Here is a 72,089-nt window from a genome sequence, read left to right on the forward strand (position 1 = left end):
GCTTCATAGAATGTGTTGGGGAAGATTCCTTCTTCCTCAATTTTTTGGAATAATTTCTGCAGTACAGGAATAAGCTCTTCCTTGAAGGTTTGATAGAATTCTGGAGTGAAGCCATCTGGACCAGGGCATTTTTTGGTTGGAAGATTTTTTATTGTTTCTTTGATCTCAGTGCTTGAAATTGGTCTGTTCAGGACCTCTATTTCTTCCTGGGTAAGTCTAGGGAGAGGGTGTGATTACAAATATTTCTCTATTTCCTTCACATTGTCAAATTTCTGGGCACAGAGTTTCTGGTAGTACTCAGAGATGATCTCTTGTATCTCTGTGGGATCAGTTGTTATTTCCCCTTTATCATTTCTAATTGAGGTTACTAGAGATTTTACTTTCCTATTCCTCGTTAGTCTGGCCAATGGTTTATCTATTTTATTTATTTTTTCAAAAAACCAACTCCTTGTTTCATTAATTTTCTGAATGATTCTTTTGTTTTCAATTTCATTGATCTCTGATTTGATTTTGGATATTTCTTTTCTTCTACTGAGTTTAGGCTTAGATTGTTCTTCTTTTTCCAATTCCATAAGACCTCTTGTGAGATTGGTGTTGTGCTCTCTTTCTGTTTTTCGAATGTAGGCATCTAAAGCGATGAATTTTCCTCTCAAAACTGCTTTTGCAGTATCCCACAGGTTTTGGTAGCTTGTGTCTTCATTGTTGTTATGCTCAAGGAAGTTAATGATTTCCTGTTTTATTTCTTCCTTCACCCATCTGTTATTCAACAGAAGATTGTTTAATCCATGCCTTTGGGTGGGGTCAAGCATTTTTGTTAGAGTTGAGTTCCACCTTTAGTGCCTTATGGTCTGTGAAGATACAAGGTAAAATCAATTCATTTGATTCTGTTGATATTTGTTTTGTGTCCCAGGATATGATCAATTTTGGAGAATTTTCCATGGGGTGTTGAGAAGAATGTATAGTCTTTATCTTTGGGATGGAGTGTTCTATATGCGTCTATCAAGCACAGTTGTTCTAGGGTCTCATTGAAATCTCTTATATCTTTGTTTAATTTCTGTTTAGAGGATCTGTCCAGCTCTGTAAGAGGAGTGTTAAAGTCCCCTGTTATTATGGTATTATCAGATATCATATAGCTCAGACTGAGTAAGGTCTGTTTCTAGAAGCTGGGAGCATTTAAATTGGGTGCATAAATATTTAGAATTGAAAGGTCTTCTTGTTGTATTTTTCCCTTGACCAATATAAAGTTACCATCTTTGTCTTTTCTGACTTTAGTTGCTTTAAATCCACATGTATCTGAAAATAATATTGCAACTCTTCTTTTCTTCTGAATTCCATTTGCCTGAAAAATTGTCTTCCAACCCTTGACTCAGAACTTTAATTTGTCTTTTGAAGCCAGTTGTGTTTCTTGCAGAGAGCAAATGGATGGCTTGTGCTTTTTAATCCAGTCAGCCAATCTATGTCTCTTCAGTGGGCAATTCAAGCCATTAACATTTATTGAGATAATTGATAAGTGTGGTAGTATTCTATTCGTCTTATTTTGTGAGAGTCCATTGCTTAGTTTTATCTTTTGCATCAGTGTGGAGGTTAGGTTCTGTCCTTTAATTTCTGAGTTGTTACTTTGCTGCTGATCCATTGTGGTGGTCAGTGTGCAGAACAGGTTGAAGTATTTCCTGTAGAGCTGGTCTTGTTGTGGCGAATTTCCTCAATGTTTCTATATCCATAAATGATTTGCTTTTTCCATCAATTTTTAAGCTTAGCTTAGCAGTGTACAGAATTCTGGGCTGGAAATTGTTCTGTTTAAGTAGATTAAAGGTAGATGACCATTGTCTTCTTGCTTGGAAAGTTTCATTAGAGAAGTCTGCGGTCACTCTGATGGATTTGCCCCTGTAGGTCAACTGGTGCTTACTCCTGGCAGCTTGCAGAATCTTTTCTTTTGTATTGACTTTGGACAGGTTCATCACAATGTGTCTTGGAGAAGCTCGGTTAGAGTTGAGGTGACCTGGGGTCCGATATCCCTCTGAAAGCAGTGTGTCAGAATCTTTGGTGATATTTGGGAAATTTTCTTTGATAATATTCTCTAGTATGGCTTCCATTCCTCTGGGGCATTCTTCTTCCCCTTCTGGGATTCCTATAACTCATATGTTGGAACGCTTCATAAAGTCCCATAATTCTGACAGTGAACGTTCTGCTTTCTCTCTCTTCTTTTCTGCCTCCTTTACTATCTGAGTTATCTCAAGAACTTTGTCTTCTACCTCTGAAATTCTTTCTTCTGCATGGTCTAACCTGTTGCTGATACTTTCCATTGCATCTTTAAGTTCCCTGATTGACTGTTTCATTTCCTTCAGCTCTGCTATATCCTTTTTATATTCTTCATATCGTTCATCTCTGATTTGATTCTGTTTTTTGATTTCCTTTTGGTTATTTTCCACTTTATTAGCAGTTTCCTTCATTGTTTCCATCATTTCTTTCATTGTTTTCAACATGTGTATTCTACATTCCCTTTCTGTCATTCCTAACATTTCTTTATAGGTGGAATCATCTGCAGTAGCTACCTCATGGTCCCTTGGCGGGGTTGTTCTGGACTGGTTCTTCATGTTGCCTGAAGTTTTCTGCTGATTCTTCCTGATGAGTGATTTCTTTTATCTGTTTCCTTGCCCTAATTTTCCTTTCACTTCCTTTTGCTCTTTAAGTTCTCCTGCCAGTGGACTAAGGGTTACAGGACCAGGGGTGAGAAGGTTGAAGAGCAAAAAAGGGATGAAAGAAAGGAGGACGGAGTGATAAGAAAAACAAAGAAAAATAGAGAAAGAAGAGGGGCTGGGTAAAAAGAATATTGACAAAAAGAAGAGAGGCACAGAAAGAGGGAGACAGAGCAATATAGGTGTATGGGGTACTTTGACACAACCTTAAAAATACCCCACCTTCTGGGGGTGCCCAGTTGTGTGGTTTCCTTGAGGTCAGCAGCTCTTTGCTACCCTGATCAGACACAGTACCCCACCTCCACCAAGTAGAGAGGAAAGACAAAAATGCTATAAATCAAACCAAAACAGGCAAAGAGAAAATTTTACGGGATCAAATTGGGTGAAAAACCAAATAATAGCAGTAGAAACACTAGCAAAAATGAAGTTCTAGTTATTGAAAAAGGCAGCAATGGGAAATTATAATTAAACTAGAAAAATTGAGAAAGAAAAAGGATCTCTATGGAAAAGGTTGAAATTAAAAAACGAAACAACATCAACAACATCAAAATAAACAAAAAAAAGAACCAAACCAAAAAAACAAACAAACAAACAAACAAAAAAAACACAACCAAAAACAAAGCAGTATGTATATGTTATTGAATATTGTCTGTGTAACACGTGGTCTTCTGGGGTATGAGATGTTAACCACTGTTCTCATACAACTGGAGGCTGCTGATTTCTAAAACCCTAGCAGGTAGACACCCTAAATCTCTCTTCAGTCCACTTAAAAGGCACTTTGAACTTGTAAACTTGCTGAGCAGAAGCTTTCCTAGGAAAGTGCTTGTCGCTGGAATCACTGCTGAAGTGGCTATCCACTTACCCTGTGTGCCAAAACCCGTCTCACTCTGCCCCTGAGGGTTAGGGCTGCAAGGTGGCTTAGACCCCATCCTTAGGCTACTTGGTCTCTGGGTTACCAGCTCCCATCCGATTCTAGCTCTGTGACCCTGAGGGCGGAGCTTGCCGGGGCAGATCGCTCACAATGGCTCCCTGTGACCCACAGCCAAACACTATTAGCTCCGTCTAGCTCAGCGGCTCAGACTGGGGCCCTAGACAATGGCCAAAGTTCTCCGCACTCCTGCTCAGGCTCTCCCCAAGGCAGTTCAACTGAGTGCCAAGTCCAAAGACACCAAAACAGTTCACAGGTAAGGCCTTTCTGGTTTGCAGTCTCGCTGCTACTGAACTTACAGTTGCGGGCGGGTTTAGCCAGATTGAACACATGCGACCACTTGCCATTTTTCCACTGTTTTAGTCTTTCTCTTGGGGTCCAGAAGTCTCTCGCTGATGCCCTGCATCCTCATAGGGGTGATGATAGGCAGATCCCATCATCCAGAGATGCCTGGAGTCCTATCTCCCCAGACTCACGGTGCCCAGATGCAAGGAAGCTGTTACTCGGCCGCCATCTTGCTCTGCCTCTCTGTAATGTGCATTTTTAAAACTGAGCTTTTTCTTTTCTTTCTTTCTTTCTTTCTTTTTTTTTTTTAGACAGAGTCTCACTTTGTCACCCTTGGTACAGTGTGGTGTTGTCACAGCTCACAGCAACCTCAAACTCTTGGGCGTAAGCAATTCTCTTGCCACAGCCTCCCAAGTAGCTGGCTGGGACTACAGGTGCCAAACACAACACCCAGCTATTTTTGTTGTAGTTGTCGTGGTTGTTTGGCAGGCCTGGGCTGAATTCAAATCCACCATCTCTAGTGTATGTGGTTGGCTCCCTAGCCACTGAGCTACAGGTGCTGAGCCAAACTGAGCTTTTTCAAATGAAATAATAAACTATTTCCTGCTTTGAATAATTTAATATTTAAACTCTAAAGAAAACAAATAGTTTTTTTGTCTTCTAAATTAAAATGTCTAGTTGAATGCTATTTTGAGAATATGCTTTATCACTGTGTTGAAAACATACTTTCTATTTGAATGACTTTTGTAGACATTCTTACAAAATCTCACTTTTGCCCCTTAGTCAGAAAGTAGGAAACTCCCATTAGATCCTTTTCCATTGCACGGATCTTCCCCTTTCCTTTTTATAAGATTCCTTAAATCTTCCCTCAGACTCTTAGACTATCAGTATATGGCTGTTGGTCAAAATTATAAAAACACTCTCACCATTGTCATTCATTTCCACGGGAAGGTGGCCAGTTTTTAATTCTTACCCAGCATCAAACTACCTGATACAAGAAGAATTTGGCATTTCTTAAAGCTGAGATTTCCTAAATTTAATTTCATGCATCCTTGATACCAGCTCAAATAGCATCCAGATTCCAAATGAGGTTTGAAATATGTACAAAAATTTCTACATTTGCTATTTCATTCAGAAGTATACTGTATCTCTCGCATTCAGATACTTTCGAAGAAGTCAAGCTCAAAAATGTCCCCCAGGTTTTTTTGTTCTTAAGATATACAGTGATACCCCTTATGGATGTAGAAATCCAGATGCCATCAAAGCAAGTGTTACTTAGTAAAAGGATCTTCGCAAGTTCTTTTTGTGTGTGTGAATCACTGAAATTTTGAATAGAGTTGTCTATTTTCACAGACCCTAAAGAGAAACCATGAACAAAAACTTCTGATCTCTATATTTCTCCTAAATTAGATATAATATTTCTTTAAATACACATATTACTTCCTGCTTTGAGATGTTTTTAAACTAGTCTTCTAGCCTTATCGTGACACTGGTCACCTCACTCTCATCCAGTGAGGGCCACTTTCTCTATGCTTTATGAGTATCACTCCTATTATTGCTTAGACTCCTCTTTGCTACCTGGTCTGGGCAAATCCTGTCTGAGTAAACCGTTCCTATTACTCTGTAAGTATCCACAGGCAAGTCATGGAAATCACCAGAAGAATAACTCAAAATAGTTTAGCCTGGTTTAGAAAACATTGTAGCCAGAATCTCTACTCTCTTTGCTGGGTCCTCAGTCTTAGAGATTTGAAGAATAAATTCACCATCTATGCAAATAAGTGAAAAAGCAGATTTTATTGATAGATAAGATAGACAAGGAAGCCTCCCCGGTAGTGAAGGAGGGACCCGAGTGGGTAGCCCATTTGAGACTCTCTCTAGGGGGTTATATATTGCTTTTCCTATTCTGCAGGCAAGGGTGACTTCGGGAGATGAAATATATATGTGGAATATGTCTCAACCTTTTGGCACCAGAGGTCTGTGGGCAGAAGTTAATTTCAAAACTGCCTGTTAGGCATATGTCCCACCTGTGGCATGCTTCTCTACTCCAACAGGGGTAGCCTCTTGTTTAGTGTGTGTTCCCTGCTCCAAGAGAGGCAGCCCAGATTATATACTGGTCAGCCTGAGTTTTACAAGCCTACTTGTGCCTAGAGATTGAGTCTGTGATTAGACTGCTCTCTGAGCTTACCCAGGTTTTGAAAGTGGGGGGTTTCTGTCCAGGTAAGAGTAGTGAAAATGTTAATAGAACTAAAGAGAAAAAAAGTTTCCCTTTTTTTTTTTTCCGTTCGGTTTGTTTGTTGTTAGACAGAGTCTCGCTCTGTTACCCTGGGTGGAATGCTGTGACTCTCAGCTCACAGCAACCTCAAACTCTTGGGCTCCAGAAATCCTCTTGCCTCAGCCTCCTGAATAGCTCAGACTACAGGTGGACGCACCATGCTTGGCTAATTTTTCTGTTTTTAGTAGAGATGAGGTCTCACTCTTGCTCAGTCTGGTCTTGAACTCCTAAACTCAAGCAATCCATATTCCTAGGCCTCCCAGAATGCTGGGATGACAAGCTTGAGCCATTGTACCTTGCTAAAAAAGGTTTTTTTAAACAATTTTTTCTGCTTTATAATTTTGCTTGCTCTCCACATCAAAGTTCTTCTAAAACTTTTTACATAATTTTGTGATAATATCAAAGTTTTAAGAAAATTCAGTCTATTATTTTAGTAAAACTGCATCATGGGTAAATATGTTTTACTTTACGTAAAATGTATTTTTACTGTGTTAAGTGGGTAGAAAATGTACAAACACAACAAATTATTTCTTTGACATTTTATCAAGCATAGTAACTAACCATTTCTGTTTTCAGCTAGCTGCTTTGATGCCCTGTCAATGCAGGTAGACTAAAGTTTGATTAGGGCCATGCCCTTTGTGATTGTTGCCTCTCAAAAGTTACTTTGTTGCAAAGAGGCCATTACTGCAACAGGCATGGCTAAATCTGTAGGCCTATTTGGAACACCATGAGCTTTGACGCCAGACAAAGCAAAGCTTAAATTCTGACTCTAGCACTCACTAGCTGGGTGACATTTAGTAAAATAATTTAACTTCACTAGCTTCAGGTTCTACATATGCAAGGTGGGATGGGACCACCTACCTTACAAAAATGCTAGATGGAACACAGAAAATTTTTTTAAAATATTAGCTTCATATTTATTCATTTTACTGAAGGTATCAAAAGGGAAAGAGAAGTATGTGGTTTCTTCCTTCTCAACAATTCAGTGATTATCTTAGTAGGATTAATCCCCACTACTATTTGTGGAGTACATTAGTTAGGGTTCTCCAGAGAAACAGAATTGATGTAATACAGGAGTGTGGGAGGGTGAGAGAGAGAGAAATTTTAAGGATTTGGCTTATGTATCATGGAGGCTGAAAAGGCAAAATCTGTAAAATTTGTAGAGTAGGCTGGCAGGCTGGTCACTCAGAGAAGAGTTCAAGTTTGAAAGGAGTCTTCTGGCAGTTTCCTCTTATTTGGGTAGAGGGAAGATCAGTCTTTTTTTTTTTTTTTTTTTTTTTTTTTTTTTGCAGTTTTTGGCCAGGGCCAGGTTTGAACCCACCACTTCCGTTATATGGGGCTGGCGCCCTACTCCTTTGAGCCACAGGTACTGCCCGCAGTCTTTTTTTTATTAAGGCTTTCAACTGATTGGATGAGGCTTACTCACATGATAGAAGATAATCTGCTTTATGCAAAGTCTACGGATTTAAATATTAACCCAAGTTTTGAAATACTTTCACAGAAACATCTAGATTAATGTGTGTTCAAGTACTTGGGCACCATAGCCTACCCAAATTAGCACATAATATGAATGACAGGTAGAGAAAAGGTAGTTCATGTTTCATGAGACAAATCTTGGGCATTAATGGTTGTTTTTATTCTCTTGCATTAAGTTTTGGAGGTATTGGCATTCTTTGTCTGCATGTTAAAGGTCTGAGGTTAATAAAAACTGAGATAGGCAAGTACTGAAAATACTAGGGAAGCTCCAGAACCTAAAGTTGAATTCTAAGCAGCTCAAAAACTGAGGTTGGCTCTTTCAGGGGAATAATGTGTCCTTAAAACATGTTTTAGAATGGTAGTGTACTTTTGATTTTAAACAAGTTTTAGAAAGGTACTATAAGTGCTATGTTTGTTGATCAGAGTCCAGTCAAGAAATATGTTGGTTACCCCCTGCCACCAGATTCTTTGGTGCCTTTTTCTTCTTCTGTATTTCTTTCTAATTTCTAATAAAATTCCTATCTTGCCACTAGGGAAAAAAAAGAAATATGTTGCTTATTCAACTGGAATCAGGAACACAGATAATTAGGTATTATTTCAAGGAGAATATTAAAACAAATAATCAAATATATGGCTATTCAAACCAGAGTTGAGCATTCAGAGTGTAGTATAATGGAGCTGGTTTGACAAAAGGCATTGCCAGAGATAACAATAAGGACTGGGAAGATTCCCACAGTCGGCCTCAAGTTTATTGTCTCCTTTTTAACCAACTATAGACTTCATCCGTTCAGATAGCATCAAATCAAAGAAGTTAACAAGGTCAGATGATAGGAGAGGCAAGATAGCCATTATGTGGAAATAGCATGAAGATAATCAGAGGTAATAGGCTGAAAAGGGCCTTGGAAAAATAACAGGGTAGTTCAAATGGGATAAAAATGGTATCTTTAAATTATTATTTGCATTTTAGGTGACATTGTGCAATTTGAAAAAATGCTTCTGTTATGTGTATAACTGAGCTTTCATCTTTTACTAGAATCATCATCATTCATAGAAAGATAATGTGCACTAGATCAAATTATTCCAACTGAGCAAGATGTTAAATGTCATTTCAGGTAATGAGATAAACGGAGGAAATTTATAATGAGTAGAACAGTCTCCCAGGGACTTATTACACTCTGGAGAATTTTAATATGCTTTTATGGTAAAGATTAATAAACATTCAGATAGCTCCTACTTATATTTGTCACTTAAAAAGCATTTTTCCTGCAAAGAGTTCAAAGTGGTGATATATTTGCTCCATTTCAGAGCGTATAGGGTATCCTTTGTAAGAATGATAATTCCATCAATATTGCAAATCAGTGGGCTAAGTGCTTGAAACACCAAAAATCATAACATACAATTATTTTCTTACAAGAGGAAGTCTCTTTCCAACATAGAATATATTTTGTCAGAATGTTGGTTTCTAATAAAATGTCCTGTCTTTTTGAATAGTCATTAGCCTTCAGGCCAGAAAAGGCCTGATACTATTCAAAATATCCCTGATAATTTAAAAGATACTTAAATTATTGCCCCACTGTATTTCATCAAATGCAATTCTGGATCTGTATCATCTACTTGATGGAAACTATAGGGGTGGTGTAAAGAAAGGCTGGGAGTAAGATTGCTTACTAAAACAATGACCTTTAAAAAATATTGTAGTTAATTAAATTATCTATCTTTTATGTTAATCAAAATGATAGGCAAACTGTCTTAGAAACTTGGTAAAAATCTCATCGGATATTGATATAATTGTTCACTGTGTGTTAACTGACATTTTTAGGATTTCAAAATTGTCATCTGTTATCCTCTTGTGTAATTTAATATTCAAGTCTAGAATGGAAACATCATTAAAGCTTCTGCAAAAAAAGAGTGTGAAAAATCTCATAAAATTCAAAGAATTCCCAATTTTGTCACAGTAATGATAACTAATGTATGGCTTCTTGAAAAGGAGCTAATATATCCCGTGGGTATGACTTTTCAATGTGAATAACTGATACCTCATTAGTAAGAAATAAAAGTCACACAAATCTCAAATCCTCTTCACAATTACACTATTAAATTTGAAGGGAGAAGGAAGTGTAGATATTTACTTTTAATATCTTTTCCCAATGTGGATCCCCATAAGCTAGTTTTATATATTCTACCAAATGCTGAAACCTTTGTCTTCTTGTTATAACACATCATAAAAGACACAGGTCTTTGAGTTCCAGAAAAACATTGCATAGATTCACTCTTCCCTATTCTTACCCTCTAATTGCAAATAAATATCCTGCAAATAATTCAACAGATAATTATAAAAGGACCCTGAAAGATGGAAAAAAGGAAAGCAGACTGTCTAGAAAGTTCAGGATTTGAAAAACTATACCATACTGACTCGCCCAGGTTTTCCAATGTATTCCAAACTGGGCTCTGGAGTGGTCTGCAATCCAGAGCCTCTAATGAAAATAGAAGAAAAAAAAAAAAGAAATATGAAAAGTCTCATCTTGCTGGCTAAAGGACTCACAAAAAAGCATCCCAACAGCAGAAAGATGCACCCTGTCCAATCCTCAAGACAGCACACAGCTCAGTCTACCACAGGAGCAGCAACAACATCCAAGGTAGCATAGGCCAGACTCACAACAGCAGCAATGGAAGCAGCGGGGCCCAACACAGACACATTGACAAATTCATGCCTGGATCAAATGGCAAGCTGAGTCAACCACAGGAGCAGGCGCAGTAATTGAGTCTATACACCATAGAGGCAGGTAGCTGGTCTGCCACACTGACAATTTCAAAGGGTCCCTGGCCAACACCTGGGATAGCAGAAACATTAATAGGACCCAGTAGGGAACCCATCTCACACAGCACACCCAAATAAGCAGAAGCCAAAGCCACCACAGGAGCAGCAACAGCAGGGTCCATGTCCTACACTCAGAGCAAGAGCAGCTACATCTTCTGCATTAGAAGTGTCATCAGGGCCAGTCATGGATCTACCTACCACTCCACACCCAGATCAATTGCAGCCCAATCTGCCATAGCAACAAGACCATGACAGGATCCCTGTGATATAGCTGGGAAAGGAATGAGACTGATCCTATTCCAGCAGCAGCAATCAAAGCCCACAGTATCTTGAAACTCTCACCCAGTGACACTGGGTGGTTTAAATAGCACATAAGGGAACTGAGCAGGAAATGTAGCAGAGCCAATCAGAACACAATCTTATGGCTCTGAAAATCAAATCAAGATTAGAACTACAACTCACAAAAGTAAGCAAAGCTCTACAACCAAAATCTAAATAGGGTGACTGGTGAAATTAAAATAAAATTAAATAGAATCAAGAGTCTCTACCATAATATACAAAATGTCCATAATATATTTGTAAATCATTAGTCATACACTAGGATGAAAAATACTACTTACATGAGACATGGTAATCAATTGATAGCAATACTGAGATGAAACAGATGTTGAGATTGCCTGGTAAGAATTTTGAAGCAGATGTTATAAACATGTTTCCACGAGGAATTTATATATTCTTTTTAAACAAATGAAAAAAAAAAAAAAAGGAAAGCCCAAAGAAATAAAAGTCAAGAAAAGAGAAGCAATTGGAAAGTATAAAACATAAAAGTAAAATAGCTGAAATTAAAAAAGAGATCTCACTGCATGGGCAATGAGGTATACTGGATATTACATAATATAGAATCAGTGAACTGAATGGCTGATAGAGTTTACAAAATCTGAGCCACAGAGAATATAGGCTTTAAAAACTTAACAGCACCTCAGGGACATATTGGATAATAGGAATATATCTAACTTTCATGTCTCTGGAGTCATAGAAGGGAAGAAATTATGGAGTTGAAAAATATATGAAAAAAATGGCCAAAACTTCTGAAATTTGGTAAAAACAGAAAACTTACAAATTTAAGAAGTTGAAAAAAACACAAATGAGGTGAGCTGAGAGAAATTCACACCCAAACACATTAAAACTAAACTTCTGAAAACCAAAGAGTCTTAAAAAGAGCCAGAGAAAAATGGAATTATCCATAGAGAAAAACTTGCAAATGACAAAAGATTTTGCATCTGAAACCATACGGGTTATAAGGAAGTGGCATGATACCACCTGAAAAAGAAAGAAAAAAAGAACTGTTAGTTGTAACTTTTATGTTTGACTTTATTCACAATAACAAAATAATTGGACACTACTCAGGTATTTTCCCATAAATGAATTGGTAAAATATACTTTGATGGATTAATACCAAGGGAATACCATTCGTCAATAAAAAGGAACAAATTATTGACACGAACAACAACTTGAATAAAACTCAAGAGATTAAAAAAAGAAATCTCAGAAGAATACATGGTGTGTGATTCTCTTTTACAATATTTGTGAAATAATACAACTATAGAGATGGAAAACAGTTTAGTGATTTCAAGAGGTTAAGGATGAGAGTGTGGCTATGAAAGGGTAGAATGAGGACATCTTAAGTTTACAGTACTTATGTTTCTTAATTTTGGCAGTAGTTACATGAAACTAAATATATAATAAAATCACATAGAGCTACATGCACACACACACATACACACACACACACCAGTGTATGCACAATTGGTAAAATCTGAATAAGCTTTGAGGATTATAACTATGTCAATTTCCTGATGTGAACATTAGAAGTGATCAGGGAAGGGAGTACAGAAGTTTCCTGTATGTTTCTTTGCAAACTCCTGCAAAGCTAAAGTTATTTTAAAATGAAAAGTAGACCTATCATTTGATCCATTGCTGGGTATTTACTCAAAGGAAAAGGCGTTATTTTACCAAAAAGACACCTGAACTTGAATGTTTATTACAGCATAGTTCCTAACTGCAAAAATGTGGCATCAACCTAAGTACCCATCAATTCTGAATGGATTAACAAAATGTGGTATATGTATACCACAAAATACTACTCAGCCATAAAAAGGATGAATTAATGACTTTTAAAACAATTTGTATGGAACTGGAGACCATTATCCTAAGCAAAGTATCTAACAAATGGAAATACACATATCACATGTACTTGCCATTAAATCAGAACTGATTTGTATACATGTGCACAGAGCAAAATAAAATTCAGTGAAAAGAAATCAAGCAGCAGGGAGGGGAGAGGAGAAAGTGGGTGAAAACCTACCTAACACATATAATGAACATTATTTGGGAGATGGGCACACTTACAGCCCTGACTCAAGCATTACAAAAGCAATACATGTAACCCAAACCATTTGTGTCCTCAGAATATTTGGAAATCAAAATAAATAGCCAAGAAAGCATAGGTTGAAATTGTATGTATAAATATATTAAAATCAAAGAAACTCAAATTGTTCTCAATATGTCTCTCTCTGAAAATGTCAGACTCCTTCTGATGCCAATGCATCTAAAGAATTTGATTCATATTTAAAGCAAAATAACTTAATCTCTTTCTCAAGGCCTCACAAGAAAAGAAGTATCTGAAAGGATTGTTATAATTTATGAGCTTTAACCCAAAGCATTGTGTCCAATACCCTTTTGATATCATGTCTACTGGAATTTCTGCCCTTCCACATTTTGGAAATCACTGATCTTAAAAAGATTAAACTTTAAGATTTTTTTGCTAACTCATTAACAATGAGAAATTTCCAAGCATTGCGTGGAGGATAGAGCAGACTTTGAGCTTACAGACTGGGTCAGGAGCACAGAGCAACATTTACACTGGTAAGAAGTCACAACGCTGGATGCTAACAAGGTTGTGACTGCCTGTAGGCACTACACATGCAGAGATAAAGAATATCCAAAAAGGCTGAGGAAATGGTAAGAGAAGGAATGGGATGCAAACGTATTTACCTAGCATGTTGGCCTAGAAGTCACCCTACTGAACTCCACACACTTTCAGGTTTCAAGTTTTATTTAGCACAGAGGTTACTCATATCTTCAGAGAAGGCCAATAGTAAGCAACTTTCTTCCCAAAACACTCAGTGCTTGCAGTCATGTACTAGCTGTTCTTCAAACTCAGAAATGTCGAAGACATAATGTTGGCCTTGAAATTTACAGTGAAGTTGAACATGAAAGGAAGTTATAATAATGGCATCTAATGCTATTACACCTGAGATATATCTATATCTTTATATCTGTATATCTATATATCTGTTTTACAGGGCATTCTATAATAGTACAGAAAAGCATTATAGACTGGGCCAGGCAAAAGCATTTTAAAAAATATAAAAGACTTGATTCTACCTTTGGCACATGTGCAGGAGGGTTGGGCATAAAATATTCTGGGCAACAGAATGGTTGAGTGCAAATATGTGCAAGCACCTTTAAGAAGTATCAATTGGTAAAGTTATAAAGAGCTAGTTTAAAGTTCAATATAAGAAATAACTCTCTGGCTCAGTGCCCATAGCACAGTGGTAACAGCGCCAGCCACATACACCAAGGCTGGTGAGTTCAAACCCGGCCCGGGCCAGCTAAACAACGAGAACTGCAACAAAAAATAGCCGGGCATTGTGGTGGGCTCCTGTAGTCCCAGCTACTTGGAAGGCTGAGGCAAGAGAATTGCTTAAGTCCAAGAGTTGGAGGTTGCTGTGAGCTGTGACATCACGGCACTCTACCAAGGGTGACACAGTAAAACTCTGTCTCAAAAAAAAGAAAAGAAAGAAAGAACTTTCTTAAATAGGGCTTTCCAAATAGAACACTGTATGCATTTATATATTTTAATTTCAGATTAATATGAGGGTACAAAAGCTTAGGTTACCTTTTATGTTTTTGTTAAATGACCCCTTTGTGTGGATGTTCCAGAGGATATTCAGGGTTCAGATAGTTGTTTACACTTTTATATTTGTTCTAAAACTGAGGCTTCATGGAGATACTATAATCTTGTTTCCAGATTCCCTATCACACTGTTTACTTGACTGGTAAAATGAATCACAGTGATACTGGCCACCTATGTACTACCAACTACTGTCTATTTCAATATTCTCTAGATTTTGTATCCTATGTGCCTGTTTTTAAATCCTCTTATCACCTATAGGCATTCCCCAATCTCAGAATCTGTTGACCTAAAGATGACTAGTTTTCAAGGTCTGGACTTTCTCCTATAAACTTGAATCCATGTTCTTATTCTAATTAATGAGAATGAATTTTATACCCACACCTGACTTCCTTTCTTCAAATTATATCAACTTGATTATTTATAAAATACCTTCAGAATCCATCAGGGTCACCCTTTAAGTAATCATTTCTCATCTTAATATGGTACCCATATTTACGTATGTGGTCTTCTTACCCCAGCAGAATAGAATGAACTCTGCTAGCCACATAGTTTAAGATTTTATTTTGGTTCCAGCTGAAGCTGGTGAACTGTAATATATGCAGCAGCATCCCCCTAATATCCTAAATAACTAAAAATGATAGAAATAATCTGAAAGTAAATACTTAAATTGTTGCTGAATTGCAGGTAAGAAGAAGAGACCTTAGTAGTGCATCGCAAAATATGCAAATTCCCTTAAGACAGAGAGTAAACATGCTGAGATTGAAAAGAATTTGATGGGATATTATGTAGTCTTCAATAGCAATAAAGTAGATCCATTTGAGCTAACACAGAATAGGATAACAATATATTATTAAGTGAAAAAGAAAGGTGCACAACTATGTATAGTATGATTATATTTGTAGAATTTAGAAAAATATATGCATGTATTTGCTAGATTATACTTTTTCTTAAAGAAATGATAAATGCTTAATAAGAGTCAACACTTAGGGGAAAGATTAATGGGTAGAAAGTGAAGGATTAGAAAGCATTCATTTTTCATTTTGTAATTTTTTGAATTTTATAAATATAAACACAATGTCTTTTTAGGTCCAAAGGAGACAAATCTTCTTATTATTTGTACTTCCTTGTTAAAAAATTAAAACTCATATTATAAACGGAGTTTTACCACGGTTGCCTTTTATCAACCATGACACATGATTCAGGATGAGTCAGACTTTTTGTGCCCGGCGTTTACAAGCATTTGCTGGCTGACAGGTAATTAATTGAACAAAATGAATGAGAGAGTCAATATGTAAAGGCAAGCACTGTGAGAGAGTTTCAGATTCATTTTTCTCACCTTCAGTGCCCTATGTATTTGTGTCCCTACATAAAAATTTCTAATAAAGCAAAGGAAACATTTCGTGTCTAGTAAGGACTTGGACAGCCTGGAGTTTGGAGCACAGGTCAGTATAGGTTAGGAAGTTACTGCAGCAGTGCAGGCAAGCGATGTGAGTGGTTTGGATTAGGATGAAAACAGAAAAGGGGAATAGACGTGTAGAGATTTGGGATACATTCTGGAATTGGGACTGGCAGGTCATGGTGATAAAAGACTTATGGCCAATAATAAATATGGAATAAAAACTAAGACTGGAATTATTAATATCAATGGGAGAAATTTGTTAGACCTCTGTCTATAGTAATGAGTGGTGTCATGAAGTGGGCAAAAGAAATTGACTACAAACAATACCATGCCTTGGCATAAATAAAAAGATAACCACAACGATGATATTTTATGAAGACTACATGGCAGCTAGAAAGTGTCATATTTCCACCACAAAAACAATCTCTCTGAGGATAAAATGTTTGTTTTTTTTTTTTTGGCCGGGGCTAGGTTTGAACCCGCCACCTCCGGCATATGGGACCGGCGCCCTACTCCTTGAGCCACAGGCGCCACCAAAATGTTTTTTTTTTAATGTGATAAAAATACTACTTATCAATCTCTTGTGAAGATGAGACAGAAAACATATGTGAAAAATCCTTTATAAAACTCTAAAGCACCATTCGAATGTTAGTTTTTAATATTGTTAATAATATTACTATTATGTTAAAACAGTGAAAATGAACTCCCCTTCAATTAAAAATCCTTACCAGCAACATGCTTCATTGCATATAATCTCTAGCCAGTAACTATGCTCTCTATTTATCTTCTACACTATATTTTAGAGATATATTTATGCTGATATTTGTAACTACAATCAATCCACTTTAATGGCTATATAGCATTCTAATGAATACATATGTTGCATTGAATTTACCCTCTCTCCTGTTGTAGTGAGACAGGGAACCAGCAGGCCCTGCTCCATAAGGAGTCAGGACACTCAAACCAAGGTCTCTGATGTAACAGGAGGCAGTGGAGAACCCAGCCCAAACCAGAGAGAATGAGAACCAAGATGAAAACGACGTCAGGTTGCCCTCACCGCTCGTCACACACTAGTTATAATGCAGTAGCATGCTAAAAGAAACTCCCACCGCTGCCATGGCAGTTTACAAATGGCATTCCAACTTCCGGAAGTTACCCTAGAAGGTTTAAAAGGGGGAGGGACCTTCAGTTATGGGAACTCCCTCCCCGTTTTCTTGAAATCTTCCGAATGTTCTTTCCCCTACTTAACACACAATTAAATAGAAGGTATGAAATAAGAACCCAGAAACTCACAAAGGGACACTCTCTGTTGCTCTTGGAGTAGGCTTTCCTTATGTTTTCTTTGTGACTGCAATAAATATGCTTTTGCTTTACTCTATCAGCTCACTTTTGAATTACTTCCTGCACAAAACCAAGAACACATTTGGCCTCCAGTCCAGCTCCCCCTCCCCGTTTGGGTGTCCATTTTCCTGTATTAGAAATATATTTAGAATGTTCTTGCTTTTTTTCACTATTACAATGCTTCAAAAATAATTTCATATATTTTCTTGCATAAATATGTGAAGTTCTCTAAATTACATACCTAGGCAGTGGTAATAATGCTTGTAGGGGTAAGTGTCTTTTTCTCATTGGGGTGTTGTTCTTTGTGCAATTGTTTTGTACTAATTTTTATGTTTTGGATACAAAGTCTTTTTTAGTTATTAGGATGGATAATATTTCCTCCCAATCTGTGGCTTGAATTTTGAATTGGGTTATGGCTTTTTCTACTGTAGATTTTTGTCTTTTTAAATTGGGCCACTTTTATCAATATTTTTCCATTAAGATTTAGATATTTTGGGTCATGTTTAAGAAATAATTTCTTATACTAAAATCACAATAATATTTTTTTAATATTGTTCTTTTCCTCTAAAAAATCATACATTGAAGTCTCTAACCAGTTTTTGTTTTTGTTTTTGTTTTGCATTATGTGAGGTAAAGGTATAGATAATTGTTTTCCACATGGACAAGCAGTTTTCAAAGCATCATTTACTGACCAATCGATTTTTTCCATATGCCCATATACACATGGATCTATTTTTGTGGTATCTATCTGTCCCAAGCTACCACAGATATGTGTAATCATCTATAGCAAAAAAAACACTTGATGTTCTTTTTCAAAATTGTGGAAATTTTGAAATTTCTTGGCCTTATAGTCTTCCATATGAATTTTAGGATCAAGCTTTTTAAGGTCTATGAAAAAAAATCTCCTGGGATTGTAAATAAAGTTTTATTGGATTATAGTTTATATTGCTGACAATGCCTGTATCATACTGAGTCTTCCCATTTATTAATATGGCATATCTCATCATTGATTTTAGGTTTTCCATCTTTCAAATTTCATTAAAATAATAATACATCATTTAAAAAATTATTTCTAGGTTTCTTATAGTTTTTATTGCTATTTTTTTTATTAAATCATAGCTGTGTACCTTAATGCAATCATGGGGTACAATGTGCTGATTTTATATGCGATTTGAAATATTTTCATAAAACTGATTAACATAGCCTTCACGGCATTTGCTTAGTTATTGTGTTAAGACATTTATATTCTACATTTACTAAGTTTCGCATGTACCCTTATAAGATGCACCTAGGTATAATCCCACCAATTACTCTCCCAACACCCATCCTGCCCCCTCCTTCCCCTCCCTCTCCTCTTTCCCCATATTCTTGAGCTATAATTGGTTTCATAGTAGGGTTGAGTACGTTGGATACTTTTTCTTCCATTCTTGAGATACTTTTCTAAGAATAATAAGTAATTATATGTTTTTATTTCATTTTATAATTCTCATTGCCCATGTAGAGAAATAAAATTTATTTGGTATTAATATATTTATATTATGTCTAGTAAATTTACTGGACTATATTAATTAATGACAATATTTTTTATGTAGGTCTTAAGTTTTATTTATTTTTCTTATTTCTAGAAAAATGTTGAAAGCAAAATGTGATTGTAGATATCCTTGTGTTATGCATATTGCTAAATCATGCTTCTAGACTGAGGATAACGTTTGTTCCAGGTTTTGAGTAGAAAACATTCATTAGTTTAAGAAACTTTTTTATTTATAATATGTTCATAGCTTTTATTATGGAAAAGTGATTATTTTCTTCTAATGATTTGTCTGGATTTACTGAAATGATCATGCTTTTTCTTTTTAATATATCATCCATTTCTTTATGAAATATTTCAAAGGATCCCATTAAGTGCCAATGTATTTTTCACAGACTGCTAAGCTAGTTTTAGACTTTGTTTTATTTGGATTTTTTGCTTTTATGTTCATAGGATTTTTCCATACCTTTTTTTTTCTTTCTACACTTCTATCTTTGTTATCAAAGTTAGATTAGCCTTATGGGTATATCTACCTCTTTTTATTCTTTGTCACAATTTAAGAAAGAGCATGATAGAACTTGAAAATATTGTAAGACACACCCATAAAACAGTTGGGCCTGCTGTGTTGAGGAGCATGGCTGAGGAAGAATTTGATTTCATTAAATGACTTTAGCATTATTTTATGAATGTTTTCAATTGTGTTTCACAATAAAATTTCTATACACTTTTCTCATTTTATCTTATTTTTATTAAATGAAATTAATACTTTCTTATTTATAAAATTCCTACTCTATCTTAATTTATACAGCCTTTCCTAGTTTATTACTTTTTTTTTGCCTTTGTTTTTTTCCTATTCATCCCTGACAGGGTTTTATCTATTTTACTAGTCCTGTCAGATGTCTGGTTTTTTGGGGTTTATCACTTTATTAGTTTCTGTTCTTATTTCTGTTTCTTAACAACGCTGTATTTTTTAGATTTATCTTATTATTTTTATTGAGTTGAACATTTAACTTATTCACTTTCAATCTTTCTTGACTCTGAACAGAATGATTTGCTACTGTAATTTTATCTTAAATACTAATTTAACTGAATCACAAAAAAATAAAATTTTGTTCTTATAAAGACATTGGTTATAAATATTTTGTAACATCCATTTTTCTATTTTTATGAACATATTATTTCTTTTTTTGTTGTTTGTTTTTTGGTGGGGGTGGGGCTTGAACCCACCACCTCCGGCATATGGGCCTGGCACCCTACTCCTTTGAGCCACAGGCACTACCCATAACTATATTATTTCAATAGTGCATTTTCATTTCCACAGTTTCTCTCGCCCTCACACACACACATACACACTTTATTGTTAATTTTTAATATAATTTTTATGATAGGAGAAAACAACTTATAGGTTTTTATTATTTAAAATTATTTCAAATGAGACTAAATTTGAAATATTTACCACATCCTACTATGTTTACTTAACATGGACTTATCCATACACATCTGAAAACCTTATTAATTGTGTTCTTCAAACCTTGAGAATATTTTCTGCTTGATTTATCAGTCTCTGATAACACTGTGTTAAATTCCCTACTGAGTTATGATTGTATAAATTGCTTTTGTTATTTTTCTCAGCATATTTTCTTTTTCGTTGCTATATATTTGAGTAGACCAAACACTTTTTAATCAGAAGTACCAGAATATCTTTCTATGGCATTTATATTCAAGATCATTTAAATATTTACATTTCTTATATTGTAAAGAATGAATTATGAGGTTTAGCCTATCATCAACAACCCTTAACCTCAGCAGACAGTGTGCTGCTAAAGAAAATTTCAGACCAAAGGCAACTAAATATTGATACATTAATATCTGTAGGAAAATACATGAACCACAAAGAACTGCTTAGCATCTTGGTATGTCTCTTCTGTGAGGGATCATGAAGAACTGGAAAAAGTATGGAGAATATCAGGTACTGTACAAAAGACGATCAAAAGGGAGTAATTAAGGTCATAAAGGACTTTCACAATTAGGCTGCTAAGAGCCAAGGATCTAGCTACTTAAACGTTTGTGGAAACAAAAATTCTCAGGGGTTTTAAATGTCACTAGTAAGCCATAATCTAAAGCTTCTGCAATTTGATGATGAACTCTGGAAGTGATTCTTTGCATATTCCTATTTAATATTTCCTGCTGGTGTGTTACCTTGGCTAAGGTAACTATACTTTCTGTTATTCATTTTCTATTCATAGAATACCAGATTATTGCTCATTATGAGATTTATAGCATTAAATTAGGTGGTACCTATTTATGGTTATAAATGTGATCATACGTGAGTGCTGATTTAGATCACCAGTGGTGACACTGTAACTTAATACCAGAAATATAAAAGAAAATGCTTGTCACTTCAAAGTAAGTAGCCTACTACTTCATTTATATGTAACAAAATCAAATTTATTGAACTGAATATCATTTAAGAATCTTTATAGAGTGAATAGACAAAGAATCATTTAAAAGAATTTTGAATATACACCTAGTAGAGGATTTACAGGATCAAATGGCAGGTCTACATTTAGATCCCTGAGTGTTCTCCAACCTTCTTTCCAAAAGGAACATAATAGCCTGCATTCCCACCAGCAGTGCAGAAGTGTTCCCTTTATATCAATTGGCAACAAAGATACATGCATCAGATTGTTCATTGAAGCTCAATTCATAATTGCGAAATCTTGGAAGAAGCCCAAGTGCCCATCAACCCATGAATGGATCAATAAATTGTGGTATATGTATACCATGGAATACTATGAAGCCTTAAAAAAAGATGGAGACTTTACCTCTTTTATGTTTACATGGATGGAACTGGAAAATATTCTTCTTAGTAAAGTATCTCAGGAATGGAAAAAAAAATCCAATGTACTCAGTACTACTATAAAACCAATTTATAATCACTCACACTTTCATATGAGAGATGAATCAGAACTATAGCCCAGAATGAAGGAGGGAAGGGATGGGGGATGGAAAGGGAGAGGGTGGTTCAACAGAGGGAGGATTAATAGTAATAATAGTGGGACCTCACCTATGAAGCATATTGCAAGGTTACAAGTCAAAGCTATGAAGTATTGAACACAAATGTCTTAATACTGTGATTAAGTAAATGAGGTGAAAACTATGTTAGTTAGTAGGATGTAAGCACTCCAATTTGTACAAATAATCAACACATTGAATCCCACAAAGGCATAAATGTATTCATGATCTATGTATATATGACTTAATAAAAATAAACAAACAAAAAAAAGAATTTTGAGTCAAACTATCCAAATTATCTATCATCAAATATAGAGACAATATCTGAAAATACAGTGTTAATAACAATAAATTCTCATAAATCATCATTTTAATTTGAGTCATACAAAATTACTAGAAAGGGCGGAAAAACTTATAACACTTTGAAAACTATAGAAAATATTTAAAGCTGTCCATTCAGAAAAAATATATATATCAGTTACATATTATGTGGAAGAAGGAAAAGTATCTTCTCTTGGTATAAAATTATAACTAAGTTGTCATTTCAATTCCCTTCCCAGGCCTAAAAATTCCCAAAAAGTTACAACAATTTTAAGCTTATAATCAAGTAATAAATCACAAAAGGAAAAAAGTACCAAAATAAAGGAAACATCAGAAATAAATTGAGAAAAGACACTAAATATTGATATCAGAAACAAAGTATGTCTGAAATATTTAAAAATTAAAACAAAATAATTTAAATATGAATAAATCACAATGTGAATAATTCACCCTCATCAAGTATGTTTAATCCAGGGATGCAAGAATGTCTCAACATATAAAAATCAATAAATGTGGTTCACCACATAAACCGAAGCAAAAACAAAGATCTTATGATCATCTCAAAAAAAAAGCAGAAAAAAGCATTTGACAAAATCCAGAACCCTTTCATGCTAACAACACTCAACAGTATAGGCATAGAAGAAACATACCTCAAAATAACAAAAGCCATGTATGACAAACCCATAGACAACATCATGCTTAATGAGTAAAAGTTGAAAACCTTCCCCTAAGAACTAGAACAAGACAAGGGTGCCCACTGTTACCACTTCAACATCAGGGAAATCAGAGAAAGAGCAAGAAATAAAGGGCACCCTCAATGAATCCCCGACAACAACAACAACAAAAAAAGAAGTCACCAGAATCCCTGACTCAAGAATTTAACAAGATATCTTTATAACAAAAATTCTGGTACCCTCCTAATTAATATTTGGAAATAAAAATTAGAATAAAAACATTTTAAAAATAATTAAAATATGAATAAAGCACAAGTGACTATATAGTACACCTTCAAATCTGATAAATATGCAAATGTCTTAGAAATAAAAGTATTAAGAAAAAATTTGAAACAAGAATCCTAGTTTCCATTAATGGCATAGGACTTTAGTTATTTTTACTAACAATCCAGAAAAAGAAAATTGCAAACTCTAGAGAAAATATTAAAAAAAAGAAAGAAAAGAAATCTACAGAATGATTTGAAGGCAGTAGAAAGCATCTACAAGCAGATAGAAACTGAACAGAAATCAACTACTAAAAGACAAAAAGTATACCTAATGAGATGAAAGCTATAACCCACTTATAACCTAAGAATAGGGGGAAGGGGGAGAGGAAGGGAAGGGAGGGGGGAGGATGGGTGGCGGGAGTGTGATTGGTGGGATTACACCTGTGGTGCATCTTACAAGGGTACATGTGAAACTTAGTAAATGTAGAATATAACTGTCTTAACACAATAACTAAGAAAATGCCAGGAAGGCTATGTTAACCAGTGTGATGAAAATGTGTCAAACGGTCTATGAAACCAGTATATGGTGTCCCATGATTGCATTAATATACACAGCTATGATTTAATAATAAAAAATAAAAATAATTTAAAAAAAGAGAGATCCATTCAAGTCTTTGTGCCATTTTGCCACCGGGTGCTTTCTGATCCACATGGCATATTGTAGCATAAAACTTCACTCTTACTGACTTGAGATGTTAGAGGAAGAGTTCAGTGATGGCAGAATAACTGGAAAATTAAGGTGATAAATCCTGGAAGGAAGAGACATGGACAGAGGTGAGCCCCAAAATTAATGTGTAAACCCTGCTCAAATACTTGGATAACCACCCAGGGACAAATGTGTGAAGGAGGCTCCAAAAGTCCTGGAGAAATCAAATCTTAAAAACAAACCGAATAATAATTTCATCTGGCAACCACCACAGGAAAGACACAGTAAGAAGTTTAAGTCCTGCCAAGGCATTTGTTGGTAGAACACAAACGAGCCTTTTTACAAGGGACATAGATGAGTCCATGTTTTCTACAACATTATGACCTACTTTATCCACCATAAAATTTGTAAAAAAAAAGGTATAAGATATACAGCAAAAGAAAAAAATGTAAAATATAGTCAAAAGGTCAATAAAGCTAACCACAAGATGACAAAGATATTGAAATTAGTAAACAAAGTTATTAAAAGAGCTAATAGATGTTCTAGAACTTTAAGGAAATTACAGTCATGATATATGAACAGATTTTACTTTAGCAGAAAGTAAAATAAAAATGAACCAAATGAGAGTTTTAGAACTGAATAATGGAAAAGAAAAATGTACTGAATGAGCTTAATGGCAGATTAGAGAGAAAAAAAGAAAGAATCAATGACTTGAAGATAGATCATTAGAAATTACCTGCCTGAGGACTAAAGGAGGGGAATGAACAGAGCCTTAGTGACTTTGGGGGCAATATTAAATAGTCTAACATATGTTTTTGTAGTCTCAGAAGGAAAGGAGAAAGAGAAAGGATAGAAAAAGTATTTGAAGAAAGCATGGCTAAGGTTTGTTTGCTTCCAAAAGGAAAACTTACAGATGCTTAAAGAAAACTTTTGTATCAATTTACAGATTTTAAAACCTTAATACAGATACATGCAAAGAAAAGATCGTGCATAACACAAACGCAAAGGTAGAAAGATATTAAGGTCATCCAGAGAAAAATGATCAATTATATACAGAAGAAAATAATAAAAAGTACGGCTGAATTCTGAACAGATAAAATAGAGGACAGTGAAAATACACCTATGACATCCTCCAGGTGCCGGAGAAACAACCTGTGAAACCTAACCCTGTATCCAGTGATAATGTATTTCCAAAACCAAGGAGAAATGCTGATATTTTAGGTAAATGAAAACTTATTTTGTCACAGGAGGCATAAACTACAAAAAAAATTAACGGAAATTCTGTATCCTGCTGAAAAAAATGATACCAGATGGAAATGTGAAAATATAGGAAGAAATAAAAAGCACTAAAAAATAGAAAATATGAAGATAAATGTAGATGATTGCCTGAAAAGGCATGGAGAAATCATAAATTCATATCACTAAGTGAAAGAAGATGTTCTGAAGAGGTTACATACTTTACGATTACAACCATGTCACATTCTGGGAAGGTGAAACTATGGAGGCAGTAGAAATATCAGTAGGGTCTAATCTAAGGTTTAGACAGGTGGCAATGAGTAAATGAAGCACAAAGGACTTTTAGGGGAATGAAGCTATTCTATATAATTCTCTAATGATAGATACATGATATTACAAATATGTCCAAACCAATAAATTATACAACACCAAGAGCCATGTAAAGTACGGACCTTAAGTGATAACAATGTGTCAATGCAAATTCATCAATTATGACAAATGTCCCACTCTCCAGAAAGATGTGAGAGTAAGGCAGCTATGCATGTGTGGGACAGGGGGCTATGTGGGAAATCTCTATACTTTCAGCTCAATTTTGCTATGAACCTATGTCGATTAAAAGAAATTTGAGCCTAAGAAAAATGACAACATATGTTCACATAAAAACTCAGAAGTGCAATGCACATTTTCTGGGTGAAGGGCACACTTACAATAACTTTGTCCTAAAATATACAAAAGCGAATTATGCAAAAAAAGTGTGTACTCTCATAATATTCTGAAATAAAAAAAACTGTGCATGAATGTTTGTAATGGCATTATTCATAATAGCTGCAAAGTAGAAATGAGCCAAATGTTCATCAATGGACAAGTGGATAAACAAAATATGGAATCCATAGGATAGAATATTATTCAGCCATAGGAAAAAATAAGGCACAGACAGATGCTACAACATGGATGAGTCTCAAAAACATTATGGGGGAAAGAAATGTAATCAGCCTTGCAAAATGACCCCTTTCTTTTTTTTAAATTTTATTTATTTTTTATTATTAAATCATAGCTGTGTACATTAATACAATCATGGGGCACCATACACTGGTTTTATAGACCGTTTGACACATTTTCATCACACTGGTTAACATAGCCTTCCGGGCATTTTCCTAGTTATTGTGTTAAGACATTTGCATTCTACATTTACTAAATTTCACATGTACCCTTTTAAGATGCACCGCAGGTGTAATCCCACCTATCACCCTCCCTCCGCACATCCTCCACCCTCCCTCCCCTCCCTCTCCCCCTTCCCCATATTCTTAGGTTATAACTGGGTTATAGCTTTCATGTGAAAGCCATCAATTAGTTTCATAGTAGGGACGAGTACATTGGATACTTTTTCTTCCATTCTTGAGACACTTTACTAAGAAGAATATGTTCCAGCTCCATCCATGTAAACATGAAAGTCTCCATCTTTCTTTAAGGCTGCATAATATTCCATGGTGTACATATACCACAATTTATTAATCCATTCGTGGATCGATGGGCACTTGGGCTTTTCCCATGACTTAGCAATTATGAATTGGGCTGCAATAAACATTCTGGTACAAATATCTTTGTTATGATGTGATTTTTGGTCTTCTGGGTATATACCTACTAGAGGAATTATAGGTTTGAATGGCAGATCTTTTTTTAGATCTCTAAGTGTTCTCCAAACATCTTTCCAAAAGGAATGTATTAATTTGCATTCCCACCAGCAGTGTAGAAGTGTTCCCTTTTCTCCACATCCCCGCCAACATCTCTGGTCTTGGGATTTTGTGATATGGGCTAATCTTACTGGAGTTAGATGATATTGCCTACAGACATATGAAAAAATGCTCATCATCCTTAATCATCAGAGAAATGCAAATGACCCCTATCTTATGTTACTTTTTGTTCCCTCAGAGTTGGCCAGTCAAGCCTAACAATCAGACTTAACAAGCCTCTCCACCATCCATCATCTACATCCGATTCTTCAATCACACCACTTGAACAATCTATGAGTTCAAACCCTGTGCAACGTGATCGGCATTCCACAGCCCTGCAGAAAAGCCCTTGTCCTTAGTCTGTCAGGAAGATGGATTTCAAATTATTCCTTTCTTTTTTGTGACATACATCTCTCACATTAAAATTCCTTTCTTCCTCAGCAATCCTCATTGTCTCAATAACTGGCTGTTTGTGCAGGGAATGACAAGATTTAGGCTGGACCATTCTTGGGATTTGGTAACAGAAATCAGTCACAAAAGACTGTATAATACGTTATTTTATTAATACAAAAATCTAGAATAGAGAAACATATTGAGACAGAATGTAAATTGTGATTGCATAGGGCTGAGGTGAGGCGGTGCAATGATAGGGGATTATTAACTAAAGGGCATGCGGTCTCTTTTTGAAGTAATGAAAAGGTTCTAACATTGGCCATGTGGTGGTGGTTGTGCATATTTGTTAATATACAAAAATATATTGAAGTGTACACTTAAATGGAGGGATTGAATGGCATGTAAATTAAATCTCAAAATAAATATTACAAATAAAATGAAGTACGTCCACAAGCATATTAGAATGAATATATTTATAAAGAAAAAAATTCTGACATTAAAAATGTTGGTAAGCATGGAAGAAATTGAAATTTTCATCCATTGTGGTGGAAAATATAAAATATTACAGTAACTTTGGGATTTTGTAAATCGCTTGTGAAGTCAAACATTTGTTTATCATATGATTCAGCAATCCCACATATAAATATTTATTGAACAGGTATCAAAGTATCAGTTCATACAAACTTGTACAGAATGATTACAGTGTTTTATTTATAATATGAAAATCAAGTAACAATTCAAATGTTTATGACCTTTTCAATAGATTAAAAAAATTGTTCACCTGCACAATGAATACCATTTTGGAAATTTTCATGCGACAGTAAAGTTGAATCTCAAATGCATTATGCTGAGTGAAAGATGCCAGACTGAAAAAACTACCTACCATATGGTTCCATTTATATGTTAAAACTGTTCGGAAAGGAGACAGTCAATGGTCAACAGAAGTTGGCAGTGGAGGAGGGTAACTGAATCCAAAATATTACAGGGAACTTTAAGGTGTGATGAAAAGTTCTATATTTTTATTTTGATGGTGATTAAATATGTATGTATTTATAAAAATGATAGGATTTTATTAATACAAAAATCTACAATTGAGAAATGTATTGACCAAAAAGATCAATTTCATGAATGTAAACTATACCTCAGTAAAGCTAACTTTAAAAAAATTCTACCCTATTAATAAGAGCAATTTTATGATACCAAGACCAGATATAGTCCAGGGTACATGTGTTTTGTTTACATACTTTTTTTTTTTTTTTTTTACAAATTGAGTCAAAATTATAAGTGTGGCTTTCACCCAAATAGTGCGCACTGTACCCAATAGGTATGAATTTACCCATCACCTCTTCCCCTCTCTCCCCAAAAATCTCTCTTGATTTTTTTGGTTATCATCATTTTATTTTAATTTATTTTTTAACTTAATTTTTATTAAATCATAACTGCATATATTTATGGGGCACAATGTGATGATTTGATATACAATGTGTAATTTTAAATCAAACTAATTAACATAACCATCACCTCTCTTACTAATTTTTGTGGTAAGACATTTATAATATATACTTAGTTGTTTTGAAATGTACCCTCGCATTGTGTACATTAACCCTATTAGTAACTCATTTATGCAATTTAAATGCTGGATTTTGTTTTTTAGCACTGCAGACTCATTACCAAAGAGGGCTCAGCTGTTATTTTTTGCTTTAGGGACATTCACTGAAAATTCAATGGGTTTTGTGCCAATTACCCTCCCTCCACTCGTCCTCCTCCATCTCATCCTCTCTCCCTCCTCTCCCTTCTCTTTCTGGACTATCATTGTGTTTTATCATTCATATGAATATGTAAGTGCATCTATATTGGTTTCATAATAGTACTGAGTACATTGGATACTTTTGTTTAAAGTAGTTCAATAGTTTTAGGTTTTACCTATAAGTCTTTAATCCATTTTGAGTTTATTTTTGTATATGATGGGAGACAGGGCTCTAGTTTCATTCTCCTGCAGGTACATGTCTAATTTTACCATCACCGTTTGCTGAAGAGACATGTGTGTTCATGGCTTCTTTGTCAAAAATCAGTCTATTATCAATGCATGGATTAGTTCTGGTTTCCGTTCCATTCCATTGATCTATGTGTCTGTTTTTATGCCATTTCCACAATGATTTGGTTACCGTAGCTTTGTAGTATATTTTGAAGTCAGGTAGCATAATGCTTCCAGCTTTGCTCTCTTTGGTCAAGATTGCTTTGGCTATCCAGGGTCTTTTGCATTTCTATACTGTATGATGATCTTTGTTCCCTTGATCTCACATTATATTCCAACTCTATTACGGCAGTTGTTAATTTCATTGATTTCCCTACCTAGACTTTAGAAACCAAGTCTATGGTTTAGAAACAGTTAATTTTTTTTGTTTGTTTGTTTTCTGTAGAGACAGAGTCTCATTTTATTGCCCTCGGTAGAGTGCCGTGGCATCACAGCTCACAGCAACTTCCAATTCCTGGGCTTAGGTGATTCTCTTGCCTCAGCCTCCCATGTAGCTGGGACTACAGGCGCCCACCACAATACCCGGCTATTTTGTTGTTGTTGTTGTTGTTGTTGCAGTTTGGCTAGGGCCGGGTTTGAACCTGCCACCCTCAGTATATGGGGCCGGTGCCCTACTCACTGAGCCACAGGTGCTGCCCAGAAACAATTAAATTTCTTTTTGTGTGTGTGTGTGTGTGTGAATAGAACAACTTTTTTTTTTTTTTTTATAGTTGGGGATTCATTGAGGGTACAATAAGCCAGGTTACACTGATTGCAATTGTAAGGTAAAATCCCTCTTGCAATCATGTCTTGCCCCCATAAAGTGTGACACACACCAAGGCCCCACTCCCCTCCCTCCTTCCCTCTTTCTGTTCCCCCCCCATAGCCATAATTGTCATTAATTGTCCTCATATCAAAATTGAGTACATAGGATTCATGCTTCTCCATTCTTGTGATGCTTTACTAAGAATAATGTCTTCCACGTCCATCCAGGTTAATACGAAGGATGTAAAGTCTCCATTTTTTTTAATGGCTGAATAGTATTCCATGGTATACATATACCACAGCTTGTTAATCCATTCCTGGGTTGGTGGGCATTTAGGCTGTTTCCACATTTTGGCAATGGTAAATTGAGCTGCAATAAACAATCTAGTACAAGTGTCCTTATGATAAAAGGATTTTTTTCCTTCTGGGTAGATGCCCAGTAATGGGATTGCAGGATCAAATGGGAGGTCTAGCTTGAGTGCTTTGAGGTTTCTCCATACTTCCTTCCAGAAAGGTTGTACTAGTTTGCAGTCCCACCAGCAGTGTAAAAGTGTTCCCTTCTCTCCACATCCACGCCAGCATCTGCAGTTTTGAGATTTTGTGATGTGGGCCATTCTCACTGGGGTTAGATGATATCTCAGGGTTGTTTTGATTTGCATTTCTCTAATATATAGAGATGATGAACATTTTTTCATGTGTTTGTTAGCCATTCGTCTGTCGTCTTTAGAGAAAGTTCTATTCATGTCTCTTGCCCATTGATATATGGCATTGTTGGCTTTTTTCATGTGGATTAATTTGAATTCTCTATAGATCCTAGTTATCAAGCTTTTGTCTGATTGAAAATATGCAAATATCCTTTCCCATTGTGTAGGTTGTCTCTTTGCTTTGGTTATTGTCTCCTTAGCTGTACAGAAGCTTTTCAGTTTAATGAAGTCCCATTTGTTTATTTTTGTTGTTGTTGCAATTGCCATGGCAGTCTTCTTCATGAAGTCTTTCCCCAGGCCAATATCTTCCAGTGTTTTTCCTATGCTTTCTTGGAGGATTTTTATTGTTTCATGCCTTAAATTTAAGTCCTTTATCCATCTTGAATCCATTTTTGTGAGTGGGGAAAGGTGTGGGTCCAGTTTCAGTCTTTTACATGTAGACATCCAGTTCTCCCAACACCATTTATTGAATAGGGAGTCTTTCCCCCAAGGTATGTTCTTGTTTGGTTTATCAAAGATTAGGTGGTTGTAAGATGTTAGCTTCATTTCTTGGTTTTCAATTCGATTCCAAGTGTCTATGTCTCTGTTTTTGTGCCAGTACCATGCTGTCTTGAGCACTATGGCTTTGTAGTACAGACTAAAATCTGGTATGCTGATGCCCCCAGCTTTATTTTTGTTACAGAGAATTGCCTTAGCTATACAGGGTTTTTTCCGGTTCCATACAAAACGCAGAATCATTTTTTCCAAATCTTGAAAGTACGATGTTGGTATTTTGATAGGAATGGCATTGAATAGGTAGATTGCTTTGGGAAGTATAGACATTTTAACAATGTTGATTCTTCCCATCCATGAGCATGGTATGTTCTTCCATTTGTTAATATCCTCTGCTATTTCCTTTCTGAGGATTTCATAGTTTTCTTTATAGAGGTCCTTCACCTCCTTCGTTAGGTATATTCCTAGGTATTTCATTTTCTTTGAAACTATGGTGAAGGGAGTTGTGTCCTTAATTAGCTTCTCATCTTGACTGTTATTGGTGTACACAAAGGCTACTGACTTGTGAACATTGATTTTATATCCTGAAACATTACTGTATTTTTTGATGACTTCTAGGAGTCTTGTGGTTGAGTCTTTGGGGTTCTCTAAGTATAAGATCATGTCGTCAGCAAAGAGGGAGAGTTTGACCTCCTCTGCTCCCATTAACAGTTAAAATTTTTGACAGATATTCTTTTTGGTCTCTAGAACTGGCCAGAGATTTGATCTTTCACCATTACCATCATACCTTCCACAAAACTAAGTCACCAATTTCTCATTTGTTCTGAATGCAAAGAGTTACTAGGAAATTAACAAAACCATGTGACAATTTCTACCACATACTCTCTTCAGCTGTGCAATATTCTAAATGCTTTGTAATCCTTTTATTTATATCTTATTGACTTCTGATCATATTCTGCTTACTCTTTCTACAATGCTCAAACACCTTTCATCCTGTTACACAGATATAACCAGAGTTAACCTTAAGGGGTTTATTCCATTAATGTGTAGAAAGAAAGATCACTAGCAGAAATTTTCAAAATAAGTAAAAGTAATTAAGTAATCAAAGTAAGATACTTTACTAAAAAGAATATGTTCCAGCTCCATCCAGGTAAACACAAAAGATGTAAAGTCTCCCTCTTTTTATGGCTGCATAGCATTCCATGGTATACAAATACCACAATTTGTTTATCCATTCATGGGTTGATGGCATTTAGGCTGCTTCTACAATGTGGCTATTGTGAATTGGGCTGTAATAAACAGCCCAAAATAAAATTTTGGTGCAAATGTCTTTGTTGCAAAATGATTTTTTTTCATCTGGGTAATATTGTGGAATCAGACAGTAGGTCAATATTTAGTTCCTTTATAATTCTCCATACTCCTTTCCAAAAAGGCTGTATTAGTTTGCATTCCAACCAGCAGTGTAGAAGTGTTCCTTTCTCTCCACATCCACGTCAACATCTGCAGTTTGACTTCTTTTTTTTTTGAGACAGAGTCTCACTATGTTGCTCTAGGTAGAGTGCTGTTGTGTCACAGCTCACAGCAACCTCCAACTCTTGGGCTTAAGCAATTCTCTTGCCTCAGACTCCCAAGAAGCTAGGACTACAGGTGCATGCCACAACACCCAGCTATTTTTTGGTTGTATTTGTCATTGTTAGGCAGGCCAAGGCTGGATTCAAACCCGCCAGCTCCAGTGTATGTGGCTGGCACCCTAGCCACTGAGCTACAGGCGCCAAGCCTGCAGTTTGATTTTTATTGAGATTTACTTCCATATGAGCACTTAAGTATTGATCAATTAGTTCTAACTTAGTATTGAGTACATGTGTTTCTCAATTCTTCTTTCTGATGTTTCACTTAGAAAAATGGTTTCAAGTTCCATCCAGATTGTGATAAAAGATACTAGACTTCCATTTTATGGATAAGTAGTACTCCACAATATGAATGTAATACATTTTCCTAATCCATTCATCTATTGGTGGAAAGGTGGGTTGTTCCCGTCTTTGCAATTGTGATTTATGCTCTTACAAATATTTGAGTGCAGGTGTCCTTTTAATAAAATGACCTTTTTTCTGATTATTGTATCAAATAAACAAAAACCAAACCAAAACAAACATGTAAGTGCCCAGATATAAGTAAATGTTAATGAAAATCATGCTAGGGAAAAGAGAGGTGGAGAAGATGGGTAAATTCATACATATGGGGTATAGTGTATACTATGTAGCTAAAGGGCACACATATAACTTTGACACAATTGGTACAAAAAACAAAGTATGTAAACAAAACATACATACCCCATGACCCCCCCAGAATCAATATTTTATATATTAATTTTTCCTATTGTCTACAATTAATGAAATTATTTTAAAAATAGACTTCTAATTTTTTTTTTCTGAGCTAACAGCCTTCCTTTCAATGGATGTGTTGCCCATATTATATCACTTCTAATTCATTCTGTATCCTCCTTTTAAACACATCTTTCTTACCCACTGCTTAATAGCAGGTATAGAATATTGAAACATGCCTTTATGCAGCTTTTAAGACATTTTTGATCTGGCACCATCATATATTCATCATTGTTTTCCATTATTCCCCACATATACACACATGGCTATTCAGATAAGACAATCTTCTCACTCTCATACAGGCATTTTTAATCTCAACTCTGTATTTTTTGTCCTTTCCTCTCAGAATGCCCTTTTTGCTAATTGGTTACTGCTATTTTTTAATGCCTAGCTCTTCAGTGAAGTCTTTCCCAATGACTTCATTTTACATTGATTTTTCAAGTTTCTGAGGAATTATTGTGCTCACCATCAGTATCATGCAGCTTAGAATTTGCTTAATTTTTCACAGACAGCGTATTGCCCTGTTGCCTAAGCTTGAGTACAGTGATCACAGCTCATAGCAGTCTTGAACTACTGGGCCACAGGGATCCTCCTACTTCAGCCTCCTGAGTAGCTAGGACTGTAGGCACACACCACCATACCTGACTTTTTTTTTTTTTAATTTTATATAGAGACATGATATCCCTGCATTGCTCAGGCTGGTTTCTTTCTTATTTATTTATTTATTTATTCTCTAAGGTAGAAGAGAAGAAGGGTGATACCAACTGAGACTATACCAATCACCCATTAGGAGTAGTTGGTAGATGCCAAGGCAGAAGGGGAGGAGGAACAAAGGGAGATACCAACTGAGACTAGGTCAACCAATCACTCATTAAGAGTAGCTGGTACAGTCCAAGGCAGAGTGGGGGTAAGAAGGGTGATACCAACTGAGACTGTGACAACCTATCACCCATTAGGAGTAGTTGGTAGGTTCCAAGGCAGAAGTGGGCTCGAAGAAGGGTGATAGGAACTGAGACGAGGGCAACCAGTCACCCATTAGGAGTAGCTAGTAGAGTCCAAGGCAGAAGCCGTGGTTGGGGGGGTGGGGAAGAAGGATGATATCAATTGAGACAAGGGAAACCAATCACCCATTAGGAGTAGTTGGTAGAGTCTAAGGCTGAAGGGGGGAAAGAGGTGATACCAACTGAAACTAAACCAATCACCCACTATGAGTAATTGGCAGAGTCCATGGCAGAAGTGGGGGAAGTGCAGAAGGGTGATATCAACTGAGACTAAACCAATCACCCATTATTAGTAGTTGGTAGATTCCAAGGCATAAGGGAGCCAGTAGAAGGGTGATACCAACTAAGATTAGGGCAACCAATCACCCATTATTAGTAGTTGGTAGAATCCATAGTAGAAGTGTGAGAGAAGGGTGATAGAAACTGAGGCTAGGACAACCAATCACCCATTAGGAGTAGTTGGTACAGTCCAAGGTGAAGTGGTGGTGGGAGGGGGGAAGAAGGGTGATACCAAATGAGACTGGGACAATCAATCACACATTAGGAGTAGTTGGTAGAGTCCAAGGGGGGCAGGGATGGGTGATACCAACTGAGATTAGGACAACCAAGCACCCCTTAGTTGAAGTTGGTAGAGTGCAAGGCATAAACTGGGAGTGGGGGAAGAAGGTTGATACCAACTGAGACTAGGACAATCAATCACCCAATAGGAGAAGTTGGTAGAGTCCAAGGCATTAGCAGTTGAGGATGCATGAAGGGTGATACCAACTGAAACTAGGACAACTAGAAGGGTGATACCAACTGAGATTAGGATTAGTTGGTAGAGTCAAAGGCATAATGTGGGGGTAGGGAAGAAGGGTGATACCAACTAAATTGCAATGTTTTAAGAGTGAATGAATTTCAGTGATTACCTGTGTACAAGTGCCAGTGGGCGGTGAAATGGAAAGGACGTAAAATCACAGTGGATAGGATTACAAGAAGTTCAGAATACTGTAGGATATTTAGAAATAAACATATCCTACATCAAGCACACAAAGTGAACTCAGTGTGAGTTTAAAATGACTTACCATTCTTCCAGAGGCTTAAGGGACCTGGACCCCCCCTGGGACACACACAGAGTTAGCTTGCCTGGAGTTAAAATTCCACAAGCCAATTCTCTGAAGTTGTGTACCCCGTGCCATCCTTCCTCAGAGATACGGGCCAGAGGGTTGACATATGTTAAAAACATATTGTTGGAGGTCTATAGGTGCTCTGCCCTGAGGAAAGAGACAGTCGTTACTTCATACTGAGTAAACTGAGTGAATGCTTGAAGGTACTCTTCCATTAACTCTGTTCCCCTGTGGCTGCTTTCTTCTTTGTGATCTTTATTTAGATACCTGCCCAGAGATGAGTCAGTGTCTAGAAGAGGATGTTTACTGCAGAAGTGATTGTGTTGATGTGGTAACAGGATATTTCCTTACAAGTTAATTTCAGATAGGTAAAATGAGGTAATGGTGAAACTATCAGATTAAGTGTGTAGGTGACTAGAAGTGTATGAAATCAAATCCCTGAATAAAGAACTTTGCTACACGCCATCCCATACTATGTAGTCTGTTTCTTGATTATGCTTAATAATTGCAGGAGTGAGTTTATACCCAGGGCAAAGCTGCTGTTCTTTTGCGTCTCCAGTCATGCAACAAATACTATTCATTCATTCACTCAATAAGTTCTTTTTTCTTTAATTAATATTAAATCATAGCGGTGTACATTAATACGATCATGGGGCACCATACACTGGTTTTATAAACAGTTTGACACATTTTCATCACACTGGTTAACATAGCCTTCCTGGCATTTTCTTAGTTATTGTATTAAGACAATTATATTCTACATTTACTAAGTTTCACATGTACCCTTGTAAGATGCACTGCAGGTGTAATCCCATCAATCACCCTCTCTCTGCTCATCCTACCCCCTCCCTCCCCTCCGTCTCCCCCTCCCCCATATTCTTAGGTTATAACTGGGTTATAGCTTTCATGTGAAAGCAATAATTAGTTTTATAGTAGGGTTGAGTACATTGGATACTTTTTCTTCCATTCTTGAAATACTTTACTAAGAATATGTTCCAGCTCCATCCATGTAAACATGAAAGAGATAAAGTCTCCATCTTTCTTTAAGGCTGCATAATATTCCATGGTGTACATATACCACAATTTATTAATCCATTCATGGATCGATGGGCACTTGGGTTTTTCCCATGACTTAGAAATTATGAATTGGACTGCAATAAACATTCTGGTGCAAATATCTTTGTTATAATGTGATTTTTGGTCTTCTGGGTATATACCTACTAGAGGAATTATAGGGTTGAATAGCAGATCTATTTTTAGATCTCTAAGTGTTCTCCAAACATCTTTCCAAAAGGAATGTATTAATTTGCATTCCCACCAGCAGTGTAGAAGTGGTCCCTTTTCGCCACATCCACGCCAACATCTCTGGTCTTGGGCTTTTGTGATGTGGGCTGATCTTACTGGAGTTAGATGGTATCTCAAGGTAGTTTTGATTTGCATTTCTCTGATGATTAAAGATGATGAGAATTTTTTCATATGTCTGTAGGCTGTGCGCCTGTCTTCTTTAGAGAAGTTTCTCTTCAAGTCCCTTGCCCAGCCTGCAATGGGATCACTTGTTCTTTTCTTGCTTATACGTTTGAGTTCTCTGTGGATTCTGGTTATTAAACCTTTGTCAGAGACATAATCTGCAAATATCGTCTCCCATTCTGATGGCTGTCTGCTTGCTTTACTTACTGTGTTCTTGGCTGTGCAGAAGCTTTTTAGTTTCATCAGGTCCCAGTAGTGTATTTTGGAAGCTGCTTCAATTGCCCGGGGGATCCTCCTCATAAAACACTCGCCAAGACCAATTTCTCCAAGGGTTTTCCCTGCACTCTCTTCTAGTATTTTTATAGTTTCATGTCTTAAGTTTAAATCTTTAATCCAGTGAGAGTCTATCTTAGTTAATGGTGGAAGGTGTGGGTCCAGTTTCTGTCTTCTACAGGTTGCCAGCCAGTTCACCCCGCACCATTTGTTAAATAGGGAATCTTTTCCCCACTGGATGTTTTTAATTGGCTTGTCAAAGATAAAATAACGGTAAGTAGCTGCGTCACTCAGTAAGTTCTTTTTTGGTCCCTAAAATATGTTCCAGGCATATAATTATATGCTGGATACTGATCATATTGGAGTAAATATATCATTCTTTTTACTCCCAAAGAGCTCAAATCTCACCAAAATACCAGTCCCTTTCATGATTATGACTAAAAGAAAAACACAAAATGGATAACCGTTTTACAATTCACCTTGAACTACCACCAATGTCTGGGACTGCTTTCCCAAATTGTATGTTTCACACTTCCCTTTGCACATTGTTGGAATTTAATAATGGTAATGATAATGATCAACAATGCTGCATGAAGATCAAGATCACACATTTATCACCACCTTCCAAGTATAAAGGAAGTAGAACTTCATATCAATTTCATTCTTCAGATGATATTTCACATAGATAAAATTAAATGCTGTATATCACCAACTATTATCATGCTAATAATTAAACTACTATTGCATTTCCAAATAAATGTTTATGTTTTGTATTAAATAATAGATAATAAAATACTAAAATGTTGCTTCCTTGAAAGGAAATGAATTATTGATGGTACTCCATGGCTGCTCACTGCCTATAGGATAAAACAAATTGCTTACTTTATTATTCAATCTTTTTTACAACCTAATCTTGATCTTTCTAGCCATTTTCCAATTCTTATCCCGCATGAAAGAAAGCCTTCCTCTATTTCAACCACAACACATCCTGCACTCTGTCTCTTCCATTTGTACTGTTCATTCCAAATTCAAAAAACTTTTTCTTGCTTCCTAGTTACTAAATATAACCATCCTTTATATCTCTCTTACAGAAATTGCTCAATATGCTCAATACATGTTTCCTAATTCCTTTGAATGTTTTTAATTTTAAGGTGGTGAAAGCACAACCTTGAGGACATCACTCTAAGAACACTAGCCTTAATGTATCAGCAATTAGAATATGGTTACCAAACAATGCAAATAATGAAGACACTGGAGATCTATCTAGGTATTTGCATGTCTAAGCTATCCTGGTTATTTCCGCACAACAAGCATTTTCTTACAGAAACTATAAGAATAAATAGAGTAAAAATGCCTTTTAACATCCTTATTGCATAGTGTCCCCAAGGGATTATTCTCCTGAGCACTTCATGTTATAAAATTAGAATACAAATGACTACAAATGGCAGTTTCGGAATGTAAAACATGGACAAAAAAAATCTTAAAAAGTGCAATCATTATTATTCATGCACTTTCATAGAAACATCAAAAATATTTGTTGCAGCATATAAAGATTAGTTCTTTCAAGATTAAAGAATAATTAGGCTCAATTATATAGAAAGATGAATAAATCATTGAGTGACTAATTGTAAAAGTAGGTGACATGACTTTTTTAAACAAAAACAAGAAAGTTATGTTTATAGCCCACTTATTAAAATGATTCAGTGCATCTTTCAAGCCACTTTGAATGATTTAAGATGGAAGTTTTTACTACAGTATTACTGCTCTATATACCAACTCACAAGTAGTAACAAACCTCTCTGTCAGTGTAACATCATGCCAGAAGGTGGTCACATGCTGTTATGAAATACTTTAATACCTTTTCTACTATGAAGTAATCTTAATACTCATGAGCCTGCTGTTTCTGATGCTCTCTACTTTTACTCCCCAAACTTCCCAAAATTCTGGCTACATTTCAGGGTGAAAATTCCTCTCTATATTTCATATTTCTCTTCCACCAGCAAATGATGCCCTCAATTGTTAGAGTTTAGGTAGATAGGATAAAAAACATAAAAGAATGTTTCTCCTTAATGTTGTCTATTATTTCCTTATGAAAATCACTACAAAAAGGCCACTTTGTGCCTTCTCTGTGAATAGCAAATATGGAAGTGAATTCTCTTGGAAGAAAATTAGTAGCAACTTCTTGATGTTTAAAAACAACATGAGCTGCTATTGAATTATGTATCAGTGTCTTTAAAATCTGCATGCAATTTCAGTATTCCAACTTATTCAGACTTATCAGAAAGAGAGAAGCAAAAGGGACAGACTAGTTGAGGGCATACAATCATTTTGCTATGAATGTTGTTATTTGTGCCTCTGGACTATTTGGCACACACATTCCACAAACTAACATATTTACTAGATTGTGAACTTTTCCATTTTCTCCATGCTACAAGAGGAAAGCAGAGGAGTGGATAATCAAATGAGAAGTCAACAGTGAAATGTAATTGTTTTGCCTCAACTTGGACATAACTGGAGGTACTTCTGTCTGGAGGTTTACACTCCTTAAGCTATCACATCAACTTATGTATATAGAGTTTTCCTACTCCACATGAAAGACAAAATTTTAGTAAAACTAAGCAGTAGAGAAAACTAGTCAGAGGTGGCCTCCTCCTTCTCTCCCTTTCCATTTAATATACATCTTCTAACTCAAACTACTAATACCACTTTCTATTACTCCCATATATTTATCCCAAGTCCATTGCTGACTTGTTTTCTACTAACCACAGCTAAGATTCTTGCTCTACTTGCCATATCTTGAGCCTCTTGATTACTCTCAAACAATCTGATAGCTAACATTTTTTGAGACATAAAGGAAAGGCTCTAATAAAAAAAAACTGACAAGCTGGTGGAAGGAATCCTAAAGAAGAAGAAATTCTGCTCAGAAAATCTCTTATATCTTTTCTGGCTATATCAAGTGTTGTGTGAAGGAAAACCATGATTACAATGCTAGACATGAGTGCTTAATAAATATCTGTTGATTTATACTGCATCACAATTCCACTGCCAAGTACCTGAGAGTCTATGTCACTTAGCTTTTTGTAACCTTGAATATCCTAAGCTCATAATGATCTGGCTGAGGAAAATATTTGCGGTTTGTTTTTTCTCCACTGTGAGCAGATAGCAATGTGTGCTGCACTGCAGGATAATATCTGTTGACTGAAGTCCAGCCTGTGGTGGGTGGAAATTTGAGCCTTGGAATTAACAAATATCAAGCACAGGATCATTAATTAGCTCATTGAAATAGAAAGGGAGAAAATTTGATTTTAAAGCTTCATTTGGATTTCATAAAAGGGAAGAAAATCATCATCTTTATGGTTCTTACCAGAAAACATCCAATGGAGATTTGCAACTTCAGTTTTTAACCACTGATAAAGCCTGATCTGGGGATTGCATTACCTTCATAAAGAAAAGTAGCAGAGCAAGGTTTGATGGACTTTCCCTGGTTGTTCATGATTCTGTTTAATGTTTCCATGAGAAGAAACCACAACAATGACTCATATCATCTGCCTGTTTACTGTCCTTGGAGTCAGAAAACAAATTATTTTCTTCGGAAAAAAAAAAAAGGACCATAGGTGATGAAAGACTATTAATTATGAGAGTTAGGTCAAAATACCCAATAATCAATTAATACTACACCAGATAATGCATTTTTTTAAAAAAATTTCAGATTAATTTGAGGATACAAAGAATTAGCTTACAATATTTGCATTTGTTAGGTAGAGTTCTTGTTGTAGTTGTGTCCCATACCCAGGAGGTGTGCCAATGGCTAGGAAGGGCCATTACATTGTGCCCATTAGGTGTGAGCACACCATTCCCTGTCCCTCTTCCCCTCTCCCCTTCTTTTTTCTGCCTCCCCCATCTTGAATTGAATTCAGTTTTTCTCTTGTGTGGGCATGTATTTGACCATCTACTGGCTTCATGTGAGTATTGAGTACATTGGAGACTTGCTTTTACATTCTTGTTACACTTTGCTAGAAAGAATGTGTTTCAACTCCATGCAGGTCAATACAAAAGACATAAAGTATCCATCTTTTTATGGCTGAATAGCATTCCATGGTATACATATACCAGCATTTATTAATCCAATCCTGGGATGATGGGCATTTAGGTTGTTTCTACATTTTGGTGATTGTAGATTGAGCTGTCATAAACATTCTTGTACAATGTTCTTATAATAAAATGATTTTTTTTCTTTTGTGTAGATGCCTAGTAATGGGATTGTGGGATCAAATGGATTGTGGGAACTCTATGGAATTTTGAGTTCATTGAAGATTCTCCATACTACTTTACAAAAAGGCTGTATCAATTTGCTATCACACCAACAATATAAAAGTGTTCCATTCTCTTCACATCCACACCAGCATCCGCAGCTTTGGGACTTTATGATATGGGTTATTCTCACTGGGGGAAGGTGATGTCTTAGGGTGGTTTTGATTTGCATTTCTCTGATGATTAAGGACAATGAGCATTTCTTCACATATTTGCCACCCATTTGCCTATCTTCTTCAGAGAGGGTTCTGTCCATATCTCTTGTTCAGTGATAGAAGGGATTGTTTGCTCTTTTTTATTGATCAATTTGAGTTCTCAATAGACTCTAGTTATCAACCCTTTGTCAGATTAATATCATGCAAATATATCTTTTCCCATTCTTAAGGTTGTCTATTTGCTTTAATTGTTGTGTCCTTAGCTGTGCAGAAGCTTGTCGGCTTAATTAATTCCTTTTTTAAATTTTTATTGTTGTTGTGATGGCTGCCGAAGTCTTTGTCATAAAGTCTTTCCCTAGGCCAACATCCTTAAGAGTCTTCCTCACATTTTCTTCTAGGATTTGTATCATTTCATGTATTAGATTTAAATCTTTTATCCATCCTGAGAGTGATTTTTACAAGTGGGGGAAAGTGCAGTTCCAGTTGCAATATTTTACGTGTAGTTATCCAGTTCTCCTAGCACCGATTATTGAAAAGGGATTCTTTTCCCCAGTCCATGCTTTTGTTTGGTTTGTCGAAGATCAGGTGGTGATAAGAAACTTATTTCATCTCTTGATTTACTATTCTGTTCCACATGTCTACGTCTCTACTTTTGTGCTAATACTACTCTGGTTTGATCAGTGTGGGCTTGTAATTTAATGTGAAGTCTGGTAGAGTAATGACTTTGGCTTTGAATTTATTGCTAAGAATTGCCTTGGTTATAGGGTTTTTTCCTGGTTCCATACAAAATAAAGAACTGTTTTTTCTAGTTCTTCAAATTCTGCTGTTGGTATTTTAATGAGGATTGTATTAAATCTGTAGATTTCTACAGGCAGAATGGGGACAGAAGATACCATTAGTGGCAAGGGAAAACACTCCCAGAAAAAGGGGAAAATAAAAAAGAAAGCTATTATAATAATTATAATAAAATAAAGAAAATTAAACATAAAATCAGATAAGATATAAAAAGGGCTATCTTAGTTGTTATTTGAGAAATTTATGTGGGAAAGATGAGAAAAGTAGAACAATATCTACAAGAGAGAAAAAAGAGAGAAGTAGAAAAGAAAATAATGAATCAAAGGGGCAGAATAATCATAGCAAAAATGGAGCCCTTTCTATTGAAGAAAGTAAAAATAAAAAATAAAAATACTACAAAACAAAAAAAAATAAACAAAAATACTTAGGAAAAAAATTGAAAAAAATATTACTTGGATACCTGTTGGTTTTCCAAGAAGATAGGAAAAAAAGAGGGAAAAAGCATGTAAATGCAATATATTTCCTGGACACCAGGTGGCGCTCTGGGGTTAGGAGACAGTACACCTATCCTGATTCTGCTTTATGAGATGGGGGCTGGAGACTGGGTGTGGTGGCTCATGCCTGTAATGCTAGCACTCTGGAATGTTGAGGCAGGTGGGTCACGAGCTCACGAGTTTGAGACCAGCTGTAGGAAGAGTGAGACCCTGTCTCTAAAAAGAGCCAAGTATTGTGGTGGATAGCTGTAGTCTCAGCTAAGGGGGAGGCTCAGGCAAGAGGATCTCTTGAGCAACCTCTGGAGTTTGAGGTTGCTATAAGCTATGATGCCATAGCACTCTCCAAGGGAGACAAAGTGAGACAATGTCTCCAAAAAAGAAAAAAAAAAAAGATGGGGTCTGGAAGCCATTATCTAGTTGCTGAGGAGAACTGATCTTGTCTTCCTGACTTATTTGCCCTCAATTGGGACTTGGTAACTTCACTAGCATTCAATCCCTATAGGTTTAGAACCTGAAGCTCTTGTCAGACTACTTAGGAGACATGCTTTGACCTTCTAAACAGTAGCCCTTAGCCACAAGGTAGCTTTCCTGGGGGAGTAGGAGTCACCCAACTCACTGCAAAGGTGGCTGCCCAAGCTCAACAGGCATGCCAGAGCTGGCCACATGCTAGGACCCTGTAGGCTGTTCCTTGTGGGTGACCCTTCCCCCAATGGTGGGACCTTGCTGGCATCCAAACTGTTGAGAGTGTCACCCTGCCTGGTGGTTCAATCCCAGCTGCCAGGTGCTGTTCAAGTTCACTTGCTCACGTAAGCCATCCCAAGGCAGCTCTGGGAAGCACTCAAGTCCAAAAAAACTTTAGTCCAGGCCTTTCATGTTTCTAATCCTCCGCTGGAGGGCCAGCTCGCCTCTGCCCACACCCAGGCACTCACCTTCTGTGCTGGTCTTCCACTTCTCCAGACCGCCTCATTGACTCTTGGAGTAACCTACAGTTTCCCTATGTCCCCACAGTACTTTTCTGGGCAGGACACTCCAGCCAGAGTTGTTTGGAGTCCTCCCTCCCCAGTCTCACTGCATGTGACTGCTAAGGAGATGTCTCTAGTCCACCATCTTGATCTTCTAATTTGCTTACCTTTTGCAATATGGAAAGACCTGCCTTCATACCCATGAATGACAGTGCAAAACAACATAAGTATGGATGTCCAGGTACTCAGTAGTTCTTTTGGTGAGAAATTGTTCAGTAGTAAGACATAGGATTTTAGTCTGAGTTTGAAAGTGATAAGAAAATCATTGTGAACTATCAAAAGAATAGCATTTTTACTAGGGGTGATTAGGAAAGACCATATCTTTGACAGTTTATTATACAAATTTAATACCTCACCCTAGATGATAGGAATTACCTGTGTCTTGTTCAAGATGTCTACTCATCACACATTGTGCCTCAACAAATGTGTCATCTTCCCACCTCCAGTTTCTCTTTAAGGACATTATGGGAAAGTATCTTGAGAAATAACCTGCAGAAGTCTTGTATGACAGAGTAAGATTTTATTACTCACCGAATTTACATTTTACTCGATTCATATAGAATAAGCAAGCAATTATATTATGTTTTAGTAATTTATTCTGCCTTTCTTTAAGCACTTGTTCACTGTAGCCCTAGTCACCATCTCCATATTTATCTAGGCTTCACCCATCCTTGTGACGAGCTAGAGGAGGAGGCTGGAAACCTAAGAGAGTATGGGGACTGTGAGAAGTTAGTGCCTTCTTTCCTCAAGGAGAATTGAGTGAGGTACTTTAGGTCAATTGTGGGTGGCAGAGGGAAGGGCTTGAGCCACCATGAAGGGCTTATTTACTTAATCATAGGAAAATTAATGTAAATTCACCATACCATGGAGACTTCTGGCCCCTTATCAGCTCTTTTGGTTTCTAGAAAAGGCTTGGAACTGAGTTAGCATTGCACAATCACTGAAAGGACATGCCAATGTGCTCTTCTGTATTTCCTCCAGCTAGAACTTCTCAAAAAGGCAATTTGTTGCCTGAGGAAGATACAATGATGACAGACATACTTCTTCTCCTACCTTTCTTCTTTTGTTTCCTCCCCATTCAAGCAAGGAATATATTTTGACTTGCAGAAAAATAAGCAAGGTGTTTAAATTGTGTCCTTAAGCTACATAGCAAAGACAAAGAGTATAATGAAAGCTGGTGTAGTGCAAGGGAAAAGGGTGAGGAAGAAACCAATTCACTCCCAGGAAAGTGCTCAATATTCCCAGGGAAAAGGCAATCAACTAGCTTCAGCATAGAAGCTGGTTTAACCCAAAGATACACAACAGTGGAAATGAGGACACATGGTGTAAAGAATTGATTTTTTGTCACTCTGAACTTTTACAACACTTGGATATCTTGTCAGGACAGCAAAAGTACTCAAGATGCATCAAGAAGAGGTTATTATACAGGACTGCTAAACACGTCACAGAGGGAAGTAGGTCAGAAAAATTAATTTCAGCAGAGCAAAGTTTATGGAAGTGGCCTTTGTACCCTTCCACTTAGCTGTCAAGTGTGGAAAAGGTCTGGGAGAAAACTGAAATCTCCCACTGTGCTTCCCAGAAAAGGAAACAAGTTAGTTCTGAAAATAATCCTATTGAGGTAAGAACCTCCTGGGGCATCTTAACTAAACTCTTACCATATATGTATGCCTATAAATTTTACTCAAATCCTGGCTGCTGTAAAATATTACAAACCATTTTCCCAGCCTGTTGATCCTCTGATCCTCCCTCCACCAATATAAAATTCTCTAATGTTAGAAATTCATATATAAGCATTCAATAGTGAATGAGTTGTTTGGTGCTGATATAGCCTTACCAAAAGGGTCTCATAATCTTATTTTGTAATCTACCAATGTTCAAACCCCCAAAAGCCTGACATCCATGGTAGGAGAATAAAACGTGCATAAATAAACTTTTTTTTTTTTTTTTTTTTTTAAGACAGAGTCTCGCTCTGTCACCCTGGGTAGAATACTGTGGCATCATAGCTCACAACAACCTCACAATCTTTTGCTCAAGTGTTTATCCTGCCTTAGACTTGCAAGTAGCTGGGACTATAAGCATCTGCCAGGACAGCAGGCTAGTTTTTTTCTGTGTTTTTTTTTTTTTTTTTTTTTTTTTTTCCAGTGGAGACAGGGTTTCCAGACTGGTCTTGAACTCCTGAACTCAAGAGATCCACCTGCCTCGGTCTCCCAGAGTGCTAGGATTACAGGTTGGGCCACCATACTCGGGCCAATAAACAATTTTTTAAATAGTGCCACGGTAGATCTAAACAAGACTCCACTGAAATAAGCTGATTTTACCTAGGGTGACATAGGCTTTAAACAACTAAATGTTTTCTCATAAGCTTTTCCACTAGAGTGGATAATGGTGCACAGATCTTGAAAGGCTTTGTTGCCAAACACTGTGGGTCAGGACTGAATTGTTGATTTGTACATATCAAACAATGGCAGCTAGTACAGAGGGAACAGACAGTACAATTTGTGCCCTGGATACTTTGGAAAGCGACAGCCTACATAATAATTTGGGAGAGGGGAAAATGTGGACAATGAGATAGACTATGGATAATTATAAAAGTAGTGTTAATATATACTATAAGCCAATAAATCCTAAATAAATTTGTAGATGACTTTTTTTACATACTTCTTCTACCTCAGTGACATTCTCCCATCTCTAGAACCACCTAGAGTGTTTACTAATGAACCATTAAATTTAGAATTTATCTTGAGGTAATGGAAAGCACAGTGGGCTGTAAAACAAGAAATTCTGGTCCAGCCTCTGCCACCAAGACTAGCTGTGGAAAATTTAAGCAAACACTTCCCCTGTTCTGGCCTCTGTTTCTTATCACAGAAAATGAGAAGTCTGTATCAGGTGAATCACTACTATCCCTTCTACTACCCAAATTATGTGATTTCCAAATATTTCTCTCAAACTGCTTTATACATATCAAATAAGCTCAGGGTTGAAAGAGACCTTGATGGTCTTCTCTATACACTCACTCAGTGTTTGAAACACTACAATATAACATTGATGCCTAATGGCCAATCAGCCATTGAAGAAACACTTCAGTGTTCAGAAACTCACTATCTGTTGTGGTGGCTCATTCCATCTGTTCATAGCTTAGACTATTAGCAAGTTATTTTTTTAAATTAAAATGTAATATTTCTGTTTAATGAAAGGTACCATGAATAATGTTAATGAGCAGATAGATGATTGGAAAAACTGATAATTAATTTGTATCCAATATGTAAGGAGCTACTAAAAATCAATAATGAAAAAATATGGAAATCATAATAGAAAATTAGTAAATCATTCCAATAGGAAGGTTACTGATGAGGAAACCCAAATATTAACAAATAATTGAAAAGACAGTCTAACTAATTAATAATGAGAGAAATAGAACTTAAAACAGTGAGCACTCACTGTCTAGCCATTACATTGGCCAAAATTGGTGAAGTGACTCATTTGCCACATGTTGGCAAGTAGATGGGGCTAGATCAGGCCTCTGGATTGCCCAAGTACTAAATGAAATCCTTGGCCTATTTTTGTACAGTTCACAAGATAAGAATGGTTTTTACATTATCGATAAGTGATTAAAAGAAGGAGTAGGATATAGAAGGAGAAAGACGAAGAGAAGGAGAAGGAGGACGAGGCATGCAAAGACTCTACGCAGCCTACAAAGTCTAAAATATTTACTATCTTGTCTTTACAGAAAACGTTTGCTAATCCCTGGACTTCAAGATCCCTCATACACTGTTGATGGAAGGACCCATTCTATAGATCAGCATGGCGCTATTTAGTCAAGCGAAGTGTGTCTACACTATGTAATAATTTATACATGCTCATAAAAGTATAAAGCATGACACATCCAGAGCTATTCACTTCAATGTTGTTTATGGTGGCAGGGAGTTGATGTGATCATGATACTTATTACTGGAGTATTTGATCAGTAAAATGTGGTAGGCGTACATTATGGGGATTATAAAGCATTTAGAAATGACAAAATAACTATACAAATAACAAATTAGATAGAATTTGAAAGAATACGAAAGGAGAAGAGAAAATAAATTGAATGAGATCCAGATCAAAATACCACTTATGTAAACCAAAAATATATAAGTACAAAACAACAAAACATACTTTACAAGTAGACTTAAAGGTTTAGAATGACTGCCTGAGGGGATAAGAAATAGAAATAGATAAAAACAAACAAACAGGTATGGTTCATTTTTTTTTTTTTTTTTTTTTTGAGACAGAGTCTCAAGCTGTCACCCTGGGTAGTACTGTGGCATAAGAGCTCACAGCAACTTCCAACTCTTGGGTTCAAGCAATTGTCTTAGTTCAGTTTTTCTATTTTTAGTACAGACGAGGGTCTCATTTTTTTTTCAGGCTAGTCTTGAACTTGTGAGCTCAAGCAATCCACCCGCTTTGGCCTCCCAGAGTGCTAGGATTACAGGCATGGTTCTCGAAAGCAGCCATGATACCAGTGGGCCATCAGCTGAAGAGTATGATTAACTCAACTCTCCTCAACAGAGATGCAACAAGAAAAAATATATTCTTTTTTTTTTTTTTTTTTGTACCAGAAGGTTTATTGCAGCCCAATTCATAATTGTTAAGTCATGGAAAAAGCCCAAGTGCCCATCAATCCACGAATGGATTAATAAATTGTGGTATATGTACACCATGGAATATTACGGAGCCTTAAAGAAAGATAGAGACTTTACCTCTTTCACATTTACATGGATGGAGCTGGAACATATTCTTCTTAGTAAAGTATCTCAAGAATGAAAGAAAAAGTATCCAATGTACTCAGCCCTACTATGAAACTAATTTATGGCTTTCATATGAAAGCTATAACCCAAATATAACCTAAGAATGTGGGAAAGGGGGAGAGGGAGGGAGGGAAGGGTGGAGTATGGGCAGAGGGAGGGTGATTGGTGGGATCACACCTATGGTGCATCTTACAAGGGTATGTGTGAAACTTAGTAAATGCAGAATATAAATGTCTTTTTTTTTTTTTATTTTTTTTTTTATTGTTGGGGATTCATTGAGGGTACAATAAGCCAGTTACACTGATTGCAATTGTTAGGTAAAGTCCCTCTTGCAATCATGTCTTGCCCCCATAAAATGTGACACACACTAAGGCCCCACCCTCCTCCCTCCATCCCTCTTTCTGCTTCCCCCCCCATAACCTTAATTGTCATTAATTGTCCTCATATCAAGATTGAGTACATAGGATTCATGCTTCTCCATTTTTGTGATGCTTTACTAAGAATAATGTCTTCCACTTCCATCCAGGTTAATACGAAGGATGCAAAGTCTCCATTTTTTTTAATGGCTGAATAGTATTCTATGGTATACATATACCACAGCTTGTTAATCCATTCCTGGGTTGGTGGGCATCTAGGCTGTTTCCACATTTTGGCAATGGTAAATTGAGCTGCAATAAACAGTCTAGTACAAGTGTCCTTATGATAAAAGGATTTTTTTCCTTCTGGGTAGATGCCCAATAATGGGATTGCAGGATCAAATGGGAGGTCTAGGTTGAGTGCTTTGAGGTTTCTCCATACTTCCTTCCAGAAAGGTTGTACTAGTTTGCAGTCCCACCAGCAGTGTAAAAGTGTTCCCTTCTCTCCACATCCACGCCAGCATCTGCAGTTTTGAGATTTTGTGATGTGGGCCATTCTCACTGGGGTTAGATGATATCTCAGGGTTGTTTTGATTTGCATTTCTCTAATATATAGAGATGATGAACATTTTTTCATGTGTTTGTTAGCCATTCGTCTGTCGTCTTTAGAGAAAGTTCTATTCATGTCTCTTGCCCATTGATATAAGGGATTGTTGGCTTTTTTCATGTGGATTAATTTGAGTTCTCTATAGATCCTGGTTATCAAGCTTTTGTCTGATTGAAAATATGCAAATATCCTTTCCCATTGTGTAGGTTGTCTCTTTGCTTTGGTTATTGTCTCCTTAGCTGTACAGAAGCTTTTCAGTTTAATGAAGTCCCATTTGTTTATTTTTGTTGTTGTTGCCATTGTCATGGCAGTCTTCTTCATGAAGTCTTCCCCCAGGCCAATATCTTCCAGTGTTTTTCCTATGCTTTCTTTGAGGATTTTTATTGTTTCATGCCTTAAATTTAAGTCCTTTATCCATCTTGAATCAATTTTTGTGAGTGGAGAAAGGTGTGGGTCCAGTTTCAGTCTTTTACATGTAGACATCCAGTTCTCCCAAAACCATTTATTGAATAGGGAGTCTTTCCCCCAAGGTAAGTTCTTGTTTGGTTTATCAAAGATTAGGTGGTTGTAAGATGTTAGTTTCATTTCTTGGTGTTCAATTCGATTCCAAGTGTCTATGTCTCTGTTTTTGTGCCAGTACCATGCTGTCTTGACCACTATGGCTTTGTAGTACAGACTAAAATCTGGTATGCTGATGCCCCCAGCTTTATTTTTGTTACTAAGAACTGCCTTAGCTATACGGGGTTTTTTCCGGTTCCATACAAAACGCAGAATCATTTTTTCCAAATCTTGAAAGTACGATGTAGGTACTTTGATAGGAATGGCATTGAATAGGTAGATTGCTTTGGGAAGTATAGACATTTTAACAATGTTGATTCTTCCCATCCATGAGCATGGTATGTTCTTCCATTTGTTAATATCCTCTGCTATTTCCTTTCTGAGGAGTTCATAGTTTTCTTTATAGAGGTCCTTCACCTCCTTCGTTAGGTATATTCCTAGGTATTTCATTTTCTTTGAAACTATGGTGAAGGGAGTTGTGTCCTTAATTAGCTTCTCATCTTGACTGTTATTGGTGTACACAAAGGCTACTGACTTGTGGACATTGATTTGATATCCTGAAACATTACTGTATTTTCTGATGACTTCTAGAAGTCTTGTGGTTGACTCTTTGGGGTTCTCTAAGTATAAGATCATGTCGTCAGCAAAGAGGGAGAGTTTGACCTCCTCTGCTCCCATTTGGATTCCCTTTATTTCCTTGTCTTGCCTAATTGTATTGGCTAGAACTTCCAGCACTATGTTGAATAGTAAAGGTGACAGAGGACAACCTTGTCTGGTTCCAGTTCTAAGAGGAAAAGCTTTCAGTTTTACTCCATTCAGTAAAATATTGGCTGTGGGTTTGTCATAGATAGCTTCAATCAGTTTTAGAAATGTGCCACCTATGCCTATACTCTTCAGTGTTCTAATTAGAAAAGGATGCTGGATTTTATCAAATGCTTTTTCTGCATGTATTGAGAGGATCATGTGATCTTTATTTTTGCCTCTGTTAATATGGTGGATAACGTTTATGGACTTGCGTATGTTAAACCAGCCTTGCATCCCTGGGATGAAGCCTACTTGATCATGATGAATGACTTTTTTGATGATAAGCTGTAATCTATTGGCTAGGATTTTGTTGAGAATTTTTCCATCTATATTCATGAGTGAGATTGGTCTGAAGTTCTCCTTTTTGCTTGGGTCTTTTCCTGGTTTTGGTATCAGGGTGATGTTTGCTTCATAGAATGTGTTGGGGAAGATTCCTTCTTCCTCAATTTTTTGGAATAATTTCTGCAGTACAGGAATAAGCTCTTCCTTGAAGGTTTGATAGAATTCTGGAGTGAAGCCATCTGGACCAGGGCATTTTTTAGTTGGAAGCTTTTTTATTGTTTCTTTGATCTCAGTGCTTGAAATTGGTCTGTTCAGGAGGTCTATTTCTTCCTGGCTAAGTCTAGGGAGAGGGTGTGATTCCAAATATTGATCCATTTCCTTCACATTGTCAAATTTCTGGGCATAGAGTTTCTGGTAGTATTCAGAGATGATCTCTTGTATCTCTGTGGGATCAGTTGTTATTTCCCCTTTATCGTTTCTGATTGAGGCTATTAGAGATTTTACTTTTCTATTTCTAGTTAGTCTGGCCAATGGTTTATCTATTTTATTTATTTTTTCAAAAAACCAACTCCTTGTTTCATTAATTTTCTGAATGATTCTTTTGTTTTCAATTTCATTGATCTCTGATTTGATTTTGGATATTTCTTTTCTTCTACTGGGTTTAGGCTTAGATTGTTCTTCTTTTTCCAATTCCATAAGATCTCTTGTGAGATTGTTGATGTGCTCTCTTTCTGTTTTTCGAATGTAGGCATCTAAAGCGATGAATTTTCCTCTCAAAACTGCTTTTGCAGTATCCCACAGGTTTTGGTAGCTTGTGTCTTCATTGTTGTTATGCTCAAAGAAGTTAATGATTTCCTGTTTTATTTCTTCCTTCACCCATCTGTTATTCAACAGAAGATTGTTTAATTTCCATGCCTTTGGGTGGGGTTGAGCATTTTTATTAGAGTTGAGTTCCATCTTTAGTGCCTTATGGTCTGAAAAGATACAAGGTAAAATTTCAATTCTTTTGATTCTGTTGATATTTGTTTTGTGTCCCAGGATATGATCAATTTTGGAGAATGTTCCATGGGGTGATGAGAAGAATGTATATTCTTTATCTTTGGGGTGGAGTGTTCTATATACGTCTATCAAGCATAGTTGGTCTAGGGTCTCATTTAAATCTCTTACATCTTTGTTTAATTTCTGTTTAGAGGATCTGTCCAGCTCTGTAAGAGGTGTGTTAAAGTCCCCTGTTATGATGGTATTATCAGATATCATATTGCTCAGACTGAGTAAGGTCTGCTTCAAGAATCTGGGAGCATTTAAATTGGGTGCATAAATATTTAGAATTGAAATGTCTTCTTGTTGTAGTTTTCCCTTGACCAATATAAAGTGACCATCTTTGTCTTTTTTGACTTTAGTTGCTTTAAATCCACATGTATCTGAAAATAAGATTGCAACTCCTCTTTTCTTCTGAATTCCATTTGCCTGAAAAATTGTCTTCCAACCCTTGACTCAGAGCTTTAATTTGTCTTTTGAAGCCAGGTGTGTTTCTTGCAGACAGCAAATGGATGGCTTGTGTTTTTTAATCCAGTCAGCCAATCTATGTCTCTTCAGTGGGGAATTCAAGCCATTAACATTTATTGAGATAATGGATAAGTGTGGTAGTATTCTATTCGTCTTATTTGGTGAGAGTCCATTGCTTAGTTTTATCTTTTGCATCAGTGTGGAGGTTAGGTTCTGTCCTTTGGTTTCTGAGTTCTTACTTTGCTGCTGATCCATTGTGGTGGTCAGTGTGCAGAACAGGTTGAAGTATTTCCTGTAGAGCTGGTCTTGTTGTGGCGAATTTCCTCAATGTTTGTATATCCGTAAATGATTTGATTTCTCCGTCAATTTTGAAGCTTAGCTTAGCAGGGTACAGAATTCTGGGCTGAAAATTGTTCTGTTTAAGTAGATTAAAGGTAGATGACCATTGTCTTCTTGCTTGGAAAGTTTCATTAGAGAAGTCTGTGGTAACTCTGATGGATTTGCCCCTGTAGGTCAACCGGCGCTTACTCCTGGCAGCTTGCAGAATCTTTTCTTTTGTCTTGACTTTGGACAGGTTCATCACAATGTGTCTTGGAGAAGCTCGGTTAGAGTTGAGGCGACCCGGGGTCCGATATCCCTCTGAAAGCAGTGTGTCAGAATCTTTGGTGATGTTTGGGAAATTTTCTTTTATAATATTCTCTAGTATGGCTTCCATTCCTCTGGGGCACTCTTCTTCCCCTTCTGGAATTCCTATAACTCGTATGTTGGAACGCTTCATAAAGTCCCATAATTCTGACAGTGAACGTTCTGCTTTCTCTCTCTTCTTTTCTGCCTCTTTTACTGTCTGAGTTATCTCAAGAACTTTGTCTTCTACCTCTGAAATTCTTTCTTCTGCATGGTCTAACCTGTTGCTGATACTTTCCATTGCATCTTTAAGTTCCCTAATTGACTGTTTCAGTTCCTTCAGCTCTGCTATATCCTTTTTATATTCTTCATATCGTTCATCTCTTATTTGATTCTGTTTTTGGGTTTCCTTTTGGTTATTTTCCACTTTATTAGCAATTTCCTTCATTGTTTCCATCATTTCTTTCATTGTTTTCAACATGTGTATTCTAAATTCCCTTTCTGTCATTCCTAACATTTCTATACTGGTGGAATCATCTGCAGTAGCTACCTCATGGTCCCTTGGTGGGATTGTTCTAGACTGGTTCTTCATGTTGCCTGGAGTTTTCTGCTGATTCTTCCTCATGAGTGATTTCTTTTATCTGTTTGCTTGCCCTAATTTTCCTTTCACTTCCTCTTGCTCTTTAAGTTCTTGTGCCTGTGGACTAAAGGTTACAGGACCAGAAGGGTGAGAAGGTTGAAGAGCAAAAAAAAAGGGGATGAAAGAAAGGAGGACCGAGTGATAAGAAAAAAAGAAAGATAGAGAAAGGAGAGGGGGTGGGTATAAGGAATATTGACAAAAAGAAGAGAGGCACAGAAAGAGGGAGATAGGGCAATATAGGTGTACAGTAGGGTACTTTGACACAACCTTAAAAAACCCCACCTTCTGGGGGTGCCCAGTTGGGTGGTTCCCTTGAGGTCAGCAGCTCTTTGCTAACCTGATCAGACACAGTACCCCACCTCCACCAAGTAGAGAGGAAAGACAAAAATGCTATAAATCAAACCAAAAGAAGCAAACAGAAAACTTTACAGGGATAAAATTGGGTGAAAAACCAAATTATATCGGTAGAAACACTAGCAAAAATGAAGTTGAAGTTATTAAAAAAAGCAGCAATGGGAAATTATAATTAAACTAGGAAAATTGAGAAAGAAAAAGGGATCTGTGTGGAAAAGATTGAAATTAAAAAAACAAAAGAATATCAGCAACGTCAAAAGAAACAAACAAAAAAAACAACCAAGCAAAAAAAGAAAGAAAAAAATACACAACCAAAAACAAAGCAGTTTGTATATGTTATTGAATATTGTCTGGGCAACACGTGGTCTTCTGGGGTATGAGATGTTAGTCACAGTTCAGATACGACTGGAGGCTGCTGATTACTCAAACCCCAGCAGGTAGACACCCTGAATCTCTCTTCAGCCTACTTAAAAGGCACTTCGAACTTGTAAACTTGTTGAGCAGAAGCTTTCCCAGCTTTCTTGCTAGAATCGCTGCTGAAGTGGCTATCCACTTACTCAGTGTGCCAAAACCGGTCTCACTCTGCCCCTGAGGGTTAGGGCTGCAAGGCGGCTCAGACCCCACCCTTAGGCTACTTGGTTGCTGGGTTACCAGCTCCCACCCGTTTCTAGCTCTGTGACCCTGAGGGCGGAGCTTGCCGGGGCAGATCGCTGACAATGGATCCGTGTGACCCACCGCCAAACACTATTAGCTCCGTCTGGCTCAGCGGCTCAGACTGGGGCCCTAGACAACAGCCAAAGTTCTCGCACTCCCGCTCAGGCCTTCCCCAAGGCAGTTCAACTCAGTGCCAAGTCCAAGGACATCAAAACAGTTCACAGGTAAGGCCTTTCTGGTTTGCAGTCTCGCTGCTACTGAACTTACAGTTGTGGGCGGGTTTAGACGGATTGAACACACGCGACCACTTGCCGGTTTTCCACGGATTTAGTCCTCCTCTTGGGGTCCAGAAGTCTCTCCCTGACTCCCTGTATCCTCATAGGAGTGATGATAGGCAGTTCCCACCAGCCAGAGACGCCTGGAGTCCTATCTCCCCAGACTCACGGTGCCCAGATGCAAGGAAGCTGTTACTCGGCTGCCATCTTGCTCCGCCTCCCAGAATATAAATCAGAAAAAATATATTCTTAAAGCACAATGAATTCTTTCAACACGTAATTCTCACCCACTCTTTGGTCCTCGTTTTATCATCTATCATGCAAAAAAGTACAATCCTTTTTCCACACATGCTCATGATAATCTCACTCTCTCATGTCCTTTTTTTTATGCATATACAGTTCAAGCCTCTGGATGACTCTTAGTGTGACAATCAAAAATAAACATATTATTCCAGGTATAGGCTTCCTTAGTTCATTTGTGCCAATAACAAAATACCTTAGGCTGGATAATTTCTAAACAACAGAAAATTTTTATTCACAGTTCTGGAGATTTAGAATTCCAAGATCCAGGTGCCAACAGATCTGATGTCTGAAGAGGACTCTGTCACTTCATAGATGGTGCCTGTTGTTGTATCTTCACATAGTAGAAGAGACAAACAAGCTCCCCAGGGCCTCTTTCTTTTCTTTTCTTTTCTTTTCTTTTTTTTTTGTCCCTTCCCTGTTCAGAACTTTCATGGCTCCCCATTGTTCTTAGGAGAAAGCCCAAGCCCTGCTCAACTGGCCTGATTGGCCCTTCTGTGGCCCTAGCAGGGCTACTGTACTCTCTTGCTGTCTGATCTTGGAGTTCCTTAAACTTCCAGTTATCATTATCACCACCCCAGGCCTTGGTACTAACCTTTCCCTTTGCCTAGAACACTCTCCTCACCACCCTTCTCAGCTATCACCTCCTCAGAGCAGCTCTCAGACTCATTTTCTCCACTAGATTATCCAGTTAGTAATCATCTGATTGATTCATTAACTGCCCCTATTCCCCAAGGAGACTGAGTTTCATGGTGGCTAAGACTGGGCTGCTCTTTCCACTTCTCCATCTCATCCTTCAGGAAGCCCTTCCTGATTACAGGATGGATCAGCTGTCCCAGTGTGGGGTCTCCATACTGGCCTCCCACAGGTTGTCACTGTCAATAAGTGCTCCCCTGCTATTCTATAAGCCCCAGAAGGGCAAGAAGAATGCTTTCATTGTCACTGCTGGGTCCCCAGCCATCTATCCCAGATGTTCAGAAAAATATCTGAATGAATGTCAACACGTATATCATGACCCCATAGAAATATCCAGAATGTTTATTGCAGCCCAATTCACAATTGCTAAGTCATGAAAAAAGCCCAAGTGCCCATCGATCCACAAATGGATTAATAAATTGTGCTATATGTACACCATGGAATATTATGCAGCCTTAAAGAAAGATGGAGACTTTACCTCTTTCATGTTTACATGGATGGAGCTGGAACATATTCTTCTCAGTAAAGTATCTCAAGAATGGAAGAAAAAGTATCCAACGTACTCAGCCCTACTATGAAACTAATTTATGGCTTTCATATGAAAGCTATAACCCAGTTATAACCTAAGAATGGAGAAGGAGGAGAGGGAGGGGAGGAGGAGAGGATGGGTGGAAGGAGGGTGATTGGGGGGATTATACCTATGCTGCATCTTACAAGGGTACATGTGAAACTTAGTAAATGTAGAATATAAATGTCTTAACACAATAACTAAGAAAATTCCAGGAAGGCTATGTTAACTAGTGTGATGAAAATATGTCAAGTGGTCTATAAAACCAGTGTATGATGCCCCATGATCACATTAATGTACACAGCTATGATTTAATAATAATAATAAAAAGAAATATCTGCCCTGCAGACATTGCAGAGATGAGCAATCTGAAGTCCACACTAGCTTTTGTGATCTCAGCTTCCCTTCCCAGATGCTTATCAAGTGCTGCCTGGCAGGACAATAGGACCAGATCCCTGTAAATATTTCAGCTGCCTAGAGAAGGCTTTGAGCTCCCAGAAGGCCAAGCCATTTCATCAACCTCCCTGACTCCTCAAGAGGGGAAGCCAAGACCCACAGAGAAGCAGACGGACTGGGTTCCTGAAGTGTGGATTCCAAGCTTTTTGTTTTGTCTTGTTTTAAAGGCTGGGTTCCAGAGTGAAGGGTTTTGTCTCAGATACGTTCTAACTCCCTAGGACACAGCTCAGTTCCCTCTTATGGGCCCAGTCTCCTCATCTGGAAATTGAGGGTAATAATTCCCAAACTGTAGGCCTTAGAGGCCCTTGGAGGCCACTGGTTGCAAAAATGCATTCTCAGTGCCACAGAAGAGAAAGATCGGCCAGGCACACTGAGTCAAGCCTGTAATCCTAGCACTCTAGGAGGTGGAGGCAGGTGGATTGCTTGAGATCAAGAGTTCAAGACCAGCCTGAGCCAGAGGAAGACCTCATCTCAAAAAATAGTTGGGTGTTTTGGCTGATGCCTGTAGTCCCAGCTACTTGGGAGGGTGAGGCAAGAGAATCACTTAAGCCCAAGAGTTTGAGGGTGCTGTGAGCTGTGATGCCACAGCACTCCACTGATGGTGACAAAGTGAGACTCTTGTCTTGAAAAAAAAAGAAAAAAGAAGAGAAAGATCATATTATTCAACATATTTATAGATGGAAGAACTTGGAACAGTGACTGTCACATAGTAAGTGCTCAAAAAGATCAATCTCTGTATCAATCTCCTTATCAATCTCTATATATGGGGTACATACTCTGAGATTAGCACCTATATATGATATTTCATAGTCCTGTGAATCATGAGACCCAATTTTTCAGAGAAAGCCACCAAGACACAGAGAGTCAAGGCAACTTACTCAGGATCACACAGGTAACCTGGGGTTGTGCTGAGGCTTGAACCCATTTCTGTAAGGCTCCAAATTCAGGGCTCCTAACCATCCCCAACATCTTCTGCTACTTAAATACACTAAATTCACTCTGGCTACAGAACTCTGGTACCTGCTGTGCCCTCAATCTCAAATGGTCTTCTTCTAGTTCTTTCTACCCTAGCTCCTAATGATGCAGTTATGGCAAACATCCCCTTCTCAGAGAAACCCAGTTGCTCCATTCACATTACCTTAGGTTTCAGTGTTACCCAAATTCACTTCTAACTGAAATTATCTTGTTTATTTAATCACTGGTTCTTGTGTTCTCAAGTCACCTCCACTTTAGAAGGTGAACTCCATGAACACAGCTCACACGCAGGAGAGTCTGACATGTGGGAGGCACTCAGTACACGTCTGATTAGTGAACCATTGAATGTCATTTGAGCTAACACACTTTCCATACTCCCTCCTAAGCCACGGGCTTCCTGACTCTTCAGTTAGAGGCCTAGGACGTGCCACCTTCCTGCTGCAGTCCTACACCTGAGGGGACAGGAGGGCAGAGGGAGAGATTCAAGCAAAAGGATACACTCAGTCCAGCTTGAGCCAGCAGGAAGGCAGCTCTGAGCATGTGTCCAAGCTGTAGGTGGGTGCCAGCTCGTCTGGGATCAGCATAGGCATAGGGCGGCCCCTCAGGAACATTTTCATGGAGCCCTCTTCTGCCAGGACACCCCCAGAGGTCAGGCACTGACATCAGCCCCCATCCCTATTCCCTCTACTCTTTAGGCCTCATTTTTATTTATTTATTTAATTTTTTTTTTTGAGGCAGAACCTCATTCTGTTGTCCCAGGCTAGAGGGCCATGGAATGACAGGTCACAGCAACTTCAAACTCCTGGACTCAGGGGATCCTCTTGCCTCAGCCTTCCAAGTAGCTGGGACTACAGGAGTGCACCACCACACCCAGCTAATTTTTCTGTTTTTAGTAGAGACAGTTGTTTCATTTTTGCTCAGGCTGGTCTTGAATTCCTGAGCTCAAGCAATCCACCTGCCTCAGACTCCCAGAATGCTAGGATTACAGGTGTGAGCCACCGTGCCTGGCCATTTTTTAAAAAAAGTCTTTTTGAAATAGATTCTCTCTGTGCCCTGGGCTAGAGTGCAGTGATGTCATTAGATCTCACTGCAACCTCAAACTCCTGGGCTCAGGGCTCAAGCAATCCTCCTGCCTTGGCCTTCCAGGTAGTTGGGACTCTAGATGTACCATGCCTGGCTGTTTCCTGTTTTTACTAGAGATGGGATCTCACTCTTGCTCAGGCTGATCTTGAACTCCTGAGTCTTGGCACCTGGCCCAGGTTTCATTAAAAGATAAAAATTTTTAAAAGTAAGTGGAGAATGTGTCAAATGGTTTATGAAGTGAGTGTATGATGCCCCATAATCATATCATTGTATACAGTTATGATTTAATAAAAAAATTAAAAAAAAAAAAGTAAGTGGAGAAACTGAGGCCAGAGAGACAAATGCCCACTAGCCAAGTCTCATGACCTCCTGCTCTGGTCTATCACCCCAAGCCTCAACCAAGTCTTTCCTCCTCTCCCTACTCACCTATGCTGAAGATAACTTCTTTGAGTTTGCTGTCAGGAAAGGATACAGAAAAATAAAAATGTTTTAGTAGGAAGGTGAGAAAAGAGGAGAAACCACTCCCCCACTCCAGCACTCCCAGGAGGTCTCTGATGAATAGCAGCAGGGCTGAATAAGGAACAGAGCGCTGCAGGGCCTCTTTCTTAAAGTCACTAATCCAATTAGTGAGAGCACGGCTCTCATGACCTAATCACCCCCTGAAGATTCCACATCTTAATATCACCACATTAGGGATTATATTTCAATATATGAATTTGAGGGAGGATATAAACATTCAGACCATAGCATAAGTTAACCATCACATGCTAGATTAAATCACTGATTTCATTCCAGACACTGAACTTCTTTCAAAAAAGCCTAACCTGGAGTTAGGGATAGAGAACATGGTTTGTAACTCTTGCTCTCTCTTGAATGACATTTAATATGGCACTAGACATATAACAGTGACTTTGTAAATGTTGTTTTTTATTAAGTCTTTTGTACATAGATCTTGTGTGTTAAATGTACTGTATGTTAAAATATTATTATAAATGTTAAATGTAATTGTACAAAGGCATGTAGCTCTCCAGTATGTAGAACTAAAAATAAATAAATAAATAAATAAATAAATCAGCATAAACTCACTTTCTTGCAGTAGATACTGTATTCTAGATATAACTAATAAACTAAGTGATAAATTTCAACAAGTAGTAGAGAAGTAAAATTTCCTATAACTAGTTGGATAAGTTCAAAACACTAAGTAAAGGAATTTTACATTAATGAAGTAACATACACAGTGTTTATGAGACAAAATGAATCAACTATATCTTGAAGGATTGGGGGTTTGACACAGTATCAGTAAATGTCATGTCTATATGAATAAATAGAGATGGTTAATTCATTCACGTTTTTGGTAGTAGAAGGCTATGTTCTACTGGTGGCTGAATTATCTATAACTACTGACTCTTATTCCTAAATACATTTAAAATGTTTGATTCAGCTATGATTGGCAGTCACAAAACTGAGCCTACATGTGGATTAGCAAACCTTTTCTAAAAACATTCACTTTAATATTTAATGTTGCTGAAATATCTGTGCCAGGGAATAATGTCTCTGAAGTCTGTTGCTTTCTGTATGTGTGCTCCTAATACAGAATTAGATGAATTTTTTGTAGGAAACCTGAATGATAGAGAAGTGGAAAACTCAAAGAAAAAATATTCCAGATTTTATTGGACTTCTTTAGAGGCATTGTTTTTATTCTTATCAGTGTATTCCATAGTAGAAAATGTTTTACCTCTTTTCCAGTCCAAAAACACACTGAAAATGATCATAAGCTTTCATTGTCTCTTTCCGAAATGAAAAGTTTACTTTTGAAGACCTAGCATACATTTTTCAGGCTCTAAGGGTGAATGTACCATGACTTCTTGCTGTATATAAGCCTGGAAACTTTCCATTTCAGAAAGTAAGCATACTTGGATAAAGCCCATTTGCTTATCTGTAAGTCAACAGGGCCACAAAGAGCTTCCACAATGCTTTGGTATCAACAAAAAATACCGAAGTATAACAGAAACAGCTGTGACTCTCCAAACTTCAAGAAGTCCCATGAGCATCTGGAAATAATCCATCTTGCTGTCTCTTAATTACCAGTAGGTTTATCACAACTTCCACAGTTTGATTTTTAAGCAGGCTGAACTGTAAAAGTGTTGCTGTAATTAGCTCACTAAAGTGTGTAAGGCAAATTAGAGAATTATAATTCATTTTCCAAAGACTCAGGAAGACAGGAAGTCAGATAAGGGATTCATTCACTTTTTTTGATACTCTCTGGGCATGGATAGGAGTCATGAAACTGCTGACTTTCATTCTGAATGCAAAATACGGTTACATATCTTTTATACAATTTTTAGTCCTACATTCCTCTCGTGTATAATGCCTGAAAAAGAAGGAAGCAGTTAATTTGGAAAAGTTTATCTATTTTTATCTGAATAAAAAAACTAGCTATTTGCAGCACTCTGATAAGCAAACTTTAAGCTACAATAGCAATTTGATTTGAATACCAATAAGCCTAGCATTACGCATTACAGAATACTTCCCAGGCAAAGAGGCACTGGGGAAATCAACTTTTTCTTTCCCAACATGCTCATGAAAATTATAAGTCTTAATTCTATTTAAGTTATAGTCAATATTTATGACTTTGCAAACAGCCTGGAGCATAATTTTCTCTGCTCCATTTAGCTGCAAACTAAACATCCACTTCTCCCTCTTTTTTCTTGCAACAGTACAATTTATTTCATGTGTCCCCACATGACCCAAGGGCATGAGACTATTCTCGGCCCCAGGTATAAATCTTGACCAACCAATCTAGGTCAATTGTTGCAGTGCAGTTCATTGCCAATGATAGATTCCAAGGTAATTGTAGCCAATGAGATATGAGTGAAGATCTACTTTGCGGGGAGTTGGAGAAGGATTTCTTCCTTCCTCAGAAGAAAATACTTTTAACATTGCCCCTTTTCTGCCTCTGGACATTGTCATATCTGCATGAAATACATATGGAGCTGCTACAGCCATCTAGTTACTATCAGAAGACCTAGCATTAGAACAGAGGAATAGAGTTGATAATGAGCTCAGAAAAGGGGAGAAATGAAATTAGTTAAGCTCCTAATTATTTCAACTTCCTTCACTCTAGGATTTTAAAGAATATCAATCATAAAAATTCATAACTACTCTGCCCTGTTCTAAGTTCTCAAGGATAATTAATAATAAATCTTCACTTCTCCCATCTACGTTTTTAAAATAAACTAATGGTTAAACATGGAGAATTGAATGCATGTATTTATGCTAGTCCCATCTGAAATTCATAAATAATAAGAATAATATAATATTATTAATAGTGATAAAATTAATAATAGTTGACATTTATTGAACAGGTACTTTGGGCTAAACACTCACTGGTCTAAGTACTTTACAGGTACTAACTTCTGTGAACTCTGTGCTTTTATTATTTCTAAAGAAAATAAATGAAGCGAAAAGAAACAGAAACATAGACGCATTAAATAAACGGCCTATACTTTCTCAGATAATAATATGGCACAGCAAGGATTCAAACCCAAAGAGTTCAGCTCTAGAACTTCTACCCTTATACACTATGAGGAATGATAAGGCATAACCTGCAATGACAAAGGAAAATCAAGAGGAGACAAAAATTGATGAGAAATCTATGTACAGAGAAATGTGACTGAAAAAAAAACTAATTAAAATCTAAATGCCTACAGAAGATACTAGTGAGAAGAAAATTAGTGCACCCCATGGAACTTGGAAAGGCTCAGGTGTTTAAAATACCAAGTATCTCAGAAGACGAAAAAGAATTTAAAAAATTGAAATTAAGTGAAATTTTTCATAGTGAAAATTGAAGTGCCAGAGAGGGCGGAGCAAGATGGCAGCCGAGTAACAGCTTCCTTGCATCTGGGCACCGTGAGTCTGGGGAGATAGGACTCCAGGCATCTCTGGCTGGTGGGAACTGCCTATCATCACTCCTATGAGGATACAGGGAGTCAGCGAGAGACTTCTGGACCCCAAGAGGAGGACTAAAACAGTGGAAAACCGGCAAGTGGTCGCGTGTGTTCAATCCGTCTAAACCCGCCCACAACTGTAAGTTCAGTAGCAGCGAGACTGCAAACCAGAAAGGCCTTACCTGTGAACTGTTTTGATGTCCTTGGACTTGGCACTGAGTTGAACTGCCTTGGGGAAGGCCTGAGCGGGAGTGCGGAGAACTTTGGCCGTTGTCTAGGGCCCCAGTCTGAGCCGCTGAGCCAGACGGAGCTAATAGTGTTTGGCGGTGGGTCACACGGACCCATTGTCAGTGATCTGCCCTGGCAAGCTCTGCCCTCAGGGTCACAGAGCTAGAAACGGGTGGGAGCTGGTAACCCAGCAACCAAGTAGCCTAAGGGTGGGGTCTGAGCCGCCTTGCAGCCCTAACCCTCAGGGGCAGAGTGAGAACGGTTTTGGCACACTGGGTAAGTGGATAGCCACTTCAGCAGTGATTCCAGTGAGAAAGCAGGGAAAGCTTCTGCTCAGCAAGTTTACAAGTTCAAAGTGCCTTTTAAGTGGGCTGAAGAGAGATTTAGGGTGTCTACCTGCTGGGGTTTGAGAAATCAGCAGCCTCCAGTCGTATCAGAACTGTGACTAACATCTCATACCCCAGAAGACCACGTGTTGCCCAGACAATATTCAACAACATATACAAACTGCTTTGGTTTTGGTTGTGTATTTTTTTCTTTTTTTTTGTTTGGTTGTTTTTTTTTTTTTTTTTTTGTTTATTTTGACGTTGTTGATGTTCTTTTGTTTTTTAATTTCAATCTTTTCCATACAGATCCCTTTTTCTTTCTCAGTTTTTCTAGTTTAACTATAATTTCCCATTGCTGCCTTTTTTAATAACTACAACTTCATTTTTGCTAGTGTTTCTACCGCTATCATTTGGTTTTTCACCCAATTGTATCCCCGTAAAGTTTTCTGTTTGCTTGTTTTGGTTTGATTTATAGCATTTTTGTCTTTCCTCTCTACTTGGTGGAGGTGGGGTACTGTGTCTGATCAGGTTAGCAAAGAGCTGCTGACCTCAAGGGAACCACCCAAATGGGCACCCCGAGAAGGTGGGGTTTTTTAAGGTTGTGTCAAAGTACCCTACTGTACACCTTATTGCCCTGTCTCCCTCTTTCTGTGCCTCTCTTCTTCTTGTCAATATTCCTCATACCCACCCCCTCTCCTTTCTCTATCTTTCTTTTTTTTCTTATCACTCGGTCCTCCTTTCTTTCATCCCCTTTTTGCTCCTCAACCTTCTCACCCTTCTGGTCCTGTAACCCTTAGTCCACAGGCACAAGAACTTAAAGAGCAAGAGGAAGTGAAAGGAAAATTAGGGCAAGGAAAAAGATAAAAGAAATCACTCATGAGGAAGAATCAGCAGAAAACTCCAGGCAACATGAAGAACCAGTCCAGAACAACCCCACCAAGGGACCATGAGGTAGCTACTGCAGAGGATTCCACCTATACAGAAATGTTAGGAATGACAGAAAGGGAATTTAGAATACACATGTTGAAAACAATGAAAGAAATGATGGAAACAATGAAGGAAACTGCTAATAAAGTGGAAAATAACCAAAAGGAAATCCAAAAACAGAATCAAATCAGAGATGAACGATATAAAGAATATAAAAAGGATATAGCAGAGCTGAAGGAACTGAAACAGTCAATCAGGGAACTTAAAGATGCAATGGAAAGTATCAGCAACAGGTTAGACCATGCAGAAGAAAGAATTTCAGAGGTAGAAGACAAAGTTTTTGAGATAACTCAGATAGTAAAAGAGGCAGAAAAGAAGAGAGAGAAAGCAGAACGTTCACTGTCAGAATTATGGGACTTTATGAAGCGTTCCAACATACGAGTTATAGGAATTCCAGAAGGGGAAGCAGAATGCCCCAGAGGAATGGAAGCCATACTAGAGAATATTATAAAAGAAAATTTCCCAAATATCACCAAAGATTCTGACACACTGCTTTCAGAGGGATATCGGACCCCGGGTCGCCTCAACTCTAACCGAGCTTCTCCAAGACACATTGTGATGAACCTGTCCAAAGTCAAGACAAAAGAAAAGATTCTGCAAGCTGCCAGGAGTAAGCGCCAGTTGACCTACAGGGGCAAATCCATGAGAGGGACCGCAGACTTCTCTAATAAAACTTTCCAAGCAAGAAGACAATGGTCATCTACCTTTAATCTACTTAAACAGAACAATTTTCAGCCCAGAATTCTGTACCCTGCTAAGCTAAGCTTCAAAATTGACGGAGAAATCAAATCATTTACGGATATACAAACATTGAGGAAATTCTCCACAACAAGAACAGCTCTACAGGTAATACTTCAACCTGTTCTGCACACTGACCACCACAATGGATCAGCAGCAAAGTAAGAACTCAGAAATCAAAGGACAGAACCTAACCTCCACACTGATGCAAAAGATAAAACTAAGCAATGGACTCTCACAAAATAGGACGAATAGAATACTACCACACTTATCAATTATCTCCATAAATGTTAATGGCTTGAATTCCCCACTGAAGAGACATAGATTGGCTGACTGGATTAAAAAACATAAGCCATCCATTTGCTGTCTGAAAGAAACACACCTGGCTTCAAAAGACAAATTAAAGCTGCGAGTAAAGGGTTGGAAGACAATTTTTCAGGCAAATGAAATTCAGAAGAAAAGAGGAGTTGCAATCTTATTTTCAGATACATGTGGATTTAAAGCAACTAAAGTCAAAAAAGACAAAGATGGTCACTTTATATTGGTCAAGGGAAAACTACAACAAGAAGACATTTCAATTCTAAATATTTATGCACCCAATTTAAATGCTCCCAGATTCTTTAAGCAGACCTTACTCAGTCTGAGCAATATGATATCTGATAATACCATCATAACAGGGGACATTAACACTCCTCTTACAGAGCTGGACAGATCCTCTAAACAGAAATTAAACAAAGATTTAAGAGATTTCAATGAGACCCTAGAACAACTGTGCTTGATAGACGCATATAGAACACTCCATCTCAAAGATAAAGAATATACATTCTTCTCATCACCCCATGGAACATTCTCCAAAATTGATCATATCCTGGGACACAAAACAAATATCAACAGAATCAAAAGAATTGAAATTTTACCTTGTATCTTCTCAGACCATAAGGCACTAAAGGTGGAAATCAACTCTAACAACAATGCTCGACCCCACCCAAAGGCATGGAAATTAAACAATCTTCTGTTCAATAACAGATGGGTGCAGGAAGAAATAAAACAGGAAGTCATTAACTTCCTTGAGCATAACAACAGTGAAGACACAAGCTACCAAAACCTGTGGGATACTGCAAAAGCAGTTTTGAGAGGAAAATTCATCTCTTTAGATGCCTACATTCGAAAAACAGAAAGAGAGCACATCAACAATCTCACAAAAGATCTTATGGAATTGGAAAAAGAAGAACAATCTAAGCCTAAACTCAGTAGAAGAAAAGAAATATCCAAAATCAAATCAGAGATCAATGAAATTGAAAACAAAAGAATCATTCAGGAAATTAATGAAACAAGGAGTTGGTTTTTTGAAAAAATAAATAAAATAGGTAAACCACTGGCCAGACTAAATGGAAATAGAAAAGTGAAATCTCTAGTAACCTCAATCAGAAACGATAAAGGGGAAATAACAACTGATCCCACAGAGATACAAGAGATCATCTCTGAATACTACCAGAAACTCTATGCCCAGAAATTTGACAATGTGAAGGAAATGGATCAATATTTGGAATCACACCCTCTCCCTAGACTCAGCCAGGAGGAAATAGAGCTCCTGAACAGACCAATTTCAAGCACTGAGATCAAAGAAACAATAAAAAAGCTTCCAACTAAAAAATGCCCTGGTCCAGAAGGCTTCACTCCAGAATTCTATCAAACCTTCAAGGAAGAGCTTATTCCTGTACTGCAGAAATTATTCCAAAAAACTGAGGAAGAAGGAATCTTCCCCAACACATTCTATGAAGCAAACATCACCCTGATACCAAAACCAGGAAAAGACCCAAACAAAAAGGAGAATTTCAGACCAATCTCACTCATGAACATAGACGCAAAAATTCTCAACAAAATCCTAGCCAATAGATTACAGCTTATCATCAAAAAAGTCATTCATCATGATCAAGTAGGCTTCATCCCAGGGATGCAAGGCCAGTTTAACATACACAAGTCCATAAATGTTATCCACCATATTAACAGAGGCAAAAATAAAGATCACATGATCCTCTCAATACATGCAGAAAAAGCATTTGATAAAATCCAGCATCCTTTTCTAATTAGAACACTGAAGAGTATAGGCATACGTGGCACATTTCTAAAACTGATTGAAGCTATCTATGACAAACCCACAGCCAATATTTTACTGAATGGAGTAAAACTGAAAGCTTTTCCTCTTAGAACTGGAACCAGACAAGGTTGTCTTCTGTCACCTTTACTATTCAACATAGTGCTGGAAGTTCTAGCCAATACAATTAGAAAAGACAAGGAAATAAAGGGAATCCAAATGGGAGCAGAGGAGGTCAAACTCTCCCTCTTTGCTGACGACATGATCTTATACTTAGAGAACCCCAAAGACTCAACCACAAGACTCCTAGAAGTCATCAAAAAATACAGTAATGTTTCAGGATATAAAATCAATGCCCACAAGTCAGTAGCCTTTGTATACACCAATAACCATCAAGATGAGAAGCTAATTAAGGACACAACTCCCTTCACCATAGTTTTAAAGAAAATGAAATACCTAGGAATATACCTAACAAAGGAGGTGAAGGACCTCTATAAAGAAAACTATGAAATCCTCAGAAAGGAAATAGCAGAGGATATTAACAAATGGAAGAACATACCATGCTCATGGATGGGAAGAATCAACATTGTTAAAATGTCTATACTTCCCAAAGCAATCTACCTATTCAATGCCATTCCTATCAAAGTACCTACATCGTACTTTCAAGATTTGGAAAAAATGATTCTGCGTTTTGTATGGAACCGGAAAAAAACCCGTATAGCTAAGGCAGTTCTTAGTAACAAAAATAAAGCTGGGGGCATCAGCATACCAGATTTTAGTCTGTACTATAAAACCATAGTGGTCAAGACAGCATGGTACTGGCACAAAAACAGAGACATAGACACTTGGAATCAAATTGAACACCAAGAAATGAAACTAACATCTTACAACCACCTAATCTTCGATAAACCAAACAAGAACATACCTTGGGGGAAAGACTCCCTATTCAATAAATGGTGTTGGGAGAACTGGATGTCTACATGTAAAAGACTGAAACTGGACCCACACCTTTCCCCACTCACAAAAATGGATTCAAGATGGATAAAGGACTTAAATTTAAGGCATGAAACAATAAAAATCCTCCAAGAAAGCATAGGAAAAACACTGGAAGATATTGGCCTGGGGGAAGACTTCATGAAGAAGACTGCCATGGCAATTGCAACAACAACAAAAATAAACAAATGGGACTTCATTAAACTGAAAAGCTTCTGTACATCTAAGGAGACAATAACCAAAGCAAAGAGACAACCTACACAATGGGAAAGGATATTTGCATATTTTCAATCAGACAAAAGCTTGATAACCAGGATCTATAGAGAACTCAAATTAATCCACATGAAAAAAGCCAACAATCCCTTATATCAATGGGCAAGAGACATGAATAGAACTTTCTCTAAAGACGACAGACGAATGGCTAACAAACACATGAAAAAATGTTCATCATCTCTATATATTAGAGAAATGCAAATCAAAACAACCCTGAGATATCATCTAACCCCAGTGAGAATGGCCCACATCACAAAATCTCAAAACTGCAGATGCTGGTGTGGATGTGGAGAGAAGGGAACACTTTTACACTGCTGGTGGGACTGCAAACTAGTACAACCTTTCTGGAAGGAAGTATGGAGAAACCTCAAAGCACTCAAGCTAGACCTCCCATTTGATCCTGCAATCCCATTACTGGGCATCTACCCAGAAGGAAAGAAATCCTTTTATCATAAGGACACTTGTACTAGACTGTTTATTGCAGCTCAATTTACAATCACCATAATGTGGAAACAGCCTAAATGCCCACCAACCCAGGAATGGGTTAACAAGCTGTGGTATATGTATACCATGGAATACTATTCAGCCATTAAAAAAATGGAGACTTTACATCCTTCGTATTAACCTGGATGGAAGTGGAAGACATTATTCTTAGTAAAGCATCACAAGAATGGAGAAGCATGAATCCTATGTACTCAATCTTGATATGAGGACAATTAATGACAATTAAAGTTATGGGGGGGGAAGCAGAAAGAGGGATGGAGGGAGGGGGTGGGGCCTTAGTGTGTGTCACACTTTATGGGGGCAAGACATGATTGCAAGAGGGACTTTACCTAACAATTGTAATCAGTGTAACCTGGCTTATTGTACCCTCAATGAATCCCCAACAATAAAAAAAAAAAAAAAGAAAATTGAAGTGCCCAACCTATTTCTGGATCCCCAAACACAAGCAACCAGGCAAGAAATGAGAGATTAATTTCTGAAGAATAAATGCCTCCCTAGGGGGGAAACCTCATGCATTAACATATACAAACTAGCAGTCCCCCCTCCCCACTCAGGTATCCATGTCTCTGTACATTCACTCTAGAGTTAAAATCACCAGTTAACAAACAGAATAACAAAAATCTTTCAAATAGCTTTTTAGTTTTTCCTTTAAATATAAATTGACAGTTTTTTCTTCACTCTTAAATGTGAGTTGAAAGGCAAGGATGATCAATATTAGATGAAAACCTCTGATGTGAAACATGGATCAAAATGAATGAACAGAACAATGAAACACTCTGAAATAGAGACAGTGTGAGGAATCATAGGAAAGTATAAAAAAAACGCTTAACACTTTAGAGAAATAAAAAATATAGTATCCATCATGAAAAAAAGAACATGGTGCTGTAAAAAGAGAGAAATGAGAGAACATGAAAAAATGTTTTTTCCAACTTTATTGAAGTACAATTGACAAATAAAAATAATATATATTTACAGTGTATAATGCAGTGAAATGACTACTGCAATCAAACAAATTAACATATTTAGTGCCTCAGAAAGTTATCTGTTTTGTGCATGGTTAGACAATTTAAGTTCTACTCTCTTAGAAAATTTCAAGTGTGCACTACAACATTATTAACTATCATGACCACGCCATTCAAGAAAATATCTTGTTAATTAAATAACATCAAAACTTGGAAAGGATTTCATTAAAAGAGGTTAAACACAAAGTTGGGGACATATGCGGGAGGTAGACTATCAAAGCAATAAAGTGATTATTATAAGGGTTAATAACAAATTCTATATAGCTCTTATAAGTGTCAGGTACTGTCCTATAAACGTTGCATGCATTAGTTCATTTTCTCTTCAAAATAAACCACAAGATAGACATTATTCAATTACAATATGAGGAAATTGAGTCTCAGAGAGGACAAGTGACTTTTCCAAGATCAAAACCTAGTAAATGGTGGAACTTGCCTTAGGACCCAGAAAATTTAGCTCCAGAGGAAAATGTTCATATAAGCACTGCATTGCCTCCTAAAAGAAAAAATAAATAGATGGAAAATGATACAAAACTTATAGTATCAATTCAAGAAGTCTCATAAATTCTAGAAAGAAAAAACAGAAAATAGAGAGGAAAGAAAGGCATCAAAGAACTATTCCAAAAGTATTTCCCATAACCAAAGGACATAATTGAGGAATAACAGGACTTATGTTTCTTCCCCCACACAAAAAAAGAATGAAAAGATGTCTGTATCAGGACACTTTTCACTGGTTTTCAGCATACTGTGAATTCAGATAAGATCTTAAAAGCTTCTAGAAATAAGTCACATACGAAGGAGTGGAAGTCAGAATTGCCTTGGCACACTCAACTATCAAAATAAGAAGTAAAAGATTTTGGAGCAATGCCATCACAAGTGGAAAATAATTTTCCATTTGTAATTCTATACTCAAAAAATCTATCAATCAAGTATTAGTATAGAATGAAGATTTTTTCAAATATGTAAAAGTCTCAAAAACTTTATCTCCTCTGTACCTCTATCAGGAAACCTTCACCAAAACAAAGGAATACCATAGGAAATAGGAAGCCATGTGGAATACAGTATTGAGGAGATTAATCCAGTTTTGTTTTGTTTTGTTTTGTTTTTTTTGCAGTTTTTGGACAAGGCTGGGTTTGAACCCGCCACCTCTGGTATATGGGTGCCCCACTCCTTTGAGACACAGGCACTGCCCTTAATACAGTTCTTTTGAAAAACTAAAGATGTATGCTTATAGACTAAAAAAACTTCACTTTTCAACTAGTGATAGGCACATATTGACATAACAAAAAATTATGATGTAATGTTTTGTGGAGGTAGAAGGAAGAAAAGAGGAGAATCGTTCTAAAGATTGTGTGTGGATCAATTAGATGTCCAGGGTTCCTAATACAACCGTGACATTCCGTGAACACTT

This window comes from Nycticebus coucang, chromosome X, assembly GCF_027406575.1.
Source record: "Nycticebus coucang isolate mNycCou1 chromosome X, mNycCou1.pri, whole genome shotgun sequence".
In the NCBI taxonomy this organism is placed as follows: domain Eukaryota; kingdom Metazoa; phylum Chordata; class Mammalia; order Primates; family Lorisidae; genus Nycticebus; species Nycticebus coucang.